Source organism: Poeciliopsis prolifica, unplaced genomic scaffold (genome assembly GCF_027474105.1).
Source record: "Poeciliopsis prolifica strain line A6 unplaced genomic scaffold, Auburn_PproV2 SCAFFOLD046, whole genome shotgun sequence".
Lineage (NCBI taxonomy): Eukaryota > Metazoa > Chordata > Actinopteri > Cyprinodontiformes > Poeciliidae > Poeciliopsis > Poeciliopsis prolifica.
This window is the reverse complement of record NW_026562421.1, coordinates 3,662,060-3,734,148: the sequence shown is the minus strand read 5'-3', so window position 1 is coordinate 3,734,148 and position 72,089 is coordinate 3,662,060. Positions and strand designations below refer to the sequence as shown.

General features: G+C 38.5%; 2 protein-coding genes and 1 pseudogene across 2 annotated transcripts; all 3 read left to right on the top strand.

The window, feature by feature from the left end:
- LOC129377128 (nucleolar protein 4-like) overlaps nt 1-23,570 on the top strand; it is a 65,600-nt pseudogene extending 42,030 nt beyond the window's left edge.
- A 7,382-nt stretch (nt 23,571-30,952) lies between these two features.
- On the top strand, nt 30,953-49,251 carry LOC129377172 (tyrosine-protein kinase SRK3-like). Its single transcript, XM_055056945.1, is given in 10 exon segments — nt 30,953-31,462; nt 36,096-36,217; nt 36,918-37,084; nt 42,020-42,167; nt 43,243-43,401; nt 44,372-44,389; nt 44,392-44,552; nt 45,581-45,719; nt 45,722-45,736; nt 47,427-49,251. Coding segments are annotated over 10 exon segments (1,503 nt in total). The 5' UTR covers nt 30,953-31,088; the 3' UTR covers nt 47,627-49,251.
- A 2,144-nt stretch (nt 49,252-51,395) lies between these two features.
- On the top strand, nt 51,396-60,329 carry LOC129377173 (protein-tyrosine kinase 6-like). The gene is given in 11 exon segments (XM_055056946.1): nt 51,396-51,838; nt 54,723-54,844; nt 55,644-55,804; nt 55,877-56,039; nt 57,245-57,403; nt 57,504-57,685; nt 57,758-57,911; nt 59,481-59,507; nt 59,510-59,548; nt 59,551-59,592; nt 59,595-60,329. Coding segments are annotated over 11 exon segments (1,491 nt in total). The 5' UTR covers nt 51,396-51,488; the 3' UTR covers nt 59,687-60,329.
- Nucleotides 60,330-72,089: the final 11,760 nt, after the last annotated feature.

Below are 72,089 nucleotides of genomic sequence, written 5' to 3'. Positions count from 1 at the left end.
GTCATATTTAAATTACTTACAATACCACACTTGTACATAGATTTTTTTTATACACATATTTTATGGTTATATTTGTTTTTACTAATATTTGACACTTCAGATAAAGTATCTTGTAAACAAATGAACATTTTATTCAATAAATAAATGTCGCCACTCCAGAGTGAAAGGAGCTCTGATGAAGAAAATGCTAAAACAAGATTTGAGCTGGTTGTAAACTCCCTCCCTGTTCTGTTCAACACGCCCAGTTGGTGTGTTTTCATTGAGACTTTGGGAGTGTGTGTACATTTCCACGGAGAGGTTCTGAGACCTTGGCAGGTCTGTGTGTTTTATTGCTTTATGGTTTTGGATGATTGAAGGTGTGCAAAGGTTGGCTCCATAAAAAGGGCTTCAGCCTGAAATTTGTACCCTTGGTTGTTGACTTCCACCTCCACTGGGACACAACGTCCCACACCAGTAGCAGGTCCGTTAAAAATCACCAAAGTTCCTCAGAATGGGTCACAAAACAGTTTTGTCACAAAAAAAACACCAACATTGTTCTTTTTACTTTTCGTTTGGTTTTGTAAAAATCTCTGGCAATGTTTCTTTTAGTGTTAGTTTCGGACCAGATTGTCTGACTTCTTACTTCTTGAATTTTACCTTGGGACACCTTGTCAGTTTCGTTGACTTTCAGTTGAATAAAGTTCAACATCTGTGTTGAAGTTTGTTTTTCTTCAAATAGTAAAAGGTTTATATCCATGCTCTTATTTTGAAGTCGGGGAAGAAAGTTTCCTCTCTTCACATTCTCTTTGGTTTCCCAAAAATTTGACCAACAAAAGCAAAATAAAAGACAGACAGGAGAAGACCAAATATAAACATAAATGCAATAAGTAAAGGCATTATAGAGCATAGAAATTACACTGTAAAAAGTAGATGGTGCTTGAGGGTTGAATTTTCAATGGTAGATTTAATGTTTAGCTGAGCTAAGTGCGCTAAATGTTTTCAAAGTTAGCTTCACCATTAGCATATTAGCAGCTACTTCACTGCTAAAATCTTCTTCATAATAACTAAAACTCTTTATTTAGAACTACAGAAGGTAATTTTTAAAAAGAATATATATATTTTTAACTCACCATGTTGTGACTGTTTGAGTTAATCTGTGAATTGATCGATCAGAACCAGGGAGGAGGGGCTTAGTGCTGCCAATCAAACTCATGTACTCGTTGCTAAATGTGCTAATGGTGGAGTAGCATCGATGGCTTTCCCAACTAGCCTGAGCTTTCACAACAGGCTATGCGAGTGCCAGGGGAGCAGAAACCAAGTGTGATTGACAGCGCTAAAACCCACCTCCTGGCTCTGATGGGTTGTTTCAAAATAGCACTGAAGAAGAGCTCAATTTTTTCACAGATTATCAGTCATGACTTAATGACAATTTCAGCAAATATGTAAAAATCTATTTTTTATAAAAGGTATAAACTGCAGCCTTCAGGTAATTTATGATCCAGGAAATGTTTTTTCATTTCCAATGTTTTGTGTGGATCATTGAAGTTTCTGTCTGTCCAGTTATTCAGGTTCAGCTCTGAAATTTTAGCCATGGATATAAAACATGTTTGAAAGAAAATGAGTTGACAACTGAGTGAAAACAAACAAATCAGAATTAGAACAACTGTAATGAAAAAAGGGCAAAACCATTAAGAACAGAGATTTCCCCTGAAGGAGATGGAGATCAGACAGATGTTCATCCCAAACAACCCAGATGCTTTATCTCCAACAGTCCTCCATGTTTGTCTCCCTCCACTGCACTCACTTCCTGTCTCCTCCATGTCCTCGGGTGCTTCTCTGCCCTTTCCTTTCCTTTGAATACGCAGCGTTTTGATCTCCTACTATTTAAGTCTCGTTTTATTGGAGATACCTGGAACTGTTTGGATCTAAATTCAGAATACAATAAAGAGTCACAGCAGACACACCCAGAGGACAGCCGTTTGGTTTTACAACAGTCCGTGGCCTTGTCTCTGTGGACAAATAGGAGGGACGTACTTTCATAACCTCGAATGAATGAGTGTCTTTCTACACCAACTAACAACAGATCCTGCTGTTGAGCCTTTTTACGTTCTGAATGGTTTCTGTTATCAAAGTTTGCTGAAGAGTACGTTCTATTGGACAGAAAAACAATCCGACTGTAGCACAGCGTCATCACTAGCTGCGGATAATTGCGCAAATTGAAATTACAAAAATAAATTCCCTTAATGTAAAGATGGCAGTTTTGAAAAAATTTGTTTTTTGACAAAAAGTTTCGCCGCTTTGATGTTACTACTGGTGGAAACCACAAAGAAGAAGACAACAGGATAATGGCTTATCACGTGAACCAATTTATTGATCTGATTTTAATTTCCTTCCTTATTTAATGGAAACACTGCCATTACAAAATTGTTTATTCAACATCATCAGATTATTTTAGATTTATGCACATTTGTAGCGCAGCTAGAAATGTAAACACTTATATGAGATATGTTGATAATTCAGCCATGGTACTAGCGCTCACCATCTACCAGCCAATCAGAAGAGACAGGTGTTGGAGAAACAAGCCCCGCCTACTTGGGAAATTGTTGTCGGCCATTTTAAGAGTTGTGGATTCAACACGTTTGAATGATATAAACTTTTTATGAACTGAGAACTCTGGTGGAGCCAGCTGCACATTGTTGGACAACAAACAAAAATAAACCACAATGAAGAACACTTCCTGTCATTGTCGTCTTTGGCGTTTTCGTCAGTAGTAATCCACCTGTTGATCACATGATTCGTGATCAATGGAAAACACCCTGGCATCCCAGCGCTAAATGTTTATAGAAAAACTGGACTTTTCTAAAATGGCTGAGTTTCAATCAAGCAAATTTATTTCCATATTTTCAATTTGCGCAATTTTATGGTCAGTGGAAACCCAGCTGGTTGACAACATGCAGGAAAGTAAGGAAGCTAGAAACAGCCAGGAGTACTTTCTATGCAAAACAAAACAAAGAGAATAAAAGGTTAATGATCCTATAACTGCAATTCATCTGCACATGGTAACAGAGTGAGGAAACGATGGCTGATACATAATTATCACTTAATCTATAAACACTTTATAAATCATTGTTTATTATTCATTAAGTAAGTAAACGTTAGATAAAAAGCATAGTTGAACAGATTTGGCTCAATATCTGAAAGAATCCAGTAGATTTAGGCGCCTTCTCACAGTTATTAATGATTTATAAAGTGTTTAGAGATTAATTAATAACATATCTATTGACTATTTATTATAAGGGCTACTTCCCTTATAATAAATAGTTATGGTCAACCTGCAGCAAACTAACAGTAAAGTATTAAAAGTTGGCATGGGTCAAATCTGGGAGGTTTTTCTGTATCTTCCTCATTTTCAATGTGAGAAATTTTGTATTTTCTACCGACTGTTGGGTTTTTCAACAAGGTTTGACAAATTATTGTTTTAAGACTGAAGGTGGAAGAGTTTATTGCTGGTGTGTGGGCGGATGTAAATGAAGCTGCAATCCTTTCTGCTAAACTCAACGCATCTGCTGCTAAAAAACAAACTAAAGCAAAAAAAGAGGCTGTTTTTCATTTTTATTTGCTGTTTTTGTTCTTATTGTTCAGAACATTTCAGTTAAAAGGTGTAAAATGTGTTTTTTTTTACATGAACCTCATGAGCAGCTGGTATTAATCCAACACCACGAGAGTCAATGTCTTGCAGCCATTAGTCTGTAGTTAAGAGGCTGAAATATACCATGTATAATGTCTGTCTTTGTTCTGCGAAATGTTCTCAGTTCCCTTCATATGGTTGTCAAGGAAACCTTTCCTTCCTCCTTCACTCCTCTACATGAAAATGATGTGTAATTATTCATATTCAGGTAAAGTGTATAGTTTCCTGCAGGTTGATACTCTGATCAATGTCCTGTAGTTTGAGATTAATGTGAAACGTCTCGGATACTGCTGAGATGACATCGGATCTCTGGACTGATTCTCCAGTCTGAACTGTTCGTTCGACAGCAAAAAACGGGAATTTCTTTGTTTCAGCTTCTCGTTGGAGTGAACAGAAGTCGCACCCGGAGTACCGCAAGGCTCAGTCCTCGGACCCCACAGTATATTACATTTACAATTCCAGTAGATACATCTCTGAGTTTCAAGTGTTGAACATTTTCAACTTGTTCAGCTTAGAAAATTCCAAAAATTGTAAGTTTTCAATATTTTTTATAGAAAATATCTGAGATTAATCCCAATTTTTACATTTGTTTGATGAAAATTTACTTTTTCCAAACTCAGAAATTTCAACGTTTTTTTTTTTGTTTTGTTTGTTTTGTAGAAATTTATTTCTGTTATCTACAATGGTCCTAATGCACTATCATAGAAAAGCGTCTGGTTTTCTAGTTTGAACTTGATTGAAAACTTTATCATCAGCAACAAGAACAAGATTTCAATCTTTCAAAACGTTTTCTAAATAAATTAAATAACAGCTGATTTGGTTGCATCATTTCAGTCTCTGAATAAACAGGATTTTACCTTTTGCCTCCATCTGTGGGTCAAAACTGCAACTCATGAAGTTGAGTTGCAGTTGAGGGCCGCACAAAATCAGTGCAGGGGCCACTAATGGCCCCCGCACTGCACTTTGGTCACCCTGTTTAAGTTTTTTTTCTTTTTTTCTTTTTTTGACCTTCCGACTCAATTTTGGCCCAAGTGACAAAAAGTTTGTACACCCCTGCTGTTTGTAGATCTAGTTAGCTGTTAGCATGTTAGCTAGCTGCTGGTTCTGGACTCAGATTCAGATGATGCAGAGATGCCGCCGCATCATAAGTCAGAGCTGACATTGAGAGGGAGAGTGCGTGTGTGCTCCAGCAGAGTTGGGTTTTTGCAAATGCGCGTGTGTGTAGGAGTGGTGCATGGAGCGAGGTCGAGGGAGAGAGCCGCTCCATAGTCTGGGTCTTTGTGCCTCAAGCAGTCTGTGTGAGTGGGAGGCTGGCAGGGAGGGGCTGCCAGCATTATCTTTCACCTCTCAAGGCCGCAGACGGAGCCGCAAGAGATAAAACACACACACACACACACACACACACACACACACACACACACACACACAGACGGTTCAGCAAGGGGCTGAGATGGACTGGAAAGAGCAAAGTGAGAGGTGGGGGAGAAAGGTGTGAGGAAGAGGAGCTGAGATGAATGGATGCTGGAAGAGGAAAACCAGCAGAAACAGAAACTTATTCTCCATGTTTCAGCCTCTGGTTCTGCTCCTAAGAGCTGCGTTTCCATTCATTTCTGTCTATATTATTCTAATGTGGAAAAAGACACAATTTTGCGACGATGGAGTTTAAATTAAACAAGAAATTAAATAAAAATCTCATGTGAATAAGCAAGTTTAATAAGTTATTAAAAATCACAGCAGCGACGGATGCATACGAGATTTGTTCATACGTCCGCGTGATCATCAGCGTTATAGTAGTAGTTTTCATTTTTCCATACATTGGTTGCTTTACTGATGCAGGATTAAACATAAGTGAAATTATAGTGTTTCTGTAAACACCGATTCATTACTGGATACTCAACAGAAAACATAATTTACTGTCGAACAACCAACTGACTCGCCGTCTCATTCAGTTGGGAAAAAGACGCCAAGCGTTGTAAATCTAACAGCGAGAGATATGGAAAGCCATCCAGCTCAAATATAAGTGAATTTTAACATGTAGAACAATTTGCCTGCTCGTTTTTAAATTAAATAAGAAATTAAATATCTTCAGCTGTGAGTAAGTGGAAAGTATCACTTTGCAGTCTGACACACATTCTACCTGAGGAAAATTCACTTGTTTTATCCGCAGGCATAAAACCTGAAATTATTAATGTTCTTCAGTTACTGAAATATTTACACTGTTTCAAAGCACCATGATGTTTGTTTCATTTTAATGGGAGCTTTCAGTCTGTTAACCTCTGCTGTGTTTTGTTTAATCATCATGGTTTATTTAGGACGATGTGGTTTTGTCAGTTTTATGAATCAAACTGAATATCTGGTGGTGTCAGCTGAGATTGTTTCTGGAGTTTAATTCAGAAGATCTGACGAGTTGAAGAGAGAATCCAGCTGCAGGGTGGAGGGAAAATCTCAGCTCTGAGACATGAAAACAGAGGCTGAACAGGAGCAATCTGAGGGGAATATTAGAGAAAACTGCAGGTCAGCAGGAAACGCACCAGGAATCCCTGCAAACTGAGTTAGCATAGTGCTAGTTTCACTAAAACAGTTGTTCTATTTTCAGATCTGAACATCCTGGGAAAAATCTCTAAAATAAATCGTGAATCTTAACTTCAAACTTGATTCAATTGAAAAATTTACTGCATGTTAGGAATTACTTGAGTTTTTGCGGGGATTTCAGTAAAACACCTTGTTGCCATCATGGTGCGCATCACTAGCAGTGGAGGAGATGCTCATGCTAATCTGTTGATAGCGGAGCTGATTTATTGTTCAGGGGATTTTTTCTGATCAATTCAAACGCTAACATGGCTGTTTTGTAAACTTTCAGTTGACAAAAGTTAAACGTTGAAGTTTTTGTTATCGACCATTAAGAATCCTTTAAGTCGTTATATGTTTATATTCAGGATCTTATTTTGAAGTCTGTTTTCACAGCAGTTCTGGTTCCTGTTTACATTTTCCTAATAATTTCAAATTTCAGAAACCAATTAAATATGGACAGTAGAGAACATAAACATAAATATGTTATCTAAAGATATAATAGATTATGAAAATTCTAAAATAAAATGAAATTAATGCTTGAAGGGCAGATATAAAATGAAATCACTAGTAGTGCTTTAGTCTCATCTTCTGCTAAATGGTTTAGTGCTTTTACATTAATTGAACTAATGTTTATGTTTATTTCTTTAGGGTTAGCATTGCTAACTCTTTAGCTAGCAGTACCCACCATTGGTTACTAGTATTACTAATTGAGCTGCATATTGTTTAGTCTGTTTTGTGTTTTTAAACCTGAAGGAAGGGGTAGTTTTTGTGTTTCTCTACTTTTACATCGGCGTCTCCTCTCCAAGTCAGTGAGATGTGCAGAACAGATGGCACTTTATCTGAATATCCCTGTGAAAACCACACACACCCTGCGTCCCCTGCAGTGTGTGCAAAGTAGGTCACAAGGCCAACGCTGACCATTACTGCCTCTGGACTGCGATGAGCAGCTTAGCTCACTGCAGCGACTCGCAGACAAACCAACAGGAAGTCAAGGAGATCATGAGGGAATCGGTACGCAGATCGGCATGATATCAGCGCTGACACGCCTTCACTGCATTCACACAGGAATATACAGAAACCAACCCGCTCTGTCCAAAAGGCACAGAGAGAAAATATCTGCGAGTCTGGGGGAAAATACTCCTGAATAAAATGAAGGAAAATGGGTAAGTGGCTGGAGAAACGAAGCAGAGCCAGAAGGCAGAGGGGAACAAGAGGAGCATAAAAAATTGGACGACTGCAGGAAGAAGGAGTGTCTTTATGCTCTTGTGAGACATCATGTGATTCCTCCCACCCTAAAGATGTCCAAAAAGCCCCTAAAAATTACCCTCATTCTGCATGAGCTGCCTTCTCTCACTGCTCAGCAAAGCGTTCATTCAGAGTTGATCTAATTCATTTAAATATATTAAGTAATGCAGTTTTTTGTTGAAGAGCCTTAATAAAAGCAGAAATGCCTTCAGTTTGGGTCAATGATGTGATACTCGTGTATTAACAGTCGTCTTCCTGCAGAAACTCAGATGCCTCTGACATAATGTTATCTGATGAGTACAGTGCACAACAATGAGTCAAGGCTTTTAGCAGGGAAAGCTACACCCACTGAGCCCTGCCCCCTCTCACTGCATGCACCGCTCCAACCTTCCCCCTCCTCATCCTCACTCACGTTTTGGTTTCTTTTGTCCCGCTTCTTCCTCTGGCTCTCATCTCTGGTCCTCCGTCAGTAAACGCCAGGTTCCTCTCCGCTCCCTTCCTCTAAAACTGTAAATCTGACACAGATTCTCTCACAAGTTGGTAACATTTACTAGGAGTGGGAATATTGTATCATTAGGAAGATGATAAATATCATTCTGCCAATGATATTTTAGCATTTAATCAAATTACTGTTTATTGGATTGAAATTTGTTCCATTCAATTAATTAATAAAGTTCTTCTCGTGTTGTAGTTTTGGCCTCCGTCCAGCAGAGGCCGCCAGTAGTCATTCTTAAGCAGAACCAGTTGCTAAGTAAATTAAAGATGACCATCTGAATCCCAGAACAAGAAAGAGAAACATGTGGGTGAAAAATTCACTTTATGCTGTTTTATGTTTTGTACGATGCAAAATTTGGGTCGTTGTTGGTAGAAAGAAAAATGAAAAGGAGGAATAAATGTCCGACAAAATAACTAGAAAAAATTTTGGAAATTTCTGAGTGTCACTACTCTAGAAATCAAAGATTAGGGAGAAAAAAAAACAGAAATTTCAAAATTAATCCACAAAATTTTCTAGAAAACAAACAAAAAATAGTGACAACTGTTCTTTGCTCTCAGCTGGGTTGCATTGTTTCTAAAAATATAAACTTAATGCCAGTTAAAACAACAAAATACTAAATCTTGACTGAAATTAATTAAAAGTGAGGAGACCTGCTATCTGCATACAGTGACAGTTGGTTTTTCTGTGCTCTGTTGGGTTGCACAGTAAACATGTAACATTTTACACACTGCTTCCCAAAATTATCCGGCGTAAAATACAAATAACTGTAGAAAAAAAAAGTTGAACATTTTGATTTTTGTTCTTTAGTTGTTTTTTTTTTTTAAAGAAATGTGAAATGTTTAGATGTCTGCCTCCTTCGTCTTGCAGATTTTACTTTTGTTTCTCCATGGAGCGTCGAGCAGCAGCTCGGTGTGTCAGTCCACCTGCTGAGGCCTAAACATGATGGACAGCAGGAAATCAGGAAGAGATGTGGGTGAAAGGCCAGAGTGGGATGGAGTGTGAGGGAGAAACATTAATGCTAAGAGCCAGAGAGTGTGGCGTGAGACGAAACTGTAAATGACAGATGAGTGTGTGTGTGTGTGTGTGTGTGTGTGTGTTGTGTGTGTGTGTGTGTGTGTGTGTGTGTGTGTGTGTGTGTTGTCCCGTTGGCATCATGACGCTCGCGTTGTGCTCGTCTCTTCCTACTAGCTCGTTGATTGACTGCATTGCTCTGTTATCTCTGTATTCAAGCATGACTCAACCTCCTCGACAGTGAAAAACAAATAAAATAAACTCCTAAGAAACGATGCAGGAATCCCCGTCTGGTCCGACCCCTGACCCTCGCTGGGGTTCAGTTAGTAGCCAAGGTTGTTCTGTCATTTGTCATCCAAAACTTTGGGTGAAACATAAAATCGTCCTGAATTCATATCCTGAAACGTATTAGATGATTAACTGCTTGGACTCCAAATATTGGAAATATTGATGTAACCATTTATGTATGTTACTGGAAGGGACGTCGCGTGACATCTGTGTTCCTGCTTGCTTCGCATTGAGTCTGGAAAATGACACAATTATGGAAATAATCTGAGAATAAACACAATGATTTATTGCTGTCAACATTACAACAACTAGATAATAAGATGCAAGTTGTCACATTTCAATGGTTAATGTTTTTGTTTTTAAATTGGCAAAGAAGAGGAAAGTAGCTCAGTTATGCTAGCTTGACACTTGACAACCTTAACATTTAGATGTTCTGTGGAATTCAGTGAGTTTCGGTTCACTTAAAAAAAGGAAGTCAATAGATCAGAGTTCAAATTATTTAATCAACCTCCACTGAGTTCAGGCGATCACCTTTTAATAATCAATAAATAAACATCAAGCCTGAAAGCATAAAACACGCAAAGGACCGAATGTTCTGTTCTTTGTGTGGGAAACATTTGCGAGTGTTTTGATGTTGATGTTCCTGATAATGAACGTAATCTGTTGCCACAGCAACGGATAAAGCCGACGCAGACGGCGCTAAAAAGCAGAAAATGAGTAGTTTTGAGTTGTCTTTCACCTGCTGTTTCATGGTATTTTGACTCTGGTTGTGGTGCAACGCAGCCTGTAATTTCTGAAAGTTCAATAAACGGGAAAAACGGACAAGTTGCTTCATTCGTTCATAAAACGTCACGATGCTCAGAACAGTCCTCAAACTGGATGAAATATTTCCTGGAGTGTATTGCAAAGTATGGCTGCCACAGCTGCAGTTCATTAAATTAATCAACTGTTGATTAAATTAATAACTGTGTAAAAAACAACAAACTCATAATTACTTCAAAAATGTTACTAGATTTTCACCAACTGCAGTTACAGTCCAGTTACCCATGAGATATCTGCTGATCCACTGTTTACTATATTAGCTGGGCACCATTAGCAGGCGCTAACACCGTCGGCAGGAGTTCATACCAAATCAAAACATTATCGGGAGATAATGAAGCGCCACATGTTTTCATTTAAATTGATAAAAAACCAACAGTATTTTTACTGTGTTGATTCATCTGAAATAAATGTTTCTCAAATAAAGTCTGTTGTTGCTAATTGAGAATTCCTTCAGTGTTCGGACACAAACTGGGGTTTAGTTTGGCTTTGACTCGATGGGCCCAAACATTCAGCGCGCGCGTGTGTGTGTGAGTTGTGTGTGTGTGTGTGAGTGTGTGTGTGTGTGTGTGTGTGTGTGTGTGTGTGTGTGTGTGTGTGTGTGTGTGTGTGTGTGAGTGAGTGAGTGTGTGTGTGTGTGTGTGTGAGTGAGTGTGTGTGTGTGTGTGTGTGTGCGGTACCTACAGGGAAGTTGTCTTGGGAACAAAGCTTACTGAGCTCAGGGCTAATTTGAATATGTGTGTGGGGGGTTCAGGGTGAGCAGGCAGTGGCAGTCTGTGACAGCAGCGTCTTTGTTGACTGTACCATCTTCCTATTTGACCTTCTACTCAACCCATCCCCTAACACTGAACAAGTCCTGTCCCCGCACACACACACACACACACCCACACACACACATAAAACCTACAGAGACCTTGTTTGTTCTCAGATGTTCTGGACCTCCCATCTTTCAGACATGTTTTATTAACTTGTCACAAAGAATTGTCCTTAAATGTTTTATATAATTAACTCTCCTAATTTCCATTTTGAGATCGGAATTTAGAAAGAGTCCAATTTTATTCAATGGGAAATTGGAATTAATTCTGATATTTTCATAAAAACTGCAACAAAAACAGGAACCTCTGCAGTTTTTACTGGCATCATGGTGCATAATGAGTCTCTTCAGCATCATCTTCACCGGTTCTTTAGCTCTTGGTTTGGAGTTGCTAGCAAAATCATGTTCGGTCTCCCAACTGAACATGATGGATGTTCAGTTCCCAGAGTGCTAACACGAGATGAATGTTGCAGCTTCAACCATGTTCAAACTGTCTTGGCTGATTTATTTGGTTTTTTCTCTCACTAGCGCGAGGCGTAGCTAGACCATCTGTGGTCCTACAAACCTCAGTTTGGTTGAAGTGAACTGTGGTGCGGTTTAAATATGAAAGACAAGCGGACCACAGACAGAAAGTGGACTACAGTGCAGGGAATTCTGGGTAAATACAACCGAAACCAAACGCTTTAGCATCGCGCTAGCAGGAAAAAAAGCTCGTCATCTTTTGTCGACAGGAGAAATCCTCCAACTGCTAAAATCCGATGCCCTCCATTTTTGTTTACATTTTGTTAGGAATGAAGTTGTGCTCAGTGTCTTCGTCTGAGATGTTAATGTCATTTTCGTCAGTGGTTTTTGGTACAGCGCCCCTGCAGGTGAGGAGGGGAACAGGTTGCTCAAAGTGTTTGGTTGGTTTGACTCTGAAAATGAAATAATTGTTGCAACTTTGATTCCCAATTCAACCGAATCTGCGGGACCACCGTAGGTGAAAACACGGTCAGTTCAGTTGTTGCTGTGTGAGGCGTTTCCTCCTCCTGTTGATGATGATGAGCAACTCAAACATCAGCGTGTGAATGTTGGACATCCGTAGACCCGGCTGCGTCTGGTTCTGTTGGTGCCAGCTGGTCCTGTCAGACAGGGGCTGGCCGTCGGGAGGAGGAGGGGCAACGCGCTCACTGTGTGGGGGTGATCGTGGGGTTGCTCTGACGATGCCAGGAACAACTCAAGCCTTCGCTGGGTGTGGCGGCGTCCGCCGTGACCCATCAACACAATCAGTGGTCAACGCTGCCCAGCTAGCCGCTCCCACATGGTGGTGAGGACGTTAGCATCTGCTGCGGCTAGCTGCGGTTAGCCTCACACTGCCTGCAGATAGCAGAGCTTCAGTTGAAATATGATGGAGGACAAGCCATTCGCGCTCCCTCACCTCCATCCAGCCCTGAACCGCTCTTCTTCCTGCCACTTTCTGAATCACTTTTCCCTTTTGTTTTCCTCACGTTTTTTTTGAGTCTGTTTGGACTCTTTTCATTTCCTCCACTTCTTTCTTCTGCAGCTCTATTATCTGCTCAGATTGATCTGTCCTCCATTTTCCTCTCATTGCCCACAGGGCTGGACAATAAATCAACAAAAATGTTCTGCTAATCAGTGTCAATAGATAATATAATAGATAATATAATAGATAATATATCCATAATTTAACTGATCCAGAACCACACAGCATTCTGGAACATGCAGCCTTGCAACAACCTGCTGGGCGAACCAGCAGTTTCAAGCTTCACAACCAGAGTTTCCCCCGGTGTATTATAGGCCTGGCGGCCCGCCATGCTGCACTCGCCCCACCGCCAGGCAAAGCCTTTCTTGTTCGTTTGCTTGAAAATTAAAAAAGAAAAATTGTTAATTTTTTTTTCTTTTCTTTTTAAGCCAGATTGCAAGCATCTGTTGCTCTAAGCGTTTTCACCGACTAAGGAAAGGAGATCGGGCTTTTTCTGTTGTTGCTCCTAATTTATGGAACAATTTGCCTTTTCAGATTAGATCTGCTAGCAGCCTGGATCATTTTAAATCGCTTCTCAAAACTCATTTTTATTCGTTGGCTTTTAACTGAAGCAATTTTTTGATATTCTGTTTTATCTACTTGTGTTACTGTTGTTCCTGTGCAGCACTTTGGTGCAGTTTTATACCTGTTTTAAAGTGCTATATAAATAAATTTGACATTGACATTGACATTGACATTTATAGGCGGACCAATCACACCGCTGCGCTGCGCGCCTCCTTTCACTCAAACTGGACGCAGTGACCTGTATGGACATTTACATCGACCCGATGAGGAATTATGTTTCTTTCCAGAGTTCTAGGTCGCGGTAGGAGTTCAAACCCCACTGCATTAGCTTCGGCTGTGCAGCTCTACGTGAACTCCTGGAAAACTTGTAGTCGCGCCTTTGACTCCATCTGACTCCACCCAAATCTGTCCAAAGTCTCTACCAGAGAAGCTTGTCACCTTAAAATTCTTCGAACTGCTGATGGACTTATAAGTAAAACATTTAATCAGTGTAAATTATTTTTAAACCTCATATTTCCCCTTCTTCTTGTGGCAGTGAAATAGAGTCGTTGAATTATTTGTTTACGTTTGTGTGTATTTTGACTTCAGCTGATAGAAAATGGCTGGTTTCGAGTGTTTCCTGCTGCAGATCAGCTGTTTGCTGTTATTCTTACACCAGAGATGGAAAAGGCTTCCAGCATGTTCAGCTGATTCATGTTTTATCTGCTGATATCTGAGAGCGAAGAGGCCAAGGTAACATGAAGAAAAGCCGACTAATAACACACCGACCTACATTGTTTATCCGTAATTGCCTCACATATTTTGCTGTGGCTCGGCGGGAGGCGGGATGTTCTGTTTTCTGAGCCACAAAGGGACGTGGGATTGCTGTGGCGTCGGAGGTCAGAGAGAAGCAGAGCGCCAACAGAGGCAGGTCGCTGAAGGTTGATGGCTTATAGAAAGTGAAAGGAGAGGAAGCGCCACACCCGTCCAGAAACGCACCGCGTAGACGCAGCACAGAATACGTCCTGGTGCAGTCTGAGTCCTGAGGGGACGTTTGAATCAACTTAGCAGGAATTAGACAGGCCCCGTTTCTTCAACACTGCTTCTCTCTCAGAGCCAGATAAATAATCGTAAATAAGCACCAGTATGATGAAGATGCTGAGTCTCCCTCATGTCGTTTTAGGTTCTCTGCTTCCTTCCCCCTTCTTCCTCTTCATCCTCTTCCTCCAACCCGCCAGCCATGACCCCCCATCCTCTTCATCCTCCTCCTCCTCCTCCCACCCTTCTGATGACCTCTTTTCTTCTGCCTCAGTACCTTCCGTACTTCTACTTCCCTTCACTAATAAACAAAACCAATTTATTTCACAAAGCTAAAACAGAAGCAGTGAAGAAATAATAAGACTTTTATTCTAATTAATCTCCAACATAAGTTAGTCTCATGTGACGTCACACTTCCCTGAACTTTGTAACGGACAGCCATCTTGGTAGGCAGTGAAGGACTGTAGAACTGGGTGGGGTAGAACTGGGTGGGGTAAAACTGGGTGGGGTAAAACTGGGTGGTGTAGAACTGGGTGGGGTAAAACTGGGTGGGGTAGAACTGGGTGGTGTTCTCTGTCTTCTTGGTATTAGTCAGAACTTCAGCAGCAGCGTTCTAGATCAGTAATCGATGCGTCTAAATTAAATGCATGGATGAGTTTCTCTGAGACTTTAGTCCTCAAATCTTGGAAATGTTCTTCAGGTGACAGAAGGCCGACTTTGTAACTGTCTTTATGTGAATCTGAATGTTAAGATCCAGTTTTCGGGCCTGATTTCTAGTTTCCAGATGTAATAACTGAGTTTAGATCATTCCTCTTTAGGTTCAAAGATAATAACCTCAGCTTTGTTTCTGTTCATCTGGAGAAAGTTGCGTCTCATCCACACATTACTGGAACTAGAACTGATGTCCAGCATGTGTGGGGTCTGCAGAGATGTCAGCTGTCCTTTTTCTGATGGACATTTAGATTTTGGGAAGTTCTTTTATCTTGTGTAATGGGAAACTCAGCAGCTGAAAATGTAGCAAATGTTGTGATTTTTGGTTGCCAATCGAACCGGGTCTGCCGCACCTTTAAGATGCCATTGGAGAGTTTTATGTCTTTTTTTTTGCTCCTCTAAGTTGAATTTCCGACTCTGTTTCCACCTTCAGATGATTCATCGTCAGAAAGCGGCAGCGGTAACGGCCTACCTGCCCTGACTCCGCCCTGCTCTGCTGTGACAGACGGCGCCATCATTAGGGAAACCGAGGTCGTTAACGGCGGCAGCGGCTCGGCGCCGCTGGACTTCAGCAGGCCGACCTCTTCTTCCTCATCGTCAGAGGACCAGCAGGCAGGGAACCTGAGCGAACGCCTGCCGCTGCCTACCTCACACCTTCCCATCACTGTGTCGGCCGCCGCCGCCGCGCTGCTCGGAGCGCTGCACCCCAACGCGCCCGAGGAGCTGCGCAGGAAGTACCCGCTGGCCGCCAAGCCGCCGCATCCGGCGCTGCCGCACGCGCACAGCACACACACACCGACACACACGCCGCCGAGCTGCGACTGGACCGGGACGGCCGGGACTACGGCAACAAGGTGAGACCACAAACCTGACCTGCTGGGAGCCGAGGGAGGAGTTAGCTCTGAACGCAGCGCACAAAATGATTTAGATGGAGCTACAAAAAGAATTCACTTACAAATGTTTTTTCAAACTTTTTTTAGTTTCAGTTTTTTTATTTTTAGAACAAACTTTATGGCCTCAGTTTAGCTCCGTACCTCTGGCTCATCTACATGTAAAAGTAATGTTAACTCCTGTGTGTCTGTATCTATCATGTTGCTCCACAAAAGCTTTTTGGTGTTCAGAGATTATCAAAATTTTTTCTTCAGGATATTACAGTCAGAATTAAAAAATAAAAATGAAAATCAGTGGCCCTAATCTTCTTCCATACAGGAAAAACTATGATTCTTTATTGTTTTAAAGATTTTTTGTTTACAATCATTTCTACTGGGAATTTTTATAACTAGAAAAAAATTAATTCTAATTAATAATAATAGTAGTAATAATCATAATAAATAATAATAAATAATAATTTTCTTGAGCAGCTTTTTGCATATTCCCACTGCTCTTTTGATAATTTCTTTTGTGATAAAATTTTAATATTTGGGGTTTGAAAGCCTCCAAACCATCACTCTCATCTTCTGCCCTTTTCAAGATTTCTAATCTAAGATAAAAAATTATTTCAATTATCAATTATTCAGATAAATTTTTAAAAATTTAAAAATTCTGCAGATTTTTCATTTAGCCACCTAAACTTTTTTGACATAATACTAAAAGTAAATACTAAACCTGAGCTAAGATTTTGTTATTTCCATCTTGTTGCTGTTTTCTGGAGATGAAATGGTTGGAAAATCTCATATTATTTTTCACTATATTTATTCTTACTGAAAAATACAACACATTACAGCAACTGCAGCTTTTTCTAAGAAAGACAGACATTGTAGTACAAAAGCATAAAAATAAAGTAAGAGTTTTTTCTGTTTTTATACAATTTAATTTGTTTTTTTGCTCTCTGCGGTGAACAGAAGAGAATCTCTTTGAAAGAAAGTCATTTCTCCTTTTATTCAGACTGGAAAAGCCGTAATCTGTCGGAGCTTTTTGCCGGTTAATTAATAAGGACACCCACGTCGCCTCGTTCTCTATTAAAACCCAGAATTATCCCAGAGAAATAAAAAGCAGGAGCTTCTCGTCTTTGTACTGCAGCTGAAAGCCGAACAATGAACTCCGGCCTTGGAGGCGCAGAGTTTCTCCCGGGCCCGGTTCGGACCCAGTTCGGACCCGGTTCAGACCCGGTTCAGACCCGGTTCAGACCCGGTTCAGACCAGGTTCAGACCCGGTTCAGACCAGGTTCAGACCAGGTTCAGACCAGGTTCGGATGCAGTGCAGCGGCTTCACGTTTCTCTCATTTAGAGCCGCCGCTACGGAGCAACAACACGTTTTTCGCTGCGTTGTGGAGGCGTTAAGTTCACTTTTAGTGTTGCTCTGTTTTTCTCCTGACTTTAAATTTGTTTATGACTTTATATTCACTAAACATCAGGGGGGTTCAAAGTGTGGCGCATGGGCTATTTGTTTCACCTGATCTAATTTTTTTTAGGGCCCCAGAATTTAAAGGGAAAATATTTTATAAAATCAACTTTTTTTTCAACTTTACATTGTGTTATAAAACAAACCTTTGATTCTTATATGCATGTTTGAGAAATCCTGTAATCTCCATGGCAACCATTCAGCTGTGGACCGAGCCCCGCCTTCAAGGCGCAGCTCCTCTCCCACTTAGCTCCTACAGACTAGCCAGCAGCAATTAGCAAACTGCTGGTGGAACTGCTGAGCTCATCATAGAAGCTACTGTTCAGTTAGAAGCTGGTAAAAACATTAAAGGGTTACTAGAGGAGCCATGTTGTGATGACTTCAGAAAGAGCAGGAGCTTCTTAAAGATACAGACCCCCAATTTCAAGGTATTAAACTACAAAATCACATTTCTTTGAAGTCATATTGTTTGGCATTTTTTAAGAACTGAAGGGAACACAGTCACTTGATTGCTATAAAATGGCTGCTATGTGCCTGAAAAAACATTTTTATGTGTTTCTTGAAAATAGACAAAATATTTATGAAGTTATTGCTCTTTTTTGAGAGATTGGTGTCAATTTGTGTTAGAAACAAAGATCAAACTAAAAATAACTCATTCTAACTCTGTCTGTCTGCAGACCGTTGACATATTCTGTGTAATAATACTCTTATTGTTATTTTATATTTATTACTGTTAATATAGTCATTGCTATATTTGAGAACATTTTTTTATATATTTTTAGTTCAATATTTTCAAATATATTTTTAATATTTAATTATTTTTTGCTTACCTCACAAAAATAATAAAGAAAATAAATGTATGGGTTTGAATAATTATGATTTTAGACTTTTCAATTCAACTAAAATGTTTAATTTTTATTTCCAAGTTTTGTGTTTTGCGTCTCTAAGCCTAGAAACCCATCAGTAAAGAGTTTGTACTGTTTGCTTCTTGAATTATTGTTAAAAATAGGAAAAATCCATCAAAACAAAATAATACAATTAAAACAGGCAGGTCTGAAGACGACAGGACATTTTTTGACTGAAAGTGCGACTTTAGGAGCAGGAAAAGAGAAAGCAAAGTATCCGTTTCCATGTAACAGGCCTCGACACATCGGTGAATGTTTGCAGCTGTGAAACTAATTTATACCTTTTGCAAAGATACACTTTCTGCTGTTTGAGTGGAAAACTGTCAGGTCGAATAATTTTTCTTTTAAAGGAAAATCCAAACTGACTAAATAAAAATAAGAATTTAATAGCATAAATGTTTGAAATCACAGATTTCAAACCGACTGATGTTTTAGCAATTTTATGTCTCTGAGTTATGATCACGTAACTCAGAGACATTGGAGGAAACACATTTCCACTAATGTGCCAATAGTGGAGCTAGATTTCCATCCAGAGCTTTAGCTAGCTTTGAAAACATTTAGCGTGATTTGTGTTTTAGCATTAGCTTCCACTAAATACTGTGTTGATGTAGCGCTTTAGCATTAGCTTCCACTACATACTTTGTTCATGTAGCGCTTTAGCATTAGCTTCCACTAAATACTGTGTTGATGTAGCGCTTTAGCATTAGCTTCCACTAAATACTGTGTTGATGTAGCGCTTTAGCATTAGCTTCCACCACATACTGTGTTCATGTAGCGCTTTAGCATTAGCTTCCACTAAATACTGTGTTGATGTAGCGCTTTAGCATTAGCTTCCACCACATACTGTGTTCATGTAGCGCTTTAGCATTAGCTTCCACTAAATACTGTGTTGATGTAGCGCTTTAGCATTAGCTTCCACTAAATACTGTGTTGATGTAGTACTTTAGCATTAGCTTCCACTAAATACTGTGTTGATGTAGCACTTTAGCATTAGCTTCCACTAAATACTGTGTTGATGTAGCACTTTAGCATTAGCTTCCACTAAATACTGTGTTGATGTAGTGATTTACAGTTAGCAGAACTAGTCATTATAAGAGCTAACATTAACACTGTGTTGTTGAAGCACTTTAGCTTGTGTGGAACTGATGTTTATGATTTGTGCCTTGGGTTTATCATAGCTAACTATTCAGCTAGTGGTATCCACCACTGATTATGATGATTTTCCTCCTATAGCTCACTTAACATGTAAGATTAGAATATTACATCAGACCAAAAGTAAATTTTAATACAGAAAAATGGGCTTATTGAAAACGTTCGATCAGGACCAGGATTGACGTTTCACAGCAAATGACCAAACTTCAGTCTAAACACCTTGGAACAGTGAAATCGGTTCAGCGCAGACCGTCTGTGTCCAGTCCCCTCAGTACAGCTCGGGGGGAAGCTACGACAGCATCAAGACCGAGCTGAGCGCAGAGGACCTCACCACGGGGCGCCACGGTAACCAGGTCGCCCCCGACGACGACGACGACGACCACGACGACCACGACGACAACGACAAGATCAACGACACGGAGGGCGTCGACCCTGAGAGGTTAAAGGCCTTCAATGTAAGTCAGGAGGAAATTCATCAGTTTCAACTAAAGTTTCTCAGTTTTAGGGGAAAAAACAAAATCTGAAATTCTGTAAAAATCCACAAAACATTTAGAGCAATTACATCAATGTTTCAAATCCTAGCTTGCTGCATGGTGGGCATCAAAATGTTATTAGCACTTTAGCATTAGCTTCATGTCGGTGTGCTGTTAGTGGAACAGATGTTTATGATGAGCGGTTTTATCAGCAGCCGTGCTGTTTCAGATGTTTGTTCGCCTCTTTGTGGATGAGAACTTGGACCGAATGGTTCCCATCTCCAAGCAGCCCAAGGAGAAGATCCAAGCCATCATCGAGTCCTGCAGCAGACAATTCCCAGAATTCCAGGAACGCGCTCGCAAGCGCATTCGCACCTACCTCAAGTCCTGCCGGCGCATGAAGAAGAACGGCATGGAGGTGGGCTACTAAGAAAATCAAAAAAGTTTTAAAAGTGTCGGTTTTACTACTCAGGGTTTTTTTTTGTTGGTCTTTTAGCTTCGATAGCATTAAGTATTTACTTATATGTTGTAAATATTATGTCATTTAAATACACATTTTCATTTGCTTATTCTAAAAGTTTAATGTTTTTCCTGTTTTGAAACATCAAAAAACAACAATGACAAGTCTGTGTTTTTTAAATTTCACACACACAAAACAAACAAGCTTTACATGCCAGGTTTATTTAACTAATTAATCTACATTTATTTAATACATTTAAACACATTAATTTTTATATTACTCCCATTTATTTTTAATAAATACATATTTAAGGGTCATTTAGGTTTTTTCAATTAGGAGATTAAAGGGTAAAAACGCCATAAACCTGAACTGACGAAGCTTTAATTATAATGTCTCTACTGCCCCCCTGTGGTCGAATGTCACATTACTTCCAAAGACAGAAAATAAAACAGGACAGAATTGACATAATTAGTGAATGAAAGTCTCTCTAACGCCGTGTTGCTTCCAGACCCGCCCGACTCCTCCTCACCTGACCTCAGCCATGGCTGAAAACATCCTGGCCGCCGCCTGCGAGAGCGAATCCCGCAACGCCGCCAAGAGGATGCGCCTCGAAGCTTTCCACGTAAGCGACGCTCCGGATTCGCCAGACAGAGAGAAATATCTGCTGGCTAAAACAAAACGTGTTCATGTCGAGTTAACTGAGTTTACATAAAAATGTCTACAAATAAAGTAACTCAGTAGCAAAATAGACAAGTTTTATTTACTGGGAATTAATTAAAAACTACAAATAATTTTGAAATTCTACAAATTCAAGTTGGTTTAAAGTAATTTATTTTCAAATATTTTATCTTGTTCTATTTTTGTTTTTATTTAATAATTAATAGAAATGTTTCTACTAAATATAGTTATTTTTAAATATTTTTTACATCTTACCCAAATATGATTATTTATTAGATCAAAAAAGGTATTATGGTTTCTAGTTGATATAGTTTTTTATTAATTATTATTATTGTTATTAACATTATTTTTATTTAAAAACTACTTTTTTGTTTTCCATACTTATTATTATTGATTCTTCTTATTATTATAGTTTCGTTATTTATGTAAAGTTATTTATTTTTAAATCTGGACTTGAAATAAATTTAACATTATTAGTAAAAAGATCCAATATTCTTTTTTTGTGTATCTTTAGCAAAAATAATAAAAATAATTTAATGAAACAAATCTTTGATCCCCAAGGGAAATTATTTATTTTATTTTATGTGATTTTATATTTAAAATATTATTATAATAATTACCATTGCTGCTGTTATTATTAAAAGTTTTTTTATTGTTTCTAGTTAATATCAAGTTAATTATTTCCACACTTTATCCTGTTTTTATTATTAAAGGGTTTTGTGGACTGTCAACATTTTTACTGTTTAATTAATTTTACATAATTATTCCCTTTTTGACCTTTAATAAAGTCAAATGTATAAATATTATCAGTTGTTATCTGCCACTAGATGGCGCTCCGCTGTGTTCCTGTTTGCAGTAGAGGCTGTTCTTCCCCCTGTTTGGACCTGAACCGGGTCAGATGTTGACCGGTCTCTGTCTGCATCCTGCTTTGGTTTCATTAATGAACTCCCATATTTCCCATAATTCCAGGATGAGCAGGTATCCCTGGAAAAGCCGTCCGCCGGCGGCGGGCGGCGGCGCCCTGAGGGACCCCGTCCCTGGCTCACTCTGCCTACTCCTTGGCTGCATCAGCCTTCCCCTCCCAGGACTCGCAGCTCTACATCAACGGGCCGGACTCAGCTACGGTTACCGTGGTTACCCGGGCCTGAGCGCCGCCGTTCAGCACCCCGTCTCCCTGACGACCGGCGCCACCACTCAGAGCAACGGTGAGCGAGGGATGAAGCTGGGAGGATGATGAGGATGATGGGATTTCATGTCTGGGTTACACATGGCCGTGCTGTCGGGCTGAAACGATCGATCGTTTATTGATTATTATTACTCTGGGTTTTTAGAGCCAGCTCCTCTCTTGACCCAAATAATCCAGAATCACCTGTTGGAGCAACGAAGAGAACTGCATGATGATAAAGTGGAAGAAAAACAGCTGACTCATCACTATGCTTCAGGGTTGAAACGATTAATCGGATTAATCGAGTAATAATTGATGAATAATTAACTGGAGTCGTATCTTCCTGAAGGACCGGTGCAGAGACGTCCCACTAATATGTCCTGCACCTTTTTCCTTTATGTACCTGATTCTCTGTAAATCTGCTTTTTTGATGCTTTTTAAAATTCCTTTGGAAAACGTAGACGGCAGGTCAGCTCAGCAATCTGGTGGAGTAATTAACAAATAATCAATTAATCGTTAATTGGAAAAAAACAGACTAAAAAAAAGACCATTTGCTAAAGGAGCAATAGACTCAGAGCAGTAACTGAATCATAACTGTCCAAAAATATTACATTTTCCATTTAAAATAAAAAAAAAACTTTCCTGTACATTTTCCTAGCAGAACTCCTCAAGTGGAGGTTTTAGCTTCACGTGGTTCAAACCATGTTTCTTCTGATCAGAGCTTTTTCCCTCCATGTTTGCTGCTATAAGGAAAACTGCAGTTTTTCAGCAATAACTGATCAAACTTATGGAGTTAGCAACAGATTGTTCCAACAGGCAGCGAATTTAATGGAGCTCATTGAAATAATTTCCCTGTTTTCAGCAAAGAAGGAGAATGTATTACTGCCACCTTGTGGTAGCAGCCTTGCATTACAATCTGAAGCGTCCAGCTGCCAGACTTGTTCTTATTTTTGGGCCCTGCAGTAAAACAGATATGAGCTCAACATCACAGAGTTATTTTTTACTGTGTCACTGATTCTTCGGTGTTCGTCTCACCGTCTCCTCCAGGTCCCACAGACCTCAGCATGAAGTCGCTCTCCTCCACCAACATCACCAACTGCTCCTCTTCCACCACCACCAACAACCTCAGCGGGCGCGGCGGCGGCGGAGGGGGCGGGGCGTCCACACAGCTCAGCCAACCAGAGATCACGGCCGTGCGCCAGCTGATCGCCGGTTACCGGGAGTCGGCGGCCTTCCTGCTTCGCTCGGCGGACGAGCTGGAAAACCTCATCCTGCAGCAGAACTGAGGAAAACACGACACACACACACACACACACACACACACACACACACCCACACCCACACACACACACACACACCCACACACACCCACACACACACCCACACACACACACACACACACACACACACACACACACACACACACACACCTCACGAAATGCTTGTTTAGTGTCTGCTTCGCCTGTGATGAACTCCAGACCTCCTCTACTGTCTGTGATTCGGATTCGGTGGAATAAAAACAGAAACTATCTCCCCACATCTAAACGGACCGACTCTGCATGTGGGAAATAATTTTTTTTATTAATTTTTGTTTCGTTTTGAGGTAAACCTGGAGCAGAAAATCCCCTCCTCTCCTGTGTGGAAGCGCCTCACAATCAGCTGGAGAGGAAAACTGATGGTACTTAAAAAACTGCCCAGATTAAATAGAAAAGTGTTGTTTTTATTATTATTATTTTCCAGTGAATTTGTTGAATACTGAATAATTTAAACTAATATCTGATGAGTCCCAGATGGACTTTTGATTTAGTTTTGTTTCTTTGCTTCACTGCAAAAACCCAAAATCTTACAAAGTATTTCAGTCCAGTTTCTTGTATATTAATACACTTAAAATAAAGCAAATCTAACTTTCAACATTAAATAGCAGCTTGTTTTAAGTGAATATTTCTTTAGTATTGATAAACTAATTTGCTCCACTGGCAGATTTTCTCCCTATAACAGGAAATTGTTTCCATGTTATGAGTGAAACTATCAGCCAATAGAATTACAATTTGGTTGCTAGGTGACAGGTTGTGCTTGGCTGGCGTTGCTAGGCAACAGGGCCCTTTGATTCTGTAATAAGTGAAATAATTTGTCAATTTTTTTATGAATATGAAGGAATTATGATTTACAAGCTCCTACATCTTGCTGAGAAGTTACTTCTAAGTTAGTTTTATCTTATTTAAAGTGCTCCAAGATATGGGGATTAAAAACTAGATAGAAATCTTTGGTAAGATTTTATGTATTTGCAGTGTTGTTTAATTGACCGATTTAAAAACGCGGCACTAAACTGGAGAAGTCTTTAATTTAAAGGAGAAACGACAGATTTTTGTTGTTTTGCTAGCTTGTACATACCTGCTCTCTCTGTCCTGCAGCACTTTTCTCTCCTCAAACCTCCCGACTCTCACTGTTTTTTACCCAGGAAGCAACTCGCTGCTCACTTTATGCATCCATTTTTCTTTGAGCACCAGGAATTACCTCAGATCACACCTGCCGACTCCGCTTTCGTGTCCTCGTCATTCCCAAACGGAAACCAGTTTACTCCGACTCCCCCACTGCAGAAATGAAGCATTTCAACGACTCGCTGACCTCTGAACTTTTCCTTTTCTCCGCGCGGGTTTGTTGGCGTCCTGCTGTAAATAACCAGTTTATCTTGAAAACTTGAAGAATCGGAGCTGAAGCCGGCGGGAGTGTGATAGTTTTGTTCTTAAATTGCGTGTGTATGTGCGTGTGTGTGCAGGGGGGTGGAGTGGGAGGTGGGTCTCCTCTTTACAAACGTACACCTCAGCATCTTCGGGTAAATATACCTCCTCCTTCCCATCCTCTCCATCTCATGGACCTAAACGTCCTCCTCTTGGTCTCCAGATGAGGATTCCTCTCTCTTTCTGTGTTTTGTCTTTTTAAACTCTGAAATGGCCATTACTATTGTTGTTACTGTTATTATTATTGTTATTATTATTACTACTATGATAATTATATGAACTTTCATGTCGCTGCTGCTATTGAGAAACCGGACCTTCTGCCACAGACCTGAAACCTCAACCTGGCCGGCGTGGCGACCCGGCCGAATGACCGACCAACTTCCTGCTGCCTCTACCGCGAACCATAACCAAACCACCGGGACTCTGTTAGCTTTTCTCCTCCGTCTCACAACGGCTGGTCGCCTCTCTGTTGCTTCATAGGGCTTTCTCCTTGTTCTCTTTGTGACTTTCTAACTGTGAATCTCAGTTGTTTTGCCTTGTTTTCTTATTATTCAGTATTTCCATCCTCCAGGGGTGCGGTAAGGGATGTGTTAGAGCGGATTCCTGACAATCTAAACATTGATTATAAACTACTCAGCACCTGGGTGGAAAGGTCTGATTTGGACATAAATGGATCACAGAGAGATCAGAGATGGGGATAAAGAAATTGGTTTGATTTTTAACTAGTAGGAACATCTAATGTAGACAAAACTCACAGTGGAAAACATGTGAAGGAAACAGTTGGGGGCTCGTCCGGGATGTGATCCTTTCTCAAAAAATGCAAAAGCATCATCTTGAATCATCAAGAGTGTAGGATTCTGGTTGAGGCTTTTTAGGATTCACATTGGTTGCAACATCTGGTAACTATCAAGGTCTGGATTCCCACCAAACCAGTACTAGTGTTTTCTTTAAATCAGTCTTTGTCTGATTCTGCCAATAAGAAACTAGTTCTGATGATGTTTTGATTTTAAAATGCTTGTTGGGATTGTAAAAAAACATTTATAAATGCAAAGAAGGGACATAATAACATAGCTATGAGTCTCTGTTGCACAAAACAAATGTTTACCTTGGTCTAAGCCAAAATCTGTGAAGTCTGCAAAGCTTCTAGTCATTCCTCTCAAGATGGCGCCGCTTCTGCCCTCATGATCTGAGATCATGGTGCATGATCTCAGATCCCCATCGCTGGGCTGCAAATGGACCAATGATGTCTAATTTGGACCATTCCTGGGTGTTGATAGCAGCTTTTTGTCAATGAGTTTGATTGTCTTTAAGGCTGCAGCTGCTTGGTGTAGCTAAAATGGGAAACAGGCTCTTACTCAAAACATCTAAGGCTAATTGATTTACTCATGTTTGATTAAGCCATAAAAGAGTTGCTGTTTCAGCTTGTTCTGCCCAAAAATACTAGGTCATGTCATCTAAAAAGGATTCTTTTGGAGTAATTTGCAACATTAGCACCAAGCCACTTAAGTTTTTCATATGCAAACTTGAATTCATTTTTTGGTTTAGACGTTGTTGGAGATTGTTCAATTCAGCAAGAGATGCTTTCAGCTGCAGCTGAACTTTTCACTCAATTTTTACACAGAGAGCCAAAAATTAGTGATCTGTGGTGTTCAAGGGAAGGCCTATGATTGCGTGAGGACATGCATGTTGTTTTTGAAATGCATTTGATAATCAGAATATGTTTGCCATTTTTTCCATTCATGTGACAGGCTGCAAGCAGCGACAGCAGAAACTTAATTTAGACCTCCTTTATGTAGAATTTCAAAGGATTATTTTCACAAGAGAGGAGGAATCTGTTTTAGTGCTCTTATTTCTGAATGGAAAACAGTTGGGGGCTCGTCCGGGATGTGGACCTTTCACGAAAAATATGCAAAGTAAGATCAGGTAGGAAGAATAGAGAGCAAGAAAGAAGCATACCTTTAGTTCATTCATGTTGCACTGCAAATGTTTTTCATTAGGTTTGCAGAAGATGTGAACAGCTACATTTCAGTGCGTTTGAGTAAAATGAGCATTTTTGAAGGATTTTTGCGTAACTTGATGTTCACACTTAGAATAGAGTAGTTGGATAAATATTTTTGCTACTTCTTTGTACTGGAATTCAATACTGAAGAAATGTTGGACATTAGATGGAGGTCTCCATGGTAGAAGATCTGCCCACATGATGCTACTGCCATCATGGGTTTTCAAACCGTTTCAGGTTGTTTCCATAACAAACTTGTTTTTTGTGTTTGAAAGGTGAATAAAGTTCAGCTGAACTGGCCTGGTATTTATTGACACATGGTTGGGGATTTGTCTTTGCTTTAGGTGGAAAGATATTTGTTTTGTTTTAGTCCATTGGACTAAATTCCTTAGACAGATGTTTGTAGTGTCTTGGTAAAGTCTGAGTCCAAATGATGGTTAGGATAAAGTTCTCCTACAACTGCATGTCCCCATCCTCAATCAAAGGTCCTGATATTCTGCTGCCATGGCCATAAACCACCAGAAGTTTGCAGGAGCTTAGAACCCTTCAGAAACTCTCACCAGGAGAGCAATGCAGGTCGAGAACCAAGCAGCCGCCTGTTAGCAGCTTATAATCGTGTGTAAGCCATTCAAGTAGGTTTACCGCAAACCTGGACATCCAGAGTACTGCACTCCCACCTCTGCAATCAGAAATGATCATATAAATAATAATTAAAACACCAACAAACTGTGTTAAATACAACATAACTAATAGCAAAGGACAATCGATAGAAAGGTGGAGCCATAATCAAAGCATTTCCTCCAGGTGTTTCTGACTCCGGTGGCAAACAGCCAACACATTTCTATTGGATTTTTACTTTTTAATACAACTTTTGTTATAAAGGTTTCTATTCTTTAAGTATATTTTGTAGGGTGGTACAAGGTATTTTATCCCCCAACTCTCAGATCCAACACAGTACATTCCAAACACGGACCGGACCGGCATCATGTCTTTTATCAGAGCTCAAAATAACTCCAGCCAAACTGCGTGACTTTGCTCTGCATGAACTTCTTAGCCTGTTCAAAATGAATGAAGCAGAATTTGGGAAATCAGGCAACCAAGACCTTTTCTATTGTCTGTGTCCTACCCAGTTAGTCCTTAATATTCACCAAACGATTGCGCCAGAACATTGCTAAGACCCTAAAATCCTCAAGAAGAGGCTGAAGATCTCAATAGGACTTTACCAAAACCTTAAAGACCTTTCTTAAACCCCAAAGACATTGCCAAGACCTTACGAAGAACCTTAAGACCTCAAACATGTGCAACGCATCTCTGTAAGACTTTAAAGACGTTGCTAAGACCAAGAAGACCTTACAAACACCCCGCTCAGACCCTAAAGTCCTGAACAAGATGCTAAAACCCGGAGGAAGACTTCATCAACACCCTGCTAAGATCTGGCAAACACTTCTTGAAGGTATTTTGTCCAAGTATGATCGTCAACCAGTGTAAAGAAAGTCTGAGAAAACATACAGTAGTAAAAATTTGCTTGCTAGCAACTTATGTGACTCTAAATGCACAGCTTCTATTATCCAGGGAAACCCAACAATCAGCATTTGCAAAACTGATCAATTAAGAAATACTTTCCAATTAATGATGAAACTTTTGGTTCTGATTATTAGAAATAATGAATCTAAAGTGGGATTCAGTGTTAGAGATGAACCAAACACGTCCTTTTGGACCGGGATAAAGAACGTGATGCCGGTTCAGTTCTGTCAGATGGTCAACAGGCAAAACTTTAAAGAATCCTGGAGGCTGTACGTTTTTCTTTCTCCTCCTGACTTTGTACCGGCAAACAGCCAACTCATTTCTATTGACTTGCTTTCTTCTGCCAGGCCTTCGTACCTCCAGTAAAACCAATGTGAAACTTGCATTCCCCTCATTTGACTCAGTGGAAGTGTGATGTTTACATGTACAGATTTTTGCAGATCTCCCTGGCTTGATCTTTTGTGTGTGTTTTGTTTGCTTCCCTCCTCCTCCGTTCATCTCTGTCCGTCCTTTACAGCGAAAGGAAAGGCGTCTGTTTTTGAATCGCCGCCGTTAGCGTTTTAAGCGGTGGAAGCTGATGTCGGCGCGGCGTCGCGGTTCTGGCTGGGGTTGAAACGTGGGTTGGTTTGTCTCCGATTGTGGGCACAGAATCACAGTGACCCTCCGCTGGCGTAACCGAGTCCAGAGGAGAGGACGAGTTCCTCAGCGAATGATAAGCCATTACAGATCGCGAGTGTCGGGTCTTTTAGTCTATTAGTGTATTTAGCAGAACTTAAAGAAAAACTCAACCTCAGGAAAACATGTTTTTGTAAAAACAAACCCCTCTGAAGGCCCATTTCCCTGCCTCTTCTTTGATACCATATAAATTATATCAAAAGTTTTTTATATTTTGTTTATTATATTTACCAGTGGAAATCTTTTTTTTTCCAGTCCATGCGCTTGAATTTTGGTCTTAACATACAAGAAGGGGAAAAAAGACAAAAAACCTGGGGTGTTTTTTTCTGTTAGCTGCCTGGGAGAGGTTCGTTTTACCCAGAAATGAGAACATATCACTCTGGTCCATGATGGGGAAAGATCAGGTTTAAAAAAAGAAACTTTACTTTGTGTGATGTCACTCCTGAAGCTGAAATGTTTCTGGACTTGAAAGATTTGTAACTATTTAAGTTTGTTGATTTGTTTTCTGTTTCCTCCTGAGCTGTACGTCACAAAGCTAAATATACTAATAAAACAGTGCTAATTATGGAAACAGGTCCGCCTTCTTCGTTCCTTTCATAACATTTCTTACCAATAGTGCCAATATTTAGACTTATTCAGTACATTTTTCACACATCTTTGTATAGGTTGGCAACAGAAGTGGTGAAAATGAACGTGGCCACCTGGTGATAAATTTGTGTTTAAAAGGCTCTCCATTCATTCTATGGAACTCACAAAGAGCCGACAATCGCATCCCTGTATGGAAAGCCCTCTAGTTCAAAAATCTGTCTTCTAATGGGTAGAAAATACATTGACAACATATTGACATGTTTTCTATGTGTTAATGTATTGTTAATGTCAAATCATCTTATAAACAACCTTGACAACGTTTAGATAACATGTTATTGACGTGTTATCTACGATCCTTGTGTGTTGAACCCATCACTCATGACAAACAGAAAAAGAACTAGCAAACAATCTTTGTTTTGGGCTTGTGATGCAACATAAGAAAATTGAAAAAGGTTTGCCCCTTTTGTTGCCATGAGGTGATAACTTTTGCCTGTTGTTTTCCATGTGGCAAGTCCACTACCTATGATAGACACAAAAAAGCTAGCGAGCAAGGATGTGTTAATTCATTTTGATTAAAATGTACAGAAAATGTTAATGTGTTGTCTATTTGTGAGAAGAGACATATTTTTGAACTGGATCGCCTTCCATACACTCCTTAAGCCAAGCGACTGTTGATATTCATGCATTTGACATTTTGTCCCAAGTCAGTCACTTACAATCTGCACAAAAAAAGCTAGCTAGGTAACAAGGGTATATTAATTTTAATTAAAATGTATTTTTGAACTGGATGGATTTCCATACACCCTCCTGCAGCAATGCAACCAATGACATTCTGCTTGTGAGATTTTGTCCCTACATGAAACTGCCAATAAATTAAAACTGTAATGTTTTAGAAATCTGGAAATCAATCCTGAAATATTTTCATTTTCTTTTTTAATATGTCTAGCAAATGTTTTACTTTATATTAAACCGTCTTATTTATTACACAATATTAAAATATTGAAAATGAAGTCATTTCTTTGGAAACAATATGGACCCTGATTAAATAAATCAGTTTATTCCCACTGATATATGAATTTAATTTGTCACTGCTAAGATATTTTTCTGTAGTTAAATTAATTTCTCACTAAAAGGTGTTGGATCGTCTAAAAGCTTCAGATGATTCAGCTGCTTCTTGTTTTGCATCCAAGTTAAACCACTGAATAAATCTGGTGTTAAATGGACACATGAATCCGTGATGACGTCATTAAGTAAAGACTCCTGTGTTTGTTTAAGTGATGAAAACTTTCTGCCCCTCCCGCCCTGTTTGCTGCACCTTCCTCCCTCCTCCTCCTCCTCGGATGTTGTGCGGAGCGCCAAACCCGAACCTCTTTACGCACCGTCCCGCCTCACCTTCAGCGTCACCTCTGCGCCTCCTCAGCCGCGCTGAATGGATTAACCTCCGGAGCCATGCGGTACCGGCTCCGAGCCCCCGCAGAGACCCGAGCCGCTTCGGATGGAGGACAGTCCGGTTTCCGCATTCCCGCTGCCGCCGTGCGCACTGCAGGCGCGGAGCGAAGATCCATGATCTCAACAGAAAAGGAAACCGGTTGGTCCGGCTCGGCGGGCCGCCCCGCGCTGCGGATTCATTGTTATGTTCCCGGCGGACGGAGAGGCTGCTGACTGTGTATCCCAGGCCCGGTTCGGAGCTCCTTCATGACCCGGGATGGAGAACTGCTGCCGCGCCTGCTGCCCCTGCTTCTCCCGGCTCTGGAACTGGATCTGGCCGGCTCCCCGCTACCCTCCCGTCCCGAACCTGGTCATCGCCAACCCGGGGGCCCGGTCGGCGGAGATCCGCACCGTGTCGGGGAACATCCGCCCCCCGTCGCCCAAGAAGCGGCCGGTGCAGCTTTACGCGGCGCTGTACGACTTCCAGGCCCGGAGCGACGACGAGCTGACGGTGAAGGAGGGCGACAAGCTGTCGGTGATCGAGAAGCGGGGCGACTATGTGCTGGCCAAGAAGCTGACCGGGGAGCCGCAGGCCGGGCTCATCCCGGCCAACTACGTGGCTCTGCTGCAGGACGAGTTCGCCAAGCATAAGTGAGTCCGACCGAACCTGATTGGACCTGGTCTGGACCAGATCAGAAACTGATCTGGACCTGATCAGAAACTGATCTGGACCTGATCAGAAACTGATCTGGACCTGTTCAGCACCTGATCAGGACCTGATTAGAACCTGTTCAGCACCTGATCTGGACCTGATCTGGACCCGATCAGAAACTGATCTGGACCTGATCAGAAACTGATCTGGACCTGATCAGAAAACTGATCTGGACCTGTTCAGAACCTGATCAGGTCCTGATTAGAACCTGTTCAGCACCTGATCTGGACCTGATCTGGACCCGATCAGAAACTGATCTGGACCCGATCAGAAACTGATCTGGACCTGATCTGGACCCGATCAGAAACTGATCTGGACCTGATCAGAAACTGATCTGGACCCGATCAGAAACTGATCTGGACCTGATCAGAAACTGATCTGGACCTGATCAGAAACTGATCTGGACCTGTTCAGAACCTGTTTTCCGTAAAAACATCTAAAAATAAATCTTAATATTTTCTGAATTTTTTAAAAAAACGTTTGAACTTTGTTAGTTGAGAACATTTGCTAGAAAAAAATTAGATTAATTTATTTTTGGTAAAATAAACAATGAAATTTAGAGTTTGAAAAAGTCTTAGATTTGACATAAGAAATGAGACATTTTAGATTTTTCTGAAAATGAGAAAAAATTGGGATATTTCTGAGTTTTTTCTGGAATATTTGTGACTTTTCAAACTCTGAAAGTGTGTTGTTGTTGTTGTTATATTTCTGGGATTAATATAAAAAACTTTAGATTATATACTCTGAAATTTCCTAATTTTTTCTCAATACATTTTATTAATCTCACAGTTTAAAAGTTGTGAATTTGCAACAAAACAAAACAACAACAAAAAAAAACTCAGAAAATGTTCTGCTGAGGTTTCCCAGTTTTTTCTTAAGAATTTCCAAAATTAATCCTAAATTTGCTTTTTACTCTTTTTTTGTTCTATAAACTCTGAAATTCTTGAGAAAAAACATGAAAATTTCAGTTTTAAAACTTGCAAATTTGCTAGGAAAAAAAACATTTCTAGATGGAAGCTGGAAGATCTAAAAACTTTACAACTCAGTTTTTCTCTAAACATGTTGAGATGAATAATTCCTGAGTTTTTGGCAGAAGTTTACTCCTTTTTTCCCCAAATATAAAAATCTACATTTAAATGCACCAATAAACCCGACTGAGTGGAAAAAAACATTTTCCCTGAGGAATTTTATTATTTTTAGTCTAAAATCTTCAATTTTACGCATAAAAACACGTCGATGTGGAGAATTTTGGAGAATTTTCCACGCAATCAAATCGTGGCTAGTTTTTAGTTCCCTGGTTATTAATCTTGCTGCTCAGCGAGCGTCTAAACTCCCTTCTAGATTCATAGCAAAATGTCGGTTCCCTCCTGATAGTCAGTAGTTTCTGTTCCATTGGGGGAAAAAAGCAACATTTGTCTGTGCAGCTGGAGAGATGCATGGATCTCAAGCAAGACGTTCATTTAAGGATGAAAATGTACTTTTTTGCCAGCAGGCTATTGCATTATTAGTTATTTTTAAAATGTTTTCTTCTCAGAGATTTTTTGTTTTTAGTTGAATTGAGCATTATATATAAAGTGAGACGTTAGGGAAGTTTTATAATAACTAATCCTTTGTGAGAAATTAAGGTAAGCGGAAAAATAAGGCAAAAAGTCACCAAACGTTAAGTCAGTTTTGCCTGATATGATTATATGAAACATGAAATGTTTTCATGTTTGGTAGTTGTTTATACCGTTATGTTATTATCACACCACATCTGAAGCCTTCGGGTCAGAGGTCACAGTGACCAGCAGCATCTTTCGCTGCAGCGGGACTCGTTTCTTCTTCTGCAACTGAGAGAAAACGTGTGTGAAACGCCCTGCAGCTGCAAGTCCTCCATTATTTATCCAGCCTGCATGGAGTCATCATGTTTCAGCAGAACGCCCTGTGTTAGACGACTTATGTTCACACCTAACACACACACCTAACACACACACACACACACACACACACCCACACACACACACACACGCACACACACCCACACGCACGCGCTCACACACCCACACACACGTACGCGCGCACACACACACCCACACACACACGCACGCACACCAGTTAGCAAACACAACCATTCCTACTGTGGAAAACATGAAACATGATGTTTGTGTCAGACACTGGACCACAAATAAATTTAAAAAACAACTAAAAATACCAAATAAACAGTTTTGTTGAACCCGCACGACAATAAATTAAAACAATAAAACTGCCAGTTTTATTTTTTTATTTTCTTTTATTTCATTTTACTTATTTTTTGGAAACGATTGACCAAATCATTGTCCATCCAAAACCTAAAAAGGGGTTTAAAGCAAAAAAACATCCAATTTTCTGAAGAAAAGAACAGGAGTTTGGTCTTTCTTTTTAAAGACTTGCTGTTTATGGCAATATTTAATATATACATTTTGAACAGTAACTAATTAATAAATGAGTTAAAAGCAGATTTGCACCAAAGATGTCAGAGTTGTTACTTCTTTATCTATAATCCTTTAGAGCTTTCTAACAATCAGAACAGACCCAGCTACTCCAGTTGAAAACATCGACACTGCATTTATATATTTATTTATTATTGAAAGCTTTTGTGTGCACAACCTGCCTGAGGTTTTTTTTCTGTCTGTGACGCTTTAAAATTGACCCATAAATGGCGGCGGCGGCCATTGTTGCTGCGTTCAGCGTTCTTCGTCCGTGTATCCGGGTCACTTTCGGGTCACAGCTCTGATTGCATATAACAAGAACCCCCTCTGTGGAAACCAGATTGGGCTCTGAACTGCGTTGGTGTTGTTTTGGTTGTATTTACCCAGAATGCCTTGCACTGTAGTCCACTTCCTGTTTTTGGAGCAGTTTGCTGTTCGCTTGGGGTTCACATATGAATTCAAACTGAACCAGAGTTCACTTCAACCGAACCAGACCGAGGTTTGGAGGTGGACCAGTTAGCTTAGCGTTCAGAGTTAGCTTGGCGTTCAGAGTTAGCTTGGCGTTCAGAGTTAGCTTAGCGTTCAGAGTTAGCTTAGCGTTCACACCAACCCAACCCAACTGGACTTTCCAGGCAAACGGACTGGAGTCGGTTAAAGCGGATTAAACATGGCTGCTGTGAACGCGCCTGTTCTTCTCTCTGACTTGGTGCTTTAAATATCTACTCTCAGCTCATTTTCGGTCGATGAAGTGCGCGGCGCAGTCGGAATCAGCTGCGTCATCGAAAACGTTTCCTGTTTGAAGTTTCCCAGCATCTTACCTGAGATCTGCGCTTCGTGTTGTTAGTTTCTGTGAAACCCGAGCGGCACAGAGAGCGGAGCCCGGATAACTGCAGGTAAACACAGATTCTGAGATCTGAGCAAACAGACCGGACCCGACCGACTGGACCCGACCGGACCCGGACCGGACCCGACCGGACCGCTGCTGCGTTTTGTTACTGACTCACTCTGGAGGAGGAAGTCCAGAAAACAGTTTCATGAAAAAGTTTCTATTTGCAGCTCAGTCTTCAGTTTACTCTGTCCACTAAACTTGTCAATTAATAATCAATCAATAATCAATAAGCGCCCTGTAAATCAAACTAACTTCCATTTTCATGGTTTATGTTTTTTCTCTTCTTACCAAAAACTGGATGATAAAAGGACCAACAGCTGCTGAAATAAGAGGATTATAAATCATTTTTACTCAAAAGAAATCAATCAGTTAGGAGTAAAAAAGGTGTTTGATAAAAAAGATATTCAAGTAATAATAATAATAATTATTATTATTATTATAAAACTTCCTTTAATTGCACTTTTTAAAGCAAATGTTACAAAATACTTCACACAACAATAAAAATATTATTTAAACATCAAAATTACACAGAAATTTAAAATTCAGAGTAACTTATTTTTAAAAAATCAGTCATATAATATTTAAAAATTACAACATTAATCGCACCAAAATACAAATATATTTTAAATTTTTTGGACCAAAAGGGAAAATTATTCCTATGAACAAAATAATAATAAAAAATGAATTTCTTTCAGTATGACACTAATAAAAACTGCAGGTGTTTCTGTTTTTGACATTTTGGTAAAAACATGTTTGATTTTCATTCAGTGAAATTACTCAACAAATAAAATCACTTAAGTAAAACTGAAATGTACAGTGTACTAAACATCCTACCAAAGGTTTTCTTGTGGTAATTAATATACTCTAATTCTGCTCAGGTCTGATGTTCGTCTTTTTCTTTGGATCAAACTAACTTTGTTTTATTACCATGACATTAAACAGTCTCATCATGTTTTTAGTTCCTGTAAGGAAACATTTCTGTTGACCGCCTGTCCCTCCACTTCCTGTCTCTCAATTTCCTGTCCTTCCACTTCATGTTTCTCAACTTCCTGTTTCTCCACTTCCTGTCCCTCCATTTCCGGTTTCTCCACTTCCTGTCCCTCCATTTCCTGTTTCTCCACTTCCTGTCCCTCCATTTCCTGTTTCTCCACTTCCTGTCCCTCCATTTCCTGTTTATCCACTTCCTGTCCCTCCACTTCCTGTTTCTCCACTTCCTGTCTCTCAATTTCCTGTCAGGTGGTACTACGGGAACATAAACCGCGTGAAAGCAGAGAAGCTGCTGCTCGCTTCCCAAAACAAAGATGGCGCCTTCCTGGTTCGCATCAGTGAGAGTCACAGCGATGAGTACACGGTGTCTGGTGAGTGGCTGACTCAGCACTTTTTCCTTCGGGTGATGACTCAGCAGATTTATATTTTATCTTCATAATTCCTTCAATTTCAAATCGCAGGTTAGAAATTATTGATACTTTTTGTTGCTGGGTCACATTGACCACAATAAAAGCTTTTAGGTTTTAGATTCATTTTTTCATGTTTCATATTAAATTATTTGGATTTCATTTAATATTTTTCATATTTGTTTTATTTTACTAAATTTACACAATTTTATTAAATATATTCAATTTATTTGCATTTTCTTTATTTCAGTTTTGTAGCCAGTTTGTTAGCATTAATAAAGTATTAAAAATAAAATATTTATCACTTTATTGCTGAATAAAGTGATAAAAAAATTAAAGTATTTTGAATTTGAAAATTCCTGAGATTAATCTCAAAACTTCACAATTTTTTCTTGATAATTTCAAATCTTTCAGACATTTTTAGAAAATTTCTTAGATTGTCAGAATTTGAGTTTTTATAGCAAATGTAAAAGTTTTCAAACTCAGAAATATCCTTGTTCTTTTTTTAATTGATCTAAAATTTTTATTTTGACAGAAATTGACTCCTGTTTTATTGCTCCGTTCTTTAAGCGTCGATCTCGACTGAAGACGTTTGTTTGGTTTACTGACCTTTGTTCATGTGAGCTTCCTAACCGTGACCTTTGACCCTGCTGCTGTCTTGCAGCGCGGAGCGAGGGGAAGGTTTTGCACTTCCGGGTGCAGCGCTCGGTGATCGGGGCGTTCTTCGTGACAGATACGCTGTCGTTCGCCACGCTGGGCGAGTTGATCTCCTACTACCAGAAGAACCCGCAGAGCCTCGGGGTCAACCTGGCGGAGCCGTGCGCCCAGCAGGTAGGATACTGCTTACCGTTCAGTACCCGAGATAACCCTTGTTTTTTTATTTCATTTATTTTATTGGGTTTATTTTGTTTAGTTTGATTTATTTTATTTTTATCTCATGACTATTTTTATTTTATTATACATGAAAATATAATTAGTTATCTTTAAATACAATTCATTTAACGAGGCTTATTTTGTTTGATAACAGATTTGTAAATAAAAGTAATTTTATTTGAAAAAATGTATTTTTGTTCTGTCACACTGACTTTGTAGGATTTATTTATTTAGTTATTGTGCTAGCCTGAATTTCATTTTTACTTTTCAGTTTCTTACCTTTTTCATATTTTGTTTTATAGAACAAACTTTATAAATCAAATTTATTTAATTATATATAAAACTTTTATTTTTATTAACATGTTAACCTTTTACTCTTATTGCATTTTACTACAATTATTTTATTTTTGATTTTCATTTTTTTATTGGTCCTGTTTCAGTTTACTTTTCTTGATTTATTTTATGTATTTTGTTCCAATTTTTTAATCATTTTTTAGGAATTAGATGCAACAATTTAGGACAGAAATAATTTACAGAACGTAGAGATAAATACATTTTCTGCTTTAGACTCAGATCAATAAATCCCGAGTTATTTATTTGAATAATAAATCTGGTCGTTTGAAAACTTTACCAATAATTTCCGTTTCTGATTTGTTTTGTGACCGGAGACTGAACTCAAACCTAAAATCATTTTTAATCCTGTATTTTTAGTCTGGGGTAAAAATGTCAAAAATCTGCTGCATTCACAGCGTCTGTGCTGCTTAAAAAACAAAGAAACAGAAATTTACATGTTTCTGTTTTACAGTTTATCATTTAAAAAGTTCCTTAATCAGTTTAGTTTGTTTCATTTCCAAGCTAATCGTTCAGATTATTGGCAAATGAAAACATTTAAGATGGACGTCACACATATGACGCATACGGGTGCCGCGCTAGAGCGGGCGCCAAAACGATGGCGGAAAAATCTTTACTGTTCATCATTTCCTGCACATATGATCAATAACTGATGAGACGTTCTCTTTTTATCCACAACTCTTACAGACACATAGCATGCTATTACTTACATCGACATGCACACCAAGCTGGAGGGTGAAGGGATGATTGTTTTAGCGGCGCTGCTGCAGAGGGACGATCCCTTTAACTAAACAAAACCTGGAGCTTTTATTACCGCAGCGCCACAGCGAAGGGAAAAACAACAGAAAAACCCGTTGAAGAACAACTCAGAAACATTTAATTCTCGGTGTCGGCTACGCTACATGTAGACTCGTCACCATAGCAACTGACTGACAACAGCTCCACCAGTGTCAACACCAAAAACACCTCAACGTTTCCCACATAAACAGATCATTCAGTCCGTTACAGTTTTATGTTTTCAGGCTTCATGTTTATTTTGTGATTATTAATAAGTGATTAATGTGGTAGATTAGCTTCCGCTACTAGCTAAGCTAACACAGCTGTGATTGATTAGCTCATCTAAACACCTGCTCTACTGATGATCTCAGAGTTGGTGGTTAGATTCCCTTTTTGATTTTAACTGAACCAAAACATCAAATTCTGCAGCACATCTTCATGTTAAGGTTCTCATAGTCAAGCTAGCATAACTGACCGACTGACCTCTTCCCGGTCATGTTTTTGAAAATTTGAAGCCAATTTAAACAGAAATTATTAGTAGCAAAGCACTGCGGCCCCTTTTAAAATATGTCAGGTGTACATTTGATGTTTATGTTGACAACAGAACCGATGCTAGTCATTGTCAGCTAACAGGAAGCTGGCAGGAAGGATCTTGTACGGTTGACAAAAATAGTCCTTTATATATGTTTTTGTGCATTTTTTGCTCAGTAACTGCTATGAGAGGTGTTTATTCAGAAGATGTCATATTTTAGAGTTAATATAGTCTGATTAAAGTTGATTGTAAAGGAGTTGACGATTATTTAATTAATCGGTTAATCACAGGGGTCTTTTCTGCATTGGACATTTTTGTTTCTGTTTGTGTTTTATGTGTGATTCTGATCTGGGAATCACTAAAAAATAAATGTTAATTTAAAAAATCCTGTGATTAATCTTTTCGGTCATGTATGTTTGTTTGGTCCATGAAGAAGAAAAGAACCCTGGTATGAACTCCAGGCATGGTGCTGGAGGAGTCATGCTGTGGGACTGTCTCTTTTCACGTTGACTGAACCCTGAACTCCTCTGCATCCCGCCGTGTATTTAGTTTTTCTTTGCTTTCTGGCTTTCTTAGCTGCGTTGGGACCAGTAGATTTAAAAAAGAGCCGGTTTAAGTGTCGGCTCTGTGATTACGCAGCTATTTTTAACTCCCACCAAGCAGCTTTCCGTTTCCACGTCTCATCAGTTTGGGAGCCAACTGCTCAGATTTCTGCTGAAAAACAGAAAACTCGCTCACAATCATTTGACTTAAAACACCGAGGATGAATGAAAATGTGCAGTGAAGGTCAGCCGGTGATTCCTCCTCTTCTCTCTTCCCTTCCAGCGGAAGCTGTGAGTCTGAGGCGGCGACACGAAGCAAAATGTCTTTAAATGCGAACGCGGAGGCGCAGACAGAGGAAAACACGTTTAGTAGGTGTGAGGAGAGGCAGAGCTTCTCCGGTTGTCCTTCACGCTTTGCTGCATGTCGGCTGCGAGTGCCGAGCCGGTTTGTCTGCTTTTCCCATGCAGTTCCTGTTGTTGAAAAAAACACATCGGAAATATTTCATCATTTAAAGTCATTCCTCACCGTCTGTCACCAAACAACCAGAGAAAAATAACTAGTTTGATACGAACCAGTACATTGTTTTATTTTCAGATTGCTCCCTCTAGAGGAGAATCACATTTAGCGTGTTTTTAAACTTTCATTTTAGTTTCTCTTGCCTCTAAAAACCGACTGAAAAAAAACATTCAGACGCTTTTAGATAAAAGCTTCTAAATGTTTTTTACTGTCTGGAAAATGTAGCGAACTCTGCCCGTTACCTAGCAACCACATCGAACTCTGCCCGTTACCTAGCAACCACATCGAACTCTGCCCGTTACCTAGCAACCACATCGAACTCTGCCCGTTACCTAGCAACCACAGCGAACTCTGCCCGTTACCTAGCGACCACAGCGGAACTCTGCCCGTTACCTAGCAACCACAGCGGAACTCTGCCCGTTACCTAGCAACCACAGGGGAACTCTGCCCGTTACCTAGCAACCACAGGGGAACTCTGCCCGTTACCTAGCAACCACAGGGGAACTCTGCCCGTTACCTAGCGACCACAGCGGAATTTAATTTAATAAGTTAATATTCATGACCCAGTTTTAGATAAACTGATCTCATTTTACTGATTTTATTGTGACAAACTTGTTTCTTCAGTTATGTAGCATCATTTCCAGAGGAATATTTCCTGATATTTTTCCCTCCACTTTGTGTTTATTTACCCTCCTAATTAATGTTCTGTTGCACTTCAATAATCTAAGTTGATTATTTGACTTGAATCATAAAATCAGGGTTAAAGTTTTGCGGTTTAACTGAACTTTAACACGTTGATTCTTGTTTCATTTCTGTTGAGATTTTTGTTCATTTATCGAAACATTCATCGAATTGTGACTGAAATGTACGAGGATGAAAATAATTGTCCTTAATTTAAATTTAAATGTATGTTTTTTCTTGATTTGTTTTTAACTTTAATTTTTCATCATATGAATCAAATCAATATCCTTTGTTTTATTTATAATTTATAATCATTTGTTGAATCATTTCATTTTGTAGCATCAGATTTTTAACAATAAATTTTTGTTTCTCATTAAAGCCTGATTAATGTTTTATTTTTATTCATTCTTCCCATTAATATCTTAACATGTTGATGGATTATCAGAAAATTCTTGTCAGCAACAGTAAAAAACAAAACTGTGAAGCAAAATCTGCATTTTCCTGTGAACATCTTAGATTTGCTTTACCAAAAAATAAAATCTGCAAATATTAGATTTTTCTGCAAATAATTTGGTGAGACACAAATAATCCAGTCGAGGTTTGGATCCAATATTCAGGTCTTATGAAAACACGAGGTTCAGTTTGTCATAAGAAGAAGAAGAAGAAAAAAATGTTTGTCCTTTTTGGAGCTCCATACGTCATTTTCCAGCATCGTTATTTACAGAAATAAATTTCTTTATTTTTGCACAATGAGAAGGAAATTCACACAAAGAACATAAAATATTTAAAAACTGAATATGGAATAAAAACTGGACAGTAACTGCAAAACTTCAACATAAATACTGTCCAGTTATTTTAAAAAACAAATTCTGGTAAAAAGGAACGCGAGTTATTTACAAACTGATCAGAATATTTGCATTTCTAGAAGAAAACAGACTTTTATTGGAGAAGAGTAAAACACACAGATTGTTATTTTGTTTCTGCATCAAACAGAAAAAATTCTGCAGATTCACCGAAAAACAACTAAAAAGGAAGTATAGTTTTCCGCATGGAACCTTCAAAATAAAGTTCATAAAAGAGACACAGAGCTGAGACAGAAATCTGGAGGAACTAAAATTAGCAAATTATTAGAAAATTTCCAAGAAGAAACTCAAAATTTTAAATTAATCCTAAAATGTTCCTAGAAAAACAAGAAATATTCTGAATTTCAAACATTTTTTGGAAATTTTCCACTTTTGAGTTTTGGAGTTTCAAAGTTTTTCTTTTTTTAAAGTTTTTGAGATTAATCAGAAAAATTCTGTTTTTTTAGGAGATTTTGACGTTTCAAACTGATAAATTTCCCCGTGTTTTGTAGGAAATGTAATATTTTTGTCAGAAATGTGCTGATGCTGCTGCTGGCTCCGAGTCGCTCGGCGCTCTGGCGACTCGCAGACCTTCAGCTCCTGAAACAAACTGGATGAAGCTTTGAAACGTCTGCTTGTGTGTTTGCGCAGCGGGAACTGTTCGACATGGAGCCTTGGGAGAGACCGAGGGAAGAGTTCAAACTCCTGTGCAAACTGGGAGAAGGAAACTTTGGACAAGTATGGGAAGCCATTTGGACCAAAGAGAAGCGGAAAGTGGCCATAAAGATGCTGAAACAAGGTACAGGAAGATTTCGACTAGTTGAAATTATTCTCTATTGTTTGACCAGAATAAAATCTCTGCATTCAGAATTACTTTCATGAGACGTTAATATTTTACATCTTAATGAAGCTGCTGCAGGATTTAATGTTAAAAGTTGATCTGTGGCAAATGTCAGACAAACTGTAATTCAATGAATCATTAGTTAGAAATGCAGAAGTGATTACTGTAAAAATGCAACGTTTATTGGTTACTATATTGTGTTTTAATGGTGTAAAGCATAAAAAATATGTTTTATAATTTTATTTCTGTAGTTATTTTGGGTTTTGCAGCAGAGTTTATTTTGCATTTTCTCTGGCTTGAGGAGAAAAACATAATAAAATCATGAAATAACATTTAAAACAATTATTTTAACTTGATATCAAAAAAGTTATTAAAGAAGAGAAAACAACAATTCTGATGATGAAAATTTATAAGAAATTTATGGATTTTTTAAAATCATCGTCCCTCCAATGGTGATTCCCTTCAGCGCCCTCTGGCGGCCAGCAAGGATATTGGTTTAGTTTCTAGAGAAATATTTTAGATTTTAAAGAAGAAAAATTAACTTTTCAGTGAGAAATAGAAGTCAGTAATTTCTTAATATTGGTTCCATCAAATTCACTTTTCCTCCCATGTTACCAGTAAAACGAGTGAAATCAGAGTTTTGAGGAAAAAGCTGAAAATATGCTAGAAAAAACTCCTTATGTTCTTGAAAAATGTTGCTAAAATATATCTGAATTTGCCAAATCTTTGTGAAAAAAAAATCAGAGTCAGAAAATTTGAAAATTTGCTTGAAAACTCAGAAATGTTTAGATTAATCTCAGAAATCTTAATTTTTAAAAAACAAACATTTCTGAGTTTCAAAAGTCAAATCTTGTTTTTTAAAACAAGTTTTTTTGCCCTGGTTTCTCGAAGTGTTTCCTGAATGTTTTGGATGTTTTTCTGCACAACGTGCATCTTTACCATGGAACATGAAAAGCATCATATGAGAACATGAACTGAAATGAATCAGTAAAAATGGCGGCGCTCTGGTTGTGGGTTTTGTTGTTTTCGTCAGAGGACACGAAGCAGGACGAGTTTGTGAAGGAGGTGCAGGCGCTGAAGAGCCTCCACCACCCGAAGCTGATCCAGCTGCTGGCCATGTGCTCCAGAGGAGAACCCGTCTACATCGTCACCGAACTCATGAGCAAAGGAAGCCTCAAGTCCTACCTGGGCTGTGAGTACACCTGCACGCCAGGGCGCACAAACTTTATGTTCTCAAAAAACAACAAAACAACTAAAGTAAAATAAAATAGTGCAAGTAGTTTCTTTTGTTTTCAATCACCATTTTCAATTTAGAAAATCATGTTGGTAATAATTTCACCCTGATTACAAATTAAAGTCTCCATGTGGATCTAATTTGTATCAGACTTGAATTGAAGTTGGGGACCGCACAAATTCAGACCCAGGGCCACAACTGGCCCCTGCGCCTCACTTTGGACACCCCTGCTTTAACACCAGGTTACATCCATGAACCTGAACATTTATATTTCTATGTTGCTGCCTGTTTATCTCTCAGCCTTTAGCTGGGCTAATGTTTCAGTTAGCGCTTCAGCTAACTGAAAATGTTTTAGTTTTCTGGATAAATCCTAAAGCCATAATTTACTTGGATGTTTTTTAAACTCTCTGTTGTTATTGGTTCTCAAAGTAGTTAGCTGTTTGTATTCATGCTTTTATTTTGAAGTGGGCGAAAACTGTTTATGTAGCAGCTAACAAGAAACAAGCAGGAACAAAATAAAACCGACAAAAATAAAAAAATAAAATAAATTCAACACCAAAAGGCTTCATGAAACATGGTTTTCAATAATTTAGCGCTTTAGCATTAGCTTCCAAGCATTAGCATCAGAGGAATTGATGCTTATTTTAATTTAACTTTTATTTAACCAGGTCAGTTGATTGACAACAAATTCTCATTTTCAGCAATTTGTTCAGAAAACATTTATGATTAATGCTTTAGGGTAGCACAGCTAACTTGTTAGCTAACTGACTAACAAGCTAATCATGCTAGAAACCATAATCTCCACCAGAACATGGAAAGAAACAAACATGTTATGCTACCATTGTGAAAAATGATCTTCAAACCGTCCATCTGTGGGATTTATTTGCTCCGGCGTTGGCAGCAGTTTGGTCTGATTCTGTGTTTGCAGCTGAAGAAGGAAAGCTGCTGAAACGGCTCATCTCATCTACATGAGCGGCCAGATCGCAGACGGCATGGGCTACCTGGAGGACAGACACATCGTCCACAGAGACCTGGCCGCCAGAAACATCCTGGTGGGAGACGACCTGATCTGCAAGGTGGCGGACTTCGGACTGGCCCGGATCATTAGGGTAAAGCAGGTTCTATCGGACTCAAACACGCAGCTCAGGTTCTGAAGGGCTTTTTTCTGAAGGTTTAATGTCCCTTGATTGAAAATTTAACAACACTTAAAGGGGAGAAGCTATGAAAAATTTGCATTTTGGACATTTTTGTGTTTTTATTTTGGTTTCTGCAGCTTCTGAAAACAAAACAAGTGCATAAAAAAAATAAATCATTTTTTTGAGATAAATTAATGTAAGAGATATGAATGGAGAATGAAGATGTTTCTAAAAGCTCCAGAATGTGATGTCACAAATCAACAGGGTATACCCCGTTACCTAGCAACCCGAGCGGAACCCTGCCCGTTACCTAGCAACCCAAAGAGAGTTCCAGCATGTTTGGTCAGCTGGTTTTATGAATCTTACCAAGTATTTTTGGTTTAGTTGTTAGTGTAAATATCTTTGTACACTGGAAATAAGGCAAAACTAACTTACAAGTAGATTTTCAACAATATTGAAGATAAATTTAAGTAAAAAAAACAACAACCTCTAAACTCATGAAAAGTATGAATTTAAACTTTCTCATCTAGTTCCACTGGCAGATTATTTCACTAATGAGATATTTTCCCCTGTAAGAAGTGAAATAATCTGACAGAAATAATACTTTTTCATTAATATTAAGGAATTATTGACTTAAAATGACTTTTATATCTTGCTGAGAAGTTAGTTTTGTCTTATTTCAAGTGTCGTAGGATATTTGCGCTATAAACTAGAACAAAACCTCTCGGTAAGATTTTGTGTTTTTGCAACAAGATCTAGAAACTTGTTTTTAGTTGCATTGATCACTGCAACAGCGCGTTCAAAGGTCTGACTTGAACTAATCGTTAGTTAGTTAGTTAGTTAGTTAGTTAGTTAGTTAGTTAGTTAGTTAGTTAGTTAGTTAGTTAGTTAGTTAGTTAGTTAGTTAGTTAGTTAGTTCTTGCTCTTGATCTGAACTTGTTGAAGTAAGAATTGTTTGTCTGTGATATAAATGGTTCTGATGTCACTCATGTTTGCTGCAGGACAGCGTTTACACTGCCAGCAGAAACACCAAGATCCCGGTCCGGTGGACGGCGCCTGAGGCGGCGCTGCATCAACGCTTCTCTGTCAAATCAGACGTCTGGTCGTTTGGCGTGCTTCTCTATGAGATGATGTCACGCGGGAAATGCCGTACGAAGGTACGGCAGTCGTTTGATCCACAAACCTCTGTGGATTTCATTGGTATTTTAAGTGATAGACGAAGTAATGCATAATTATAAAGCTTAAAAGAAAATGAATCACGATTCTGAATTTTCTTTTCCAATTAAAGATGTGGTTTGTGTTTGCATTTATCAAACTTCCTGAAATGTGTAGATTTGCTGGGATTTGTGAGCAGAAATCATCTCCTCTGCTGCAGTTCAGCTAACTGTTAGCCAGAGGGAAGCAAAGATAAAATCACATTCAGTCCACAGAATGCTGCAGCGGTTCATGCAAATGGGCTCTGATCAACCTTTAAACCGCCATATTTGCATTAGAAAACCTCTGATGCCTCTGAGCTTCATCAGTGCAGCGAACAGTGGAAACTAAAACCTGCTGAAAACCACAGACCAGATAAAAATGAGTTATTGTGATAAGTGATGCACCTTGATTAGCGTTGTAATTTTAATAATACCCTGTGAGGAGAAGTATGGCAAGCTGTTTCATCATATAGTTCAGCAGGATCTTTAAATCAGAGATCGATAAATTGTGAAAAAAATTATTTCAGATATTCAAACATCTCAAACTTGTTTAGCTTTAATATCTAAACAAGATATTTAGTTTCTTACTAGTTATAAATTTAACTTATAACTAGTATTTTTTGATCAATATTATCAAATTATTAACTAAAAATAAGTTTCTGTTTCGTGCTGAAAAGTTGCCTGTAAGTTAGTTCAGTCTAATTTCAAGTAAATTGAGAAACCAAAGTCCTTGGTGAGGTTTTGTGGTTTTGCAGTGTTGTTGTTGATTTGCTTCATTCTTGTTGATTGTGCAGGAGACTCCACTTCTGCTTTTCAATCGTGTGGTTGTACATGAGTGTAAGGGTTGAGTTGGGGGCGTGGCCAGCAGCAGTTTATCTGATTTAAAGTGACAGACCTTAAAATGAGCAGACTGAAATCTCAATAACTAAGAATGATTTTATGCAACAACAACAAAAAAAGATTTGTTTTGACTGTGGAATTAAACCAACCTGTTAATAATAAGTCACCTGTAGTTGTTAAAATAGCTCAGTGTAAATGGATGAACTGGTTCTTCTGTTGTTACTCATTTAAAAACTAGTTTGGTGTCTTTGTATTGCTAAATTCACTTAATCAAACACAGCAATTAAAAAACTCGTTTTGCTGCTAGAATGAAATTTTTCCTTTCTTTTCTGCTCCTGATCAATGACAGGATGTTACTGCTGGAGGAAACGACAAAGAAGATGAACAGGAAGTGGTTTTAAAAACATATCGCCTGAACAAACTTATTCACATGTGAATTTTAATCACGTTTCTTATGTAGGAATGAATTTACAAAGCTTGTTTTTCAACATTAGTAGAATATCAACAAAGGTTTGAAGACATTTGTAGTGGAAACACGGCTGGTGAAATCCTCTCGACGCGTTTTATATGCACAGAAATTGATTTAGAAAAATTACAACAGTTTGTAATTCTTTGATTTATTTATTGGTCTTTAAAATACCAAATTTCCAATTAACTTTATATTTCGATCTGTCTGATGATGTTTTTTCTGAAGCTTTTTGTACCAAAAACTTTACTTTTATTTGACTTTGTGTTATTTAATGTTCCACACATGGCGGTGATGATTTATTTCCACCTGATCTCTGATCTCTTCACGTCTCACTTTGTTTAGGAAAAAGCAATCAGGAGGTGATGGACATTTTGAAGTCGGGGCATCGGCTGGGCTGTCCCGACCGCTGCCCTCCCAACATTTACCGGATCATGAAGGACTGCTGGCACACCGACCCGACCCAAAGGCCGTCCTTCCACGCCCTGCAGAACCAGCTGGACACCATTTATCAACGCATTTATTACAAAACCGTGGAGGTTTAGAGGCGGAGCGGTGCGGATCCTTCCTCTCCGTGTTTCTGTTTGGGAAAATGAAGCAGAGCGGCGACCCAAACCAACATGGAGGACAAACTGGACAGAAACCCAGCGGTATTCTAGAGTGGAGCCTGTAAATAGAAACTCCTCAAACTGTTTTTAAACTCCACTCTTGTGTAATAATGGAAATGGTTGGTCTGTGCCACGCTGAGCCTGAAGGTTATGGTTTCACTTCTGTTCCGAGACAAAACAAGTCATGAAAATGGAGATTTTGTGCAATAATTTAACGAAAGCTGAATTTTTAGCCACATTAGACGAGAGAAAGGGAAATGATTTAGCTTGACTCTTCCTGCTCTGGAGCTAAATATCTTGAAGAAAAGCTTTGGTTTGCTGGTTAAATGACTTTGTTTTCATCAAACCTCATCCAGACTGAAACCTGCGTCTCCTTCACGTTAAAGAGATCAGCAGCAAACTGTACAGAACGTAACGAATCTTCCTCTAACAGTTTGGTTTAAGGTTAATTTTTGTTTAGCTTAGCTTGGCTAGCAGCCTAAGGTATGTAGCTATAGTTAGCCTCCCCGCTAGCCCTAACCTAGCTCCAATGCTAGGCAACGTTCCTATAGCGCATGTGGAGAAACTCAGTAGCTGCGTTTCCATCACAAATATGCGCAAAACTCTGTCAATAATCAATAATGCTGAAAAAAATGCAATTGTGGTTTTTTCACTAAATCAGATCAGAATTAAAATCACATGTGAATAAGTTTGTTCCTGTGATAATTCAGTTAATTCTACTTCCTGTTTGTCTTCTCCACGGTTTCTGCCAGTGGTAACATCTGGTTGTTGATCATGTGACATTGTGGAACAAATTTAAACACAGCTGAAAAAAATCACCTCATCGTCGCAACAACACGTTTATAACTCCCCGTCTCTGCTGAGCAAATTCATTTTAGAAATATCAAATTGTGCATTTATGTGGTGAATGGAAACGCAGCTACAGTTTGAGTTTCAGCTTGAATTTCTGCTTGTTGGCTTGGGACTCTGTTTGCTAAAGTCTAATATCTGCAGTTATTTTGCAGTAATGGGATGAGATTCAGCGGCTGAATCTTCCAGGTGGGACCAGGGTTTTTATTTAACATGCACAGAATGTTTACTGAGTCATTGTGTTGAAGATAGTGAGCATGCCAGCTTGCTCTGTGGTTTGTGTAATCCTTAGCACAGTTACTGTAGCCTGCTGCATTTAGACTGATTATCTGACATGGGCTAACATATTTAATGTTCAGAAAGATGACTTGTGCTCCAGTGCTGCTCTCAGGACAGACTGTAAGAAGATCTATTTTTGTATTTTTGTTTGTGCACTTTCTCTGCGCTTCCTGGCTTTTAAACTGTTTACCTGTTGCAGGCATTTCTGGAGGCTCAGCTACATTTTACAGATCTAAAGCATCCAAACAGGAGCATTTCTAAAATGCTTTTTTTTTAATCAGCACAAGATGAACTTGAAGCACTTAAAAAGCCACTGCAGCAGCACGGTGCCAACAGTCCAGGCCTTAAGCTCTTCTGACGGGCCAAACTGATGTCCAGTAACAACCAGTGCCTACGTTTACACACAAGCTAACCGGCGACACACGAGCTTCAGGACGGACATCTGACTCGCAGCACTTTCTTTCTGTGGGGTTTTTCTTCATTTGAAGCACATAAAACTGCAAACAAATCTTGCAACTTGCAATGCAATTTGTGAATGAACCAATTTTGTGTGTTTTATGCATGACGTTTGCAACAGACGGAGCCAAGTTCAGGAAACTTGAGCCATAATCACCAAATTATGAGAATGTTTGTTTTTATGGCTTTTTGTGTTCTGGTACCAAACACAAGTGATGCAAAAAAATAAAATATTTTAAGTATTGTTAAAAAAAACAATGCAGCTGTATTTTTACTATTTTTGTTATATGTTCACTCATTCATAGAGGAAAATTTCACATAAATACATTTTTAAAATGACCTAAAGTTAAGACTGCAAACTAAATGCTTAGCTTGTAAACCAAACATTTAGTTTGAAAACTAAATATTTTTGTTCCAACCTAAATATTTTGTTTGCAAACTAAATATTAAAATGTCTAGTTTGCATTTTTAATTTGGAGCTAAATATTTCACTTGTAATATGAGCTAAAAAGCTTAACATTTAGCTAAATATTTAGCTTGCTAAATATTTATTTTTCACCAAACTAAATGTAGTCAGCAAGCTAAATATTTATATTTTAAATTTGCATATTTAGTTTGATGGACAAATATGCAAAAATATGAGCTAGAAAGCTAAATACTTACAAGCTACATGATGTAAATATTGAGTTTGTGAATATTTAGCTTCCAAAGACAATATTTTGTTCCAACTTAAATATTCAATCAGCAACCAAAATTTTTTTATTTCACATAATTAGTTTGTACAATAACCTCAATAGCTTGCTAACAAAATATGCAGCTTGAAGCTAAATATTTAATTGGTTTGCTAAATATCCTGCTCAAAAAAATAAAGGGAACACTCAAATAACACAATATAACTCCAAGTAAATCAAACTTCTGTGAAATCAAACTGTCCACTTAGAAACTGATTGACAATCAATATCACCTGCTGTTGTGCAAATGGAATAGACAACAGGTGGAAAATATTTTCATATTTATTTCATTAATTCAGATCTAGGATGTGTTATTTGAGTGTTCCCTTTATTTTTTGAGCAGCGTATTTGGCTTGCTATTTAAATATTTTTTTGAAACTGTGACTTCCCCTCCAGAGGCTGCGACTTTTATAGGAGAATGAAAAACATGTTGAAAGAAATAAACCGAATAATTTCTGTTAATTTTCGACAGTCAGTTCATCCACAGATTGAAACTTCAGCATCAGAAGTCAGTCGGTTTGTAAAACAAGATAATAATCTAAAAATAGTTTGTAAACAAACTGTCCCGGAGGAGGACGACATGCAAACAGCAGGGAAATAAAGGCAAACAAAATGTTTTGTTGAGCAGATTATGGTTCATGTGCAGCAGGAGGAAGAATCTCGTCAGATGGATTGCTTCTGTTTTTCATTTTCCCCAAATCATAAAACAGTGTTTTTAAAACTATTTCATTTTGTACCTAAAATTTGATCTTTTATGGTGTTTATTGGGGAAAATTTCACCTTTAGTTGTTAAAAAAAGTAACTGTATGACTCAGCATTACTTTAATTAGGCCCACGGGCCACATTTTGGAAACCCTGATCCAGATCCATGTTCATTGTTTGATGACCTAGCCAAAGCCCAGATGGCCTATTCAAAGCCCGGACATGACCAGATGAAGATGAGACAACTGGGTTTTGTTTCCATGGTGATAAACATTTAACCTGCCAACTAAATATTTATTTAGAAGCAAAATATTTTAATGTAAACTAAATATGTAGCTTGATAAGAAACTTTTATTTACATCTGAATAAATAATTTGGTGGAAATAAAAAATAAACCCCATTTTCTCCTCTGATGAATTGATAAACCAAACTATTACTGTTCATTTTTAACAGTGTATCTTTCCAAACATTCAAAAGAAAATCACTTCATTAAGTTATTATTGCCTATCACTAATATCAATAATAACTGCCTTATTAATGGTAATGAATCTGAAATAAAAGCTGCAGCTTCTCACAGCGGGATCTATTTATTTATTTCTGACTCCGCCTGTCTTCATAGGCGGGGTTTCACTCTGCTGCCCTTAAAGGAAGTTCTCAGAATCACTCAGGACCGACCAAACCGGCACAGCGACGCATTCCGAGGAGTTTCTGTTTACCTGTCCGCCAGGTGCGCAGCGTCACGGCGGGGCGCCGAGCGGCTCCGGGCCGGTTCCTCTGCAGCGATGTGTGACTGTCTGCCGGCGTGTCTGCGGCGGCTCCTCCCGGTGAAACCGAACCAGGGAGACGGGAAGGACAGGGCGGATGCTGACGGGAGGAGACCCGAGGTCAGCCCGCCGCCGCCGCCGGACCGGCCGGACCGGCCGTCGGAAAGCGCCATCTACACCGGGATCTGGCCGTTCGAGGCCCGGCACCGGGACGAGCTGTCCTTCCAGGTGGGGGACCTGCTGGAGGTCCTGAGCCGCAGCGGGGACTGGTGGACGGCCAGGAAGATCGAGAGGAACGGGCGCATCCTGGGAACCGGCATCGTTCCGCACAACTACCTGGCCAGAGCGGAGTCCCTGCAGATGGAGCCGTGAGTACTTTCCACATCCCGGCCAGAGCGTTTCCACCTGAGTTGGACCGGAACAAACTGCAGCTGTCCAACAAATGGTCCCGGTAAAAACTTCACTCAGGTCAATTCAGCGACTTTCTGATGGTTTCATCTGCTGATAAATACATAAAATACCTTTTAGGAAAAACATCCTACTTTTTTCTGGCGCCCCCTCTGAAACGGCGCCCAAACGGCGCCTAATTCACTGCAAACTGACCAGAACGTCAGGATTTTGATATCTAACAATTACAGAATAAATCAAATGTTATGTGGACATTTTGGTATTTTAGACAACAAAATGAAAATAATTCACATAAATGACATAATTGCAAAAGAAACATTTTCCAAATCAATTTCTTTCAGTTAAAAATTAATTAATCTGAACAAAAACAGCCAGAATGTGTCTTAAAAATTAAATAATCAGGGACCAAAATATAAAGAGCAGAAATACTTCAAAATAAAATGACTCTAGTGAAAGTATGACAAGTATAAGTTAAGGTCATTTTATTTAAGTCGCTCATTTTCAGCAACAAGGCAGAATCAGAAGGAAATACAAACAAAACAACAAAAAGGTCAAAGGTCAGCACAGTAAAAATACGTTTCCAAAAAAAGTAACTCGTCTCCACCCAACTCTCCCTTTAGCATTCAGGATAATAACAATGGATTTTCTTTATTGTCTGTTCAAAACAAGCCTAATTAATCTGATCATAATTCATCATCAGATTAAAAATCTGGAACTGAGCTGAAACCTGCAGACTAGCAGTAATTTAATCTGAGCATCGATATGTGGATCCTTTCCTATTAATCTAAAGCGGCTTCACTTCAGGTTTCATAACGTTAACATTCATTCATTCATTCATTCATTCATTCGTTCATTCAGAGGGAAACAACTTTACAGCTTCAGAAATATTTATTCTAGTCGTTCCTCTGATGTTTCCTCAGAAAGTCGAAAACCTCACTTTTCAACTTTCTGAGTTTGAAAAGTTGAAAGTTTGCAAGAAAAAAACTGAGATTTTGAGATTAATTTCAGGAATATTCTGGAAAGAAAATCCAAGAAAATGTCTGAATTTCAAAAGTCAAAAACTTCTTTTTTCAGAAAAGAAAAGAAAAGATTAGTTTGGCTTTTAAACTCAGAAATGTTCTTGTTTTTTTTCTAATTTTTTATGTTAATCTCAAAACTTCAGAATTTTATAGTAAACTTTTGACTTTTCAAAGTCTGAAAATTTCTTTCTAGAAAAAACAAGAACATTTCTGACTTTCAAAAGTAAAAAATTTGCTTGAAAAAACTTGAGGAAATTTCAAATAACAGTTTGAAATTTTCTGAGTTTCAAAAGAATTTGTTTGACTTTTGACGTTTTCTTGTTTTTCTAGAAAATTTCTAAGATTAATATAAAAATTTCAGATTATTTTGCGGACATTTTCTCCTCTGTTTTTCCACATCCTGCCTCTTTGCGAAGAGAAAACATCCAGGCCTGAATGAATCTGAGGAAAAGTTTTAAGTCCTTTCTAGTGTCACGTCGCTGTCACCTTCTCTCCCAGAGCAAAGCATGATGGGACTGCAAGGCAGTTAATTAATAACCAGCACCCTGTGGCCAAAGGCAAAGTCCTGAAACTGATCTGGCTCCTAGTTCCCTATCATAAAATGAGAGATTCCTGTAATAAGGAAGTAGTTTAGCTGTGTGATTCAGACAACGAAGGCAACTGAAATCCAGAATGTTTGGATTCTGATTGATCAAATCTAACCTAAAATGTCCAAAAACTACTTTCAAACTGATAGTTTTGGACACTCTCTTTTTTTACTCACTTTTTCCTTCCACTCAACTTTCCCGTGGCTACAGCTCTCCAACCTGACAATCAGAAGTGTTTTCATGTTCAACATTATTTTTGGTGCTTAATTAACTTTAAATCATAATTGCTTGCTAATTTGGCCTTTTCAGAACCTTGCAGTGTTTCAGAGCTGATTAAAATGTGACCTAAATGTTTCAGACATTAGAGCAGAAACTTTAACTGAACCTCCTGTTGAACACTGTAAAAAATGCCTGTCATGCCTTTCATACCAGTGTGATTCCAGTCTGATGAGTGACGGACACCGGTTTGTTTCACGTCGGTATCGCTCGTCTCCGTTTACGGCTCCAGAATTGACCCGATTGTAATCAGCGTTCCTGGAAAAGGTTCAGAAACTTTGTGAAACTGGTTGTTAATGTTTAGTTTGTGCTAAAAACGTGTTTCAGATGATTGAAAGAATCTTCAAGCCGGCAGAAATTTTACAGTTTAACATTTTAATTAACGATAAAAAAAATTGCATTTAGAAAATATCAGCTTCTACAGAAAAACTAAAAGTTTTAGTTAGTGGACAGATGTTTCTGATAATGTTTTATTCTGCAGCTGAAACGATTAATCAGACTAATCTTGACAAGGCGATTGTCAGTAACCCAGTCACAATAAGACATAAATCAATTAATCTCATAATAAATTAAAATAAATTGCATGATTTTTTTAACCAACAGCTGCAGGATAAAAGTTTTCAGTCTGGTGTTTTGGTCTCAGCCAGCTGTTTACAGAGACTTCATAATTAATTTTATTTGTTTTTTCTGTTTTTGTTCCTTTATTTTGGATATTTAACATGATCTCCAAGTCCAGTGTTAAATCAGCCCCACACTGTTTAGTTAGCATCAGAAAGTTAGCATCATTAAGTTAGAATCAGAAAGTTAGCATCAATAAACTGATGCTAACTAATGTTTAGCTGCAGATAAACATTGGCAGTAATTATTGCGATAATAAAATTGTTGCTTTGACACCATTTTCGTGCCAACTAATACATTTTAATGTAGTGAAGAACTCTGAACCCGGTTTCGTCTCCATCCAGATGGTTCTTCGGGACGATGAGTCGCTTCGAAGCCCAAAACATCCTGATGGAGCCAGCGAACCAGGACGCCTCTTTCCTGGTTCGGAAAAGCGAGAGGGACAGCATCGGATACGTTCTTTCAGGCAAGAAAAGAAAAGCCGGGCTTTTAGTTTTACAGCTGACTTCCTGTTTTATGTTGGGTTAGCAATCTGAACATTAGCTTAGCTGCTATCTGGTTGATGCTCTTTCCAGATAAATTAAAAAGTGCTGATTTACTTGGATGCTTTCTAAGCTTTCAGTTGAATCAATTATTAGTTTTGATTATCAACCTTTCACAATTCTGATGATAGAAATGTTTTTGATTAATGCTTTAGTACTTTTGCTAACATTAGCATTTAGCACATTTAGCTTCCCCTGAATTACTTTTTCTGAATAAATTCTAAAGTTTTGTGAACTTTCAGTTGAGTAAAGTTCAACATCTGTGTTGAAGTTTTGGATATCAACTATCAAGCAATTAGATGCTTATATGCTCTTATTTTGAAGTGGGTACAGATTGTTTCCTCTCTTCTTGTCCTCTCTCTTTTCTCCCTAATAACTTTATTTCAAACTAACATACAGACAGTAAAGAGCAACATAAACATAAAATTACATATTTAAGGAAGTTATTATGTCAAAATGAAATTGGTGCTCAAAGGTTGATATTAGCATTAGCTTCTGGTAAATATCATGTTGGTGTAGTGCTTTAGCATTAGTGGAACTAATGTTTACAATTAGTGCTTTATGATTAGCGCAGCTAGCTCTTAAGTTAGCGCCGCTCACCACTGCACTGCGGCCTCAACTGACCTTTTTTAGACCAGACTTGTAGTTTCACATCCTGTTTTTCAGACTTTTCGACTCTTTCCACTTCTGCTTCAGTCTCATCGTGTGTAAATTCTTCTGCAGTGAAATCCAACAATGCAGTCCGCCACTTTCGCATCCCACATAACGATGGGAGTTTTTATGTGGAGCAGACTCACAGGTTCAGCTCTCTGGCTGACCTGGTGACCTATTACTGCCAACACAGCCTCAACGACATCGACTCTCTGGGGAGTCCGTGCAACAAGGTAAAAAGGAGAAACGAAAGCATTCCCCCGCAGACATAAATGTCTCCTAAAAACATCTGTTTCCGGTGCCAGAAAAAGCCAAACATTGAGGATATCAACCACCTGCTGGATGATTGGGTTCTCCCGAAAAGCGAGTTCACCATCGAGAACCAACTCGGCAACGGCTGCTTCTCGCAGGTGTTCCGCGGTCGCTGGAAGAACCACATCAACGTCGCCATAAAGGTCCTGAAAAATGGTACGTCGTCACCCAAACCTGGAGACTGAAGGCTGCTTTCAGGAAAAGGTGGTGAAGGGATTCAAAGGGCCTCTGAACATCGTTAGGCTGCGTTCACACAACAGGCACCAAAATCACTACTTTTGCCCAAATGTGACTTTTTCACCCAGAAATTGACCAACTCTGATCAATTCTCCTCCCAAATCAATAACATCAGAACCCAGATTATTTTTGATACTTGTTTGATTTCACAGCCATTTTTCTGAGGGACGAGCCCAGAAAGGCAAATTGCCAGTTTCACCGACTTTAATATCAATATTTAGTGTTTTGAATCACAATGACGGATCATCTAAGTGCTGGTGTGAGATAATCACCTTCCACTCAAATCCAAATAATCCCACATCCAGAGAGATTATTAGACAGATATATAACGTAAAGGGAAGAGGACCAAGTATTGATCCTTGTGGAATCCCTTTTCTGATTAATGTTGATGATAAACATGAATTATAAATGCAAAATTATTGCAAAAATTATAGAAAAAGATCCAAGTTTATTGTTTTTGCTGTTGAAACTCAAAAAAACAGGGGTTTTAGAAAATAGAAACAAAATGGCTAAAAATAATCTGTTTATTTGGTTTTTCAAAAAACATTTCAAAATGAAAATAGTTTTGCAAAATAACTAAAATATTTTTTTGTGTTTTCTGCTTTTAATACTTGAATGAAAAAAACATAAAAATAATAAGAAATTGCAGTTTGAGCTTTGATTTAACTATTAAACCTAAAATAAAATGTTTTTTAATAGAAGCGATACCAGAAGTGATGGAAGAGATTATTTCACTTTATAAATAGAACTATAAATTTTAATTTATGAAAAAATACAAACTGTGTAGTTTTGGCATTTCTATTTTCTAATTTAGTTTTAAAACAAAAAAACATCAGATTTTTCATTTTTATGGTTTCATTTTGAAGCGAAAGAAACAGAAAAAAAAAAAAAGTCAGCTACTTTTAATATGAAGCAAAACCAGAAATGACAGAAACTCAGAGAGAAAGTTACTGGTTTGTGTTAAATGATGCTAAAAGTTTTTTATTTATGTATTAATAAACAAACAAAGGAGGCATTTTGCAAGTTTTTGACATGGCAACAGATTGTTTTAACTTCCAGGAAGAACAAAACTAAATCCAGAGGATAGTTTTGCTCTCTGGCTGTTTATATCTGTTTTCCACCAGACTCTGTAGACAACACAGAGTTTCACAGGGAAGTTGAAATCCTGAAGAGGCTGCAGCATCGCCACCTGATCTCCCTGTTCGCCATTTGCACCGAATCGTCGCCGTATTACATCATCACCGAGCTGATGGAGAAAGGCAGCCTGCTGCAGTTCCTTAGAGGTGAGCCTGTCTGGGATCCAGGAACTTTATTTTAAAGAGTTGAAGGTTCCTGGGATCTCTGGAAGAGTATCAAACCCAGATTACCAACCTTTGGTTTCAGGGAAAGAAGGACAAAATCAAGACGCTGCGTCTCTGATTGACATGGCCACCCAGGTGGCTGATGGGATGTCGTACCTGGAAGAGCAGAAGAGCATCCACAGAGACCTGGCAGCTCGAAATGTTCTAGTAGGAGAAGACTACATCTGCAAGGTGGCCGACTTTGGGCTGGCACGACTCGTCAAGGTGCGTTGGTCGACAGGAAGTTCTGTTTTGTTGGTTGGTTTGAATTGAACCAACCAAATGTTTTTGGTCCAGGAGCCGTTTTACATCTCGGAAGAGAAGAAGATTCCCTACAAATGGTCGGCGCCTGAAGCCATCAGCCACGGGAAGTTCTCCATCAAGTCAGACGTTTGGTCTTTTGGGGTTTTGCTCTATGAGATCATGACCTATGGAAGTGTCCCATACCCAGGTCAGTTCAGCAACATGCTTTTCATATCTACGGTACATAAATATGCCACTCCGTCTTTGTAAGCGCAAGGAAGTTGCGCTTACATGAGCATGGTTGACAGCGCTGATTGGTTGTTTCTAACCAGGAGCGGAGTATTTCTGCAGATGGCAGTAGAACCACAGCGTGGTTTTTTTCCACAGATCATCCATCTCGTGTCCTGCTGTCAGGACAAAGTGACAGTTTGAACGACATAAAACATTTATTTAAAAGTTACTTAGAACAAATTTAAAACCTAAATCATCTGACAAAGTTTTTCCAGCTACAAATAAAAAAAACTTATGAGCCGTTTTAGACTCTTAGCTTAATTGACTAATAAAAATCTTTGCTAAAAGGAAGGAGTTAGCTGTGTCTCCTGTCATGATTAAATTATGTTTTACAGAAAATATCTGTTATTTTTAGCTGTTTTGTTTATTTATTTTGGGTATTTAAAATGTTTTTCAGTCTCAGTTTAAATCTTCAGAAGTTGAAGTTTCACTGATCTTTAAAGGATTAACTTTGATTATTATGCAAATGGTTTCAAATGTAAATCTTTCCATTTTTCACAATAATTTAGTCATTGTTCTCTATGTGGCTGTAATTCTGTTTGAATATGTTCTGCTGTTTATCTTCTCATTCGTCACTCACAGCTCACACCAAACCCTGAAAAGTTTTCTGAAACTCAGACCTCTGCACTAATTTACTGCTTTTTATTCTGGTAAATTTTTTCCTCTGGCAGTTTGTGACGCAGTCCTCTGAAGCTTTAAAATGAGTTTTGATGTTTCGCAGAAGAGGGTTAGTGGAGAAACTTTGACCTCTGGGAACCTGTGGAGTTGATTTCAGCGGCTGCTGTGGTTAGAAGTTATCGCATGTTTGAGTGAAGAAATACAAGCATCCGTTCTGCAGTTTCACAACTAACATTAACTCAAAATACGTGCTTGTCACATGAAATATAAAACATGGCAGGTTTCATGCAGCTTCGGTTAGAAACTAGAGATCAGGGTGAACTCTGACCCGAACATTCAGAGCCACAAAGACAGTTCCAAAGTCGGCCTTCTGTCACCTGCAGAACATTTCCAGGATCAGAGAAACTCATCCAGGCTCATCAGCCACTTAAAGGTGTGACTGAAGTCAGTCAGAAGATTCAGATCGCTGCTGCTGCAGGAGTTCTGACTAAAACCAGAGACTCTGCCCAGTTCTGCAGGCCTGACATGAGTTGCGTTTCCATTAACCATATAATTGCACATTTGGAAAATACATTTTCTTAATTCATTGGACAAAAAAGACTCTGAGTCAAATATTTTGACTCAACAGAAAGAATTTAAAGAATAAATAAAATTTTGACAAACTAAATCTAGAGTATTTGAAGAAATGTCAAATTCGTGACTGTTTGGTGTTTCTGTAATGATGTGAAGCACCTTGTTGCTGCGCAAATAAACCACACTGCTGCTGTAAGAGGTTTATTTTCAGGCTCTGCTGCAATTAGAGCAAAAACGTCAGATATCTTCACCACTTCTGTTTTCTCCTTCCTTCTCTTTCTCGCTCTTCCTCCAGGCTTCAACAACCGCGAAGTTTACAACAAGTCAAGAGCGGCTACCGCATGGAGGCACCGAGCAAATGCCCGGCTTCGTCCACAGCATCATGCTGAACTGCTGGCAGGACCAGCCGGAGACAGGCCGACCTTCAAAGACCTCAAGGACATGCTGGAGAGAAGCTACTATGAGCTGGAGTCGCCACCAGAGGGCAGCAGGGAGCAGTGATCTGCACACAAACATGGCCGCTGCTGTGACAGAGATTACTGGACAGGCCACTTTAAAGACTCTTCACATCGTCACAACAAGAACAGAATCAGAACCGGGGTGTCCAACGTGCGGCTCGGGGGCCATTTGTGGCCCTCAGAACAATTTTTGGAAACCCTTGAAGATTGAAGTTTTTACTGATGCCATGTTGTTTAAAAAGTGATACAATTAAAATCTTAAAATGGAAAATGTGAAGTCCAACACACAGAATTCAACAGGTACAAAAACATCCAGTGGCTTTTACTAAAATTCAGATCATTTAGTAAATCTAGCAAAAACAAAACTGATTAAAATACTCAAGATGTTGTGGCCCCTGGAAGTTTCAACTTGACTTTTACGGCCCAAATGTCAACAGTTTGGAGAACCTGATCCAAACGAGGCAACTGCAGGTGCAACTTATGAGTAAACGTTTACACTACGAGTGGAGATGTTTCAAATCGTGCAATAGAGATGAATTTCTCTTTGTGTCTTTGTTCCTTCAGAGGAAACTGTAAATATTCTGGAGCTCATGTTCAAGTCTCACTGGCAGGTTTTAGTGAACATCACAACTTTCAGATTGTGAAATCAATTTGAATATCAAGACAATCTGAGTTGCAGCCAGTTTTTAATTGTCCAAAACTTGATTTTGTGCCACTCAGAGTGAAACTCGGTGGTGAAATCTGGATCGTTCTCCAACGAACCTCAACTAAAACCTAAATCAACTGTTTATAAGACAAAATGTCTGAATTTGTCATTTATGGCTCCATATCTATGTTTCTGTGCAAATGTTGACATTTTTATGTAATAAAATAATAATAATCTAAAACCGTCTCAGTGCTGCCCTCTTTGGGTTGAATGGAGGCTACTGCAGTTTAATTTGCCTTTTAGTTGCAGCTTAATGTTTATTTACACAGTAGAAATGTTTGTGGCTTTTTGGAAAAAAGTTGCTAGAAGGTCTGAAAAGTTGTTAAAGCAAAAAAAAAAAAACATCTCTTTTCCTCATTGAATTCTGAGTTTAGAGATTATTTTCTTAAATATCTTGTTGAATCTTTTGACAGTTAGTCAAAATTTGCTCCTTTTTAATTTGGCAAACAGTTTCTAGTTTTAGTTGTTTCACTGCTGCAGTGATCAGGCAAGTAAACAAGAAATGTGCATAAAATAACATTTTGTCACAGAAAAAGTTCATTTCTGTGACAAAATTAAAATGTTATTTTCATTTTGAAATGAACATTTTCTGTGACAACCCAGATCTGGTTTAGATAGCTTCAGTTTTTGATTAGTTCAAATTGTGATTTTGATCAGTTTTTACATAATAATTGTTTCAATGTAGAACTTTTCATTTTTAATTAGAGTACATTTTATAGTACCTTTATATGACATTTGTGTGTAAAAGAAATGTATGAATAAGCATTGAAAATTTAATTGAAATCATTTGGTGTAATGTTTACAGTTGGCCAGAAGGGGGCGTTCTAATCTCACAGTTCGATCCTCTGATTTGCTTTAACTCACCTGAATTAGGTCATCAGCAGATTGCTCTCCTGTGCTTTTAACTTTTACTTTTCTATGTTTTCACTTAAAAAAATGTGAATTTTGCAGCAGATGTAAGTTATACAGAAAAATGTTGATAAGATGAAAAGAAACCAGACAAACTTCTCAGGGTGAGAAGATTTTTGAGAGCCAAATTTTGTTTTCCCAGGACTGGAATCTTCTGCCATGTTTTCCCGTTCAGCCAGGTTTCGCTCCAGAACAGTCCAGAAAGCATTGCTCTGAAATCAACCTGCCTGCACAGGCCTTTGTGCTGCATCAGCATCTTTCCAGATGTCTGGGCTCAGCGCCAGCAGAGGCTGCGACGTAAAACTGGACTCTGCTGAGTCACGACGCCCAGTTCTCCCAGTATGAGCATTTAAACACGGAGCCGGTATTAATAACTCACATAGACCAACAGCAGAGACACTTCTGTATGGAAGAAGATTAGGGCCATTAAAAAAAAACAAGGAAATCTGACCTTAATCTCAGAATTGTGATTTTTGATCTCATGAGATTGAGGTCAGAATTATGCTACAAAATGTCAGAATTATGAGATTAAATTAGAATTTTAGACAGAGAAATTTTGTGCATTATGACAAAAACAAAATTGTGAAATTTAAGTCAGAATTCTGAGAAGAATTAAATGTAAATAATCTCTCAGCTTCTCGTCACGCAGCCTGTAGTTTTATGCAGGAAGTTAAAAGCAGTTGTTTGGTTGCTGGTGGCTTTTATTTAGTGTCTGTAAAGTTTCCAGGTTTGGCCGCCTGCATGTGTCCTGCGTGTCTCATGTGTTCTGGGAGTGAGCGGCCCGTGAGCCCGGCCAGAACTTTTTTATGTCGGCACCGCTATCCAGTATCCGGTGTCCTGAACCCGTTCGTCATCACTGCTCACCGACTCTCAGGGGAAATGACCTCTGAACTCTGAACCTGCTTCAGCTTTTCACCACAAAGTTTCATGGGCTTTAAACATGGATTCACTGACTTTTGTTGTTTTTTACTCTAAATCGTTTCCGTTTCCATCCAAACTCTCTGCCGTTTGCTGCCAGACTTCACCATTAATCACAACATCATCTGCAAACAGAGAAATCCGAGGAAACAATGATGATTCCAACTGTTAAAGATACAAACAAGATCCATCAATCTATGGGTCCATCCGTCCATTCATCCGGTTCTGAAAGTCCCCAGGTCATTTCAAGGTAATGCGGTTGATTCATTCATTCTCTGCTTCCTCAGACAGGTAAAATATTTTCTGTTTATAATTTCCTGAAACAACTCCACATTAAAAAATTACTATTTTGCCACATTTTGTTTTGTTTTGCTGATTTGAACCTTAATGGAAAGTATCACCGACCGTTAATAATGTTTGTGTCCATACACAGGTTGTAATTTCTAATCTCCCAGATTTGTTTGCCTCCATTCATCAGCTGGAGTTTAACATGAAAACCTTTTCCGGTTTCAACCCTCAAACATTTCAGGAAGGATCATTTGGGCAGAATGTCGCCTCCTACTGGCCTTGTTTGGATTTCCTGTAAAGTTCCTGTGACCTTTATGCAGCGTGACCTTTGAGCAGACTAAACACATTAGCAGGACAGAGCAGCTTCATGTTGACCTGAATACTACACTGCAGTTATTCTGTAGCAAACTGAGCTCCAATTAAACTCTCATTGTTTAAATGGTCCTGAGTTTTTGTTGTTCACACAATAATTTATCTTTGTTTGAAATATAACGCAACAGAAAACCAGGAAATGTTCGTTTGTTGTTGTTGTTTACACTTTGTGTGTAAAACTATCACAAAGTGATGGTTTTAACATTAATGCAGTCAGTTTGTGAAGTTAAACACTCAAAAACTAAGCAATAATTTGGTTCACTTGGGCAAAATGCTGTCTTTTCGGACAGTTATATTTTTACCATGTTTTTTATTTGTACATAAATGTCACTAAAGTATTATTTAATTAACAAGCTAAATATTTAGTTTGTAAACCAACTGTTTAGTTAGCAAACTACATATGTAGCTTCAAATTCCATCTAGCCATCCATTCATCCTGCAAATAAGCTAAATATTTAGTCCCAAACTAAACATTTATCTACAAACTAAATATTTAGCCCCAAACTAAACATTTAGCTACAAACTAAATATTTAGTCCCAAACTAAACATTTAGCTACAAACTAAATATTTAGTCCCAAACTAAACATTTAGCTACAAACTAAATATTTAGCCCAAACTAAACATTTAGCTACAAACTAAATATTTAGTCCCAAACTAAACATTTAGCTACAAACTAAATATTTAGTCCCAAACTAAACATTTAGCTACAAACTAAATATTTAGCCCCAAACTAAACATTTAGCTACAAACTAAATATTTAGCCCAAACTAAACATTTAGCTACAAACTAAATATTTAGCCCCAAACTAAACATTTAGCTACAAACTAAATATTTAGCCCCAAACTAAACATTTAGCTACAAACTAAATATTTAGCCCCAAACTAAACATTTAGCTACAAACTAAATATTTAGCCCCAAACTAAACATTTAACTACAAACTAAATATTTAGTTAGTAAGTTAGCTTCAAACTAAATAGCTGGTTTGAATTTAAATAGTTAACAAGTTAAATATTTACTTTGAAGGTAAATATTTAAGTAGAAAGCTAATATTAGCCTCAAATCAAATATTTAGTTTGAAGTTAAATATTTAGTTAACAGGGTAAATATTTAGTTAAGAAGCTAAGCACTTAGCCTTAAACTAAATATTTTGCTCTGCTGTTTAGTTTGAGGCTAAATATTTAGTTTGAAACTGGGACGGTGAATTTGGCCCTATTTTTTTTCTCAATCATTTCTTTATTTTTGACTTCACAAACGGCAGCCATGTTTATTGTTGCAGTAATCTTTAAAATCATATGAACTAATGACACGTTTCCATGCCATTGTTTGGGTTCAGAGGGATGATCTGAGAGTTTTGTGTTTTTGGCTCTTTTAGCTCCTCCAGGACTGAGCAGCACTGCTGTGAGCGAAACTCTGAGGTTCAAGAAGACGAGAAAGAGCTGCGTGAAAAGCGTCCGGCCTCCTGATCATGTCTGAGTCGGTGTTGTGGGAGGGGAGGAGACACACCTCACTGCTCCAGGGGAAAATAAAACACCCAGGCAGAAAATAACCAGCTTTCCTCAAGATTCTGCATCTTCCTGCTGATCCTCACTGACCTGCGGAGCTTAGATTTCAGATTTTAGCTCTTTCTTTTGTTTCCTCTGGAGGCGTTTCTTCCTGTCCTGCAGGATCCCAGAAAACTGCCTGAAAAAGGTGGGAATTGTTTCTCTCTTTGCCGGTGATTCTGTTGTGGTGGTGGAAATTTAACTGCAGGAGTTAACATAATGTTTCTGTGCTTTTTGCTTTACAGAAAATAAAAATAGAGAAGTATTATATTGATAAAAGCAAATTGCATCTGGAGGCAGAAGTGTATCTGACCTAGAATTTATTTTTTACTCATCCAGTTCTTGGTTTGCAGCCGCCTGAAGCAGCGTCTCCTGTTGCAAATGTCTTGGCAGCCAAAGTGTTGAGTTAAAGAAGAAGCAACAGTCAGTGTGATGCAATATTCAAACTAACAGAAACAAGCAGCTAAACTTTATATCCCCTCGAACTAAAACAGGCACCGTTTTCCACCGACCTTTAACCCCAGTTATGTTTTATAGACCTTATCAGCTTCATAAGCCGAACTTTTAAAATGATCAAAACCCCGCTGGGTGATTTCAGTCAGAGGTCAGAAAATAAAAAAACATTTACAGCATTTTAAATGAGAATCAATGGAGCTAAATTGGGGCCATGAAGTTTGTGCAAAAGAAACACAAATTTAAGCTGAAAAAAAAAATACTTGAAACTGAAAAATTATTCTGAAACTGGGAAAGAATGTTTGAAATAGAAAAAAGAAAGTTTTGAAACAAGAAAAATTAAGTGAAAAAAAAAAGGTTTAAAACTGGAAGAAACATTCAAAAACGGAAAAAAAAATCAAAACTGACGAAAATGTTTAGAATCTGAATTAACTAAAATAAGTTTTTTAGAAGCTGAAAGTAAAGATTTGAAACTGAATTTTTAAAAAAAAAAATTTCAGTTACTTATCAAATAAAGTTTTTGAACAAACTTTATGACCTTTATTTTCTCCGTACTTCTGCAGCATTTTGGACCTGATCTTGTTAACTTTCCATGGATTCACGGACAGATTTGTTGTTGCCAACATGTTTTAGTTTCCTTTCAGAGAAGGAGAAAGAGCTGCGAGAAGCAGATCATGTTCTCTGTATTTTAATTATCCGTTTTTGGTTTTTTTGCAGAAGCTGAAAAATGCATCACAGCTCCAGAAAATTCCTGTCTTTTTTAGGATTTTTCCAGACCAAATCTGATTTGGTCGGTGAATGGTGAACAGTTTACTGTCTGACTTCATGTCAGTGAGATTTGATTGGAGGTCGAAGGGTTTACGGCTCCTTTTTCTTGCCCGGCTTCTTTCTCAGACTTAATTGCTTTGCTGTTTGCTGACTGAGCAAATCTTGGGATTTGTGCCGAAACACGGATTACCGCAAACTTGTTTCTCTGGCATGTCTTGTGTTTTTTGCTGCAACTATCTTAATAAATGTTTAACAGCATGTATCAAGTTACTATTTACTGCCCTTACTTAAAAAACTACAATTAATTAAAAATTAGTTTTGGTTCTGCAGGCACACATACACTGTTAACATTTCTTACGGCCGAAGTAGCAGGAAAATCAGCAATAAGGGATCAGAATTAAATGATCAGCAACGTCTCTCATCCATAGTAACCATACTGCCTAGCTAAATATTTAGTCAACTAGCTAAATATTTAGTCAACTAGCTAAATATTTAGTCAACTAGCTAAATATTTAGTCAACTAGCTAAATGTGTCCCTCCAAACTAAATATTTAGCTCCAACTAAAGCTAAATGTTTGGCTAGCTAAACAGATATTAAACTCCATACTAAATAAGTTTTATTTCACATTTAGTTTGAAGATAAATATTTAGCTCCACGTAAAGGTAAAAAGTTCACCAGCAAGCTAAATATTCACCAACAATCCACATATTTAGTTTGCAAACTTAATATTTAGCTCCAAGTTAATCTAAATAATTTGCCAGAAATATTTAGCTACTAAATATTTAGTTGTAAGCTAATTATTTAGCTAGCTAAATATTTCACCAGCAAGCTAAATGTTTAGCTCCAACTAAATATTTAGTTATATTCATAATATTCAGCTTCAAGCTTCGGTTTTGGGTTCATTTTGGTTTTTTCTGAAGCTTCAGCTGCAGAAACATTTAATCATTTCAAATGAAACATGTTGTGTTTTATCACCAAAGTGAAAATGTGCAGCAGGAAGGAGGACAGTGACAGCCGAGTGTTGATATGAAACAGCTGTTATGGTTCTGTTCTCTCACGCCAATGGAAAAAAGTTTCTATTTCAACCCCAGTGACCTCTGACCTTCAGTGCTTTCAGATGTAGGTTTCACCAGGACATCAATTTTTGTGGCTATATTTAGTTACTTTACAGACAAAAACAATCGGTATCAGGGCCAACTTCGTTTATTGGAGGCAATTTTGATGCTAATTTTTTTGCTAATATTAGAAATCTATTAGCAAACATGATCTCAACAGCAGCCATTTTGTTGATATAATTTTCTCTTGCACATTGGTGAAGAGTCAATATACTTTTTTTTGTTGGTCTCGATGAAATGGTTCATCTCAGGCTCTGGCTTTGCGCTGCCTATGAAGATGGCGCTGACCACTTCCAGGTTGGACCTGTAGGAACCATGTATCGATAAAGTTCCCACAAGTTTTTTAACATTACAAGAATAAAATAATAATAATTAGAGTGAAATTTAATATGTGAAGTCTTCACATCAGCAGAAGCAAAACAATATAACTAGAAAAAAGTCAGAAAATTTCAAGAAAAAAGTGTTTTAATGAGAAAAACGATCTGGCATGATCAGTTTGGCAAATCCATGTGATTCTTACTTCAAAATAGTTCTTTACATAATGGTTTAAAGTTCTGCCACTGACAACAATTTCATACTAATGTCTTAAAAAATGAAGTATTTACTTATAAAACCGAAACCAGATGCTCAAATTTCTCCACTTAAATTTCTTTAATATTTTTTGTGTAGGAAATTATTTAATTTTCCTAATTTATCACTTCATTTTCGTTTTATTTCAACTATGTTGCTACAGAACTTGTTTTCTCACTCCAAAGTAAAAATATAAATTTTGGAGGTTAATAAAAGTGTTTTTTAATGAAAAGGTGAAATACCTCTAAAATAATCACAATTTGTCACCAAAACAAACGTTTTTATCTGTTACCAGAAAAAGTTCCTTATCTAAATCCGACTGCTCTGCACTGATTGTCTGACCAACCTACGCAAACAGAAAACTTTGTGAACTTTGACCCCAGGTCTGCAGTTCCTCACTGACATTCCTGCAAATGTTGGAGAATGCTGAAGAAGTGGATGTTTTTGTTCAGTCATGCATTCGCTGCGTGCGGTCCAGTCCACAGAAAGATCAGAACAACAAACAGCGAAAAATAAACGGCGCTGCAGCTAATAATAGCAACAGGAATCAAACTGTTTGAGTTGGAACGAATCTGTGCCTCTGTTTGGATTTTCAGGTGAGATCAGATCAGCGCTTCCTCCTGAACACGTTCTCGTTCCACATCACCACCGTGCAAAAACATCAAATATTGCCAAATTCTTTTAGTTTTCTGTTTCAGTTCACATGAAATGAGACAAAACTAAAAGTAACTGCAGCAAGAAGTGGGAGAATGTCAATAATTCATTAATATTGATGTAAACGTTGAGTTATAAAAGGATAATCTGCATGCAACATGACATTTTTCCCATAATAACTCATCATCTCATCATTTAATGCACGTCAGTTTTCTATGTGCTTCTGCGTTTTCTTTGCTTATCTGTGTGTTTTTGCATTTTTTGTACATTTCAGCATTATCTTTGCATTTTGTCGTTTTCTGCACATTTCTGAGTTTCTGTGTATTTTACTGTTTTCTCTGTGTTTCACATTTTTCTGAAAGCTTCAGCATTTTTTCTCTGTTTTGTTGTTTTCTTTGCATTTTCTGCACCTATTTGTGTTTCCACATTTCCTGTGTTTTATTGTTTTCTGTGTCTTTTTGCGTTTTCTGCATGTCTCTGTGCTTTTACTCATTAGTGAAATTTTCTGCAGAAAACAAAATTCTGCATTTCGGTAGTTTTTGCGTTTTTAGGCATTTTCTGGGCGTGGTGGCCATCGTACTTTCAGTCGCTGAGCGAGCTGGAGGAGGCAGCAGAGACACTCAGCGCCCCTTTGGATGCCACCACATATAAAATAATAGACCTGCTGTATTTCCAGATTTGTCTATGATGATGATGATGGGAATCACTGAGGAACATAATCTCTGTCATGGCGGCCACATTAGCAGTAAATCCTGCTGATCTTCAACATTCTCTCTGTCTCTCTCCGTCTTCAGGGTGCTGACCCGGTAGGTCCATCAGTCTGTGAATGTCTGCAGCATCATGACCAGTGTCAACTCTCCAGCATGCCTGCTCGCCCGGAACCACTTCTACAGAAGTACGACAAAACCCAGACACAAACACGGCTTGCAGCAGCTTTAAATTCAGTCAAAAGATAATACTGCAGTTCAATCTTCTTATTGGTTACAACAGCACAGCTTGTTGTAACCAATCAATCAGGGATTAAAATGGCAACATCTGCTCCACCTCCAGCTGCTGTGGTTCTCTTTCCTGTTCCCCTCCGGGCCTGCGGGGGCGCTGCACCCAGAACCACTGAAGGACTTTGAAACCGTCTTTATGTGACTCTAAATGTTCAACTGATCTCTGGCTTCTGAAGCTGTTCGCTGACTCCATCGTTCCTCTGTAGGTCTGAAGAGAACAACTTCAAACCAAACTGGTTTCGCTCATTTCAACCATGCAGGCCCAGTTACCCCATACCAGCACACATTGTCCCAGCAGAAACAGAGAAACTAGAAGTTCTGGAATATTCACCTGGAAGTGACCTAAATGGAAACTTGGACATGTTTCGCTCTGTTTACATAGAAACACAGAAACAGAAGCTAGACGGAGCAGATGCAGGTTCATTCTGAACGGGTTCAGGTTCGTTCTGAACGGGTTCAGGTTCATTCTGAACGGGTTAGTGTTCGTTCTAGAGATGAACGGGTTCAGGTTCATTCTGAACGGGTTCAGGTTCACTCTGAACGGGTTCAGGTTCATTCTGAACGGGTTCAGGTTCATTCTGAACGGGTTCAGGGTTCAGGTTCATTCTGAACGGGTTCAGGTTCACTCTGAACGGGTTCAGGTTCATTCTGAACGGGTTCAGGTTCATTCTGAACGGGTTCAGGTTCATTCTGAACGGGTTCAGGTTCACTTGAAACGGGTTTAGTGTTCGTTCTAGAGATGAACGGGTTCAGGTTCATTCTGAACGGGTTCAGGTTCATTCTGGTGATGAAGGTTCAGGTTCATTCTGAACGGGTTTCAGTGTTCGTTCTGAACGGGTTCAGGTTCGTTCTGAACGGGTTTAGTGTTCGTTCTGAACGGGTTCAGGTTCGTTCTGAACGGGTTTAGTGTTCGTTCTGAACGGGTTCAGGTTCATTCTGAACGGGTTCAGGTTCATTCTGAACGGGTTTAGTGTTCGTTCTGAACGGGTTCAGGTTCGTTCTGAACGGGTTTAGTGTTCGTTCTGAACGGGTTCAGGTTCGTTCTGAACGGGTTCAGTGTTCGTTCTGAACGGGTTCAGGTTCGTTCTGAACGGGTTCAGGTTCACTCTGAACGGGTTCAGGTTCATTCTGAACGGGTTCAGGTTCAGCACTGTAGACATAAAACGTTTATTTCCTTATTAAAAAAATAAGTTTTATTATTTATTTGTGTTTCTTACATGTTTTTAATATCATGCCAAATAAACTTAGGTGGTTAAATGAAAAATTTGCAGCTTGTTCAGGAATGAACAGGTTCAGGTTCATTCTGGGGATGAACGGGTTCACAGAGGCAAGCCAAGCCGGGACAGCCTGACACATGAACTGACATTAAATAAAGTTCTGGCCCGGTTCCGTTCTGGTCCCGGTCCCGTTCACTCCGGCAGCACATGATCACACATGTTCAGCGCATGAGAGCGACGACTGATGGAAACTTTAAAGCTCGGATTCTCAGAGCCTGCAAAACGAGTTTGTAACAAAATGTGGACGGATTTATTTCCAGGTTCCCTCAAGTCCAGACGGGATGAACCCGATGCCCCAGCAGAACCACTCTGTCATGACACAGATCCTCCTCTGGATCAGGACGGAATTCCTCCTGGTAAAACATTCCCTTCTGTTTAAGCCGATTTTAATCCCACCTTTTATTGCGCAACATAACAACGGCTTACTAGGCCCATTATAGGTAGAAAAACGGAGTGAATTTCATTAAAAACCCGGAAACTTTGATGTTGACCTCAGAAATCTTCTAGAAAAACTAAAATTTATGAGTTTGAAAAGTCAAATAAAAAAAATGCTAAAAAACCTGAACATTTCTGAAATTGAAAATTCAAACAAATCTCAGAAAAAAACTCAAATTCTGAGCTAAAAATCAAAATCTTTTTCCATAAAAGAAGATTTCAAAGTTTCAAACATTGGAAATTTGTTATACAAAATTTTAGATTCATTTCAAAATTTTCTACAGAAAACTTTGAAAGTCAACAATTAGCTAGAAAAATATAAAAAATTTTAAAATTTATCTTATAGGTTTTCTTGAAAGAACTTGAACTTTTTAGAGTTTAAAAGTCAGAATTCTAGAAAAAACTAAAAATGTTTAACAGATTTAAAAGTAAAAAAAAAAACTTTTTTGATTACTTTCAGACATTTCAACAAAAAGACGTCAAAATGTCTGGGTTTGAAAAGTTAAATAATGTTTTACAGAAAAACTTGAAATTTTCTGTTTGGAAAGTTTGCTAGAAAAATCTGGAATTCTTAAATTAATTTGAGAAATTTTCTAGAAAACCCCAGAAATGTCTGAGTCAGGTTTTTTAGGGAAAAGGGAAACTTAAATTATTGTATTACATAACCCTAACCCTAACCTTACCCTAACCCTAAATTATTTTGGGCTCAAATTGAAAATATAAAGAAAGACATTTTGCTTATTCTCATCCTGCTTGCTGGTTTAATAAATGAAAGCAAATTTATCAAATCTGTCAGATGATAAATGTGACCCCATTTATGAGACTTATGGTTATTAAAAGAGAACAATTTGAGTTCTACTGAATATTTTCCATTACAGAAAATGTTAATTAGTCAGTGGTCATCTGAGTTTGGGTGACAACATATTTCTGGTGTAATTATATTTCTTCCCGGTTGCCACAGGAAGCAAAGGGTTGCTGATGGAGATCGCTGTTGGTTCGCCGTCGTCTCCCGGCGCCAAACCGGCCAACCCGGCAGACCAACACTTCAAGTAGACGAAGCAAAAGAAAGACTGAGAGAAACCGTCCAGCAGACAGAAAGTTTCATTGCTTTTGCTTTGAACTGTTGATGATCACCTCTGGAAAATTTTCATTAATATCTTTAAAACGCTGGCAGCATAAAACAATAACTGGAACAATCGGCAAATTTTTCATTTAACCACCAAAATTTATTTTGCATAATTTTAAAAACATGTAAGAAACACAAATAAATAATTAAACTTATTTTTTTAAATAAGAAAATAAACATTTAATGTCTACAGTGCATTGATGCAGCATTCCTTTAGTGCAGTGTGTCAAGAGATGCACCAATCTTTTTTCATTTACGATACGATAGATACTTACAAACGACTATTAGAACCACTAAAAAAAATGGATAAATTT